Below are 53,623 nucleotides of genomic sequence, written 5' to 3'. Positions count from 1 at the left end.
GGTTTTCTCATGTGCAAATAATGCATCCTGTGATTCATTTATTTATTCAACAAATATTTATTGAGTCTCTATATGCACTGGGCATGGTTTTAGGTGATGGAGAAACAGTGATAGACATGACAGACATGGCCCCCCTCCTGGAGCTCATATCCCAGAGGCAGGAAAGGGCAGTAAAGAATAAAGATAATAAACAGGCAAATTATGCCATATGTAAGAAGGTGAAACATACTATGGAAAAAATTTTAAAAAGAGCAAGGTAAAGGGCTGGGACTGGGTGGTAGTGGTTGCAATTGGGCAAGGGGAGTGTTACTATGAAATAGGGTTACCACGTAGTAGGCCCCGTTGAGAAGGGAGATTCATGGAAAGTCTTAAAGGAGGTAAGGGAGGTAGCCCAGTGGATATCTGGAGAAGAGTGTTCCAGGCAGAAGGAATAGCAAGTGCTAAGTCCTGGAATAGCAAGTGCTAAGTGCTGTGCTTGGCAGTGTTTGAGAAACAGCAGAGAAGTGGTGTGATTGGAGCAGAGTGAGTGAAGGGGAGATTTGAAGAAGGCGTTTCAGGGCTGTGATAGGACGACAAAAGAAAGAAGGAAATGAACACAGTTGCTGAGTGCCAACTACAGGAACTGTGCTTGACATACACTGGCCTCTTAATCCTTGCAATAACCTTACAAGGCAGGTATATAACCCCACCCACCTTTTATATACAGGAACAAACTGGGGGACAGAAACAAAATATGACTTGCTCATGATGCACAGCTAATAAGTGGCCAAACGGATCCTTTCCCAGTGCCATGCATTATTTGCTACATATCTGTTGATTCCCTGCACTCGAAGGATTCAATGAGGGGGTTAGGGAGCAAACATGGCCTAAGCAGGAGGAGATGGCACCTAGGACATCCTGAGGATGTCCTAGATCTGACGGGGAAAGGGTCTGTAGAGACATGGCCTCTCTGAGCCGAGAGCAGTATAGGCCTGCATTAGTTAAAAAATGAGGATTTGTTCAAACAAGGTTACAAATATTGCAGTATATTTTAATTGATTACATTTAACAAGATAATGGTTTTTTTTTTTTTTTTTTTTAAGAAAAAGATGACCGGTAAAGGGATCTTAACCCTTGACTTGGTGTTGTCAGCACCATGCTCAACCAGTGATCTAACCGGCCATCCCTATATAGGATCCGAACCCAGGGCCTTGGTGTTCTTGGCACCACATTCTCCTGAGTGAGCCACGGGCCGGCCCTAACAAGATAATGTTTTTAACATGCACAATATACAGCAATTAATGTACTTAAAAGTATTAAATTCATAGCACGCTACAGACGTGAGGGTCTTCTTTCTAACCTGTCAATTGTCTCTGTGACTGAATATGTAACTTCACGTGGTCCCAACATCAAGCCTACATTTGAGGCCCCCTTATACATGTAAATAAAGATAATGATGCTAAATACATGTGGTGCTTGTCAGGTGCTGCTCTGAGTGCTTCACGACATTGGGTAATAGCTTCATAACAGTCCCACAAGGCTGGCACTCTTGTTGTCCCCCATTATGGAGGAAGAAACTGTGGAACAGTGACTGATTTACCCAAGATCTTATAATTTGGCTATCCACATTACGCAGCGCTTGTACTTAATTATTGAACTGAACCGAACCTCTCTAAAATCACTTTGTGTCTTTGAGCTAATACGTTGATTTTCTTGGCCTTAATTCACTCTTCTGTAAAAACAGGGACAGCATTTCAGTAATTTCAATAGTTCTCAACCCTAGTTGTACATTAGAGCTTTTGAAAAAATATCCATGCATGGCCACTAACCAGGAGCAATTTAATCTAAATATCTGTTCCATTATAGAGCCATGATCTTTTGACCTTACCAATTCCAACCAACACCATAGGTTCAAATCTCACTTCCACTACTGTTGTGGACTGAATTGTGTTTACCACAAAGAATTTGAAGTTCCAACCCCTAGTGCCTGTGAACTCAGTCTAATTTGCATAGGGTCTTTGACGATGATCAGTTTAAAATGAGGTCATCAGGGTAGACCCCTGATCCAATCTGACTGGGTGTCCTTACCAAAAGGCAAATTTGGACCCAGAGACAGAGAGAACTCTATGTGAAGACTGGAGTTATGCTCAAGGAATACCAAATATTGCCAGAAGGTAGGAGAGAGCCATGGAAGATTCTCCCTCATGGACCTCAGCAGAAACTAACCTTGCCAACATCTTGGTTTCGGACTTCTGGCCTCCAGAACTGTGAGACAATGAATTTCTGTTGACTCAGCCACCCAGTTTGTGGTACTTTGTTATGGCAGCCCTAGCAAACGAATACAACTACTTATATACTAGTTAAGGAACTCTCTTCACCTGTTTCCTCACCTGTAAAATTGGAACCATAGTAATGTGCCAGGGTGCATTCTAAACACTTTACGGGCGTTATCTCATTTAGTCATTCCATTATCCCTCTGATACGGGCACTGCTACTATCTCTGCTTTACAGATGAGAAAGCTGTGAAAAAGAGAGGTTAAGTAAGTAACTTGCTCAAGGTCACATAGTAACTAACATAATATATGCTTCACAGGATTACTGGGAAGCCTTCATGAGACTGCGGGTGTGGATGTGAAAGCGCTTATAGTACAGTATTTTACCCGTGTTAGTTAGAATCTCTGTAGAGTCAGGACTTTTTTTTTTTTTTTTTTCCATCTGACTCTTCTTCCTCTTCCTACACGATACTTCCTTCCTTGGGCGATAGGGGCCGCTGCGCTGCGCGGGCGTTGACAGGTCCCTCTAGCCCGCGCGCCGGCCGCTCGCTGGTGCCTATAAGTGGCAGCGCCGGGCTCAGATAGGCTTCAGTCCGCTACCGCGGGTTCCGGGGCGGGGTGCGGTCTTGGAGCTAGCACTGGAGCCGCAGCTGGACTTAGAGGCGCTGCAGCTGGGCCGGGGCGGAGCGCCGCGCCGTGCCGGGGCCGCAAGGAGGGGCGTGTTGCTGCTGGCCCACCGCGAGCCGCCCGCAGCCCGCGCCGAGGCGCCTTCCCGCCAGGCCGCCTGCCTCCGCCTTCCGCCTCCATTTCCCCGGAATCTCAGCCCGGCGCGCCAGGACCCCGGCCCTTCTCTGGGTGGGGAACCTCCCTGCCGTTTTCTGGCTTCACTCCTTCCTCGCAGCGTGGGCTTCCAGCCCCCTCTCTCCTTTTCCCGGACTGGGTCTCACCCCCTTCTGTCCCCTTCCTTTAGCTCAGGCTCCCAAACCCTTACCTTAGCCCAGAGTCCCAGCTCCTCAGCCACTTTCCTCAGCCAAAGATCCCAGCCTTTCCTCTTCCTTTGCCTTGCGTGGGGTCCAGGCTATCCTGTCCCTTCCTCTGTCCCTAGGGCGCAGTCTTCTCCTCCCACCACCTCTCCCAGACCTGGAATTCCAGACCTTTTGGTTTCCTCCCGTGGTCCTTCCTTGGTCCTTGTCCCTCTTCCCCAGTTTGGAGTTCCAGATTGCAAACCCAGACTCCCTACACCCCCAGAGGACTGCTTCCACGAAAATACTCTAAAACATGAATTTTTCCTAGGGACTACCCCAGTCTGTCTTCCCACTTGCTGACCCCCCTGCTACCTATGTCCCAGGTCTTACTCTCACTTTGCTAAGGGTTGAGACCTGCTGGGCTGGGGAAGCAGCACGATGCTTCTGTGGTCTGGCATCTGTGGCCTCTCTCCGCCTCGGATCTTCCCTTCGTTGCTCGTGGTGGTAGCCTTAGTGGGGCTGCTACCTGTTCTAAGGAGCCATGGCCTCCAGCTCAGCCCTACTGCCAGCACCATCCGAGGGTCAGAGCCACCACGGGAACGCTCGATTGGGGATGTCACCACTGCCCCACCGGAGGTCACCCCAGAGAGTCGCCCTGTTAACCATTCCATCACTGAACATGGCACGAAGAATCGAAAGCCCTTTCCCGTCTTGGGCATCGACTACAAACATGTTCGCATACCCTTCGAGATCTCCCTCTGGATCCTGCTGGCCTGCCTCATGAAGATAGGTAAGTCCAATTTGCTCTGATGCCACCGCTACTGCTACCACTGCCACAAGACTGGTGAGCTTCTTGCCCCATCTCTTACCATTTGAGGCTGCCCAGGAATAAAGATCTGAACTATTCCTGTAACACAGGCAGCCTTCATCTTGCCTTCTTGGTCCTTCTCAAACTCCAGCTCTGATGCTTCCCAAGATTGGAGCCAGTGTCGTGCATGGGAGAGAGCAGTATTAGAGGATGGGATGCTTCTGATGATACTAGATAACTTCAGCAAGGCTTCCAGGCCTGGCAGGTCTCCTCTGGCTGGTCCAGACCCCGACGGGCGTCAGGCACCCAGCTGTGTGTGAGACTGAGAAGTGTCTTCTAGCAAGTGGCACACATTCTGCTCTAGCAACAGCAACCAGTGCAATATGTTACATACTTCATGGGAGGGTGTTCCAGGATGTCCTGTTTGAGGAGTTTGCATATAGCAGGGACCTGGGTGCAGGAGACTTACAAGTATGGTGAAACACTGGGGAGCCCCATATTCTCACTTTGCTTCTTCCCCAGAATGTTGTCAGCTTTGCCTGACCAGGCTGGTAGGAGCCCCTGAGTCAGTTTCCGGCCCAGGAATGCCATCCTTTATACAGCCTATGGGATTGTAGAGGAGGTTGAGGCTTGGTTTGTCCCCAGCTTACTCCCGGGTTGGCACCTGGTTATGCCTCAAGGTGCTATCTGGACCAACCAGTCATGTTGGCCTGCTGCTCAATCAAGTAGAAGAGGTACATGGGGGAGAGGCTAGGGGTGTTCTGGTCTAAAGAGACTTTGAAATGTTCTTTTTGGGAGAAGAAAACAAAAACGTTGTTCCCTTACAGAGGGTTGGTCTCCCTGCCAGGTGTGATCGCCCTGTTCTGCTAGGTGATTGGTGGAGCTTACCAGAGCCTGCATAGCCCAGAAGTCCTTGGAAGTGGTGTCCATGGGGGGTGGTTTGAAACTGCCTTTACTTTTTTGGCCTGCCCCTAGCTAGTGGAAGGCATGAGGTCCTGGGATTCTGCTCTTCTCTTTGCCTAAGATTTGGGTTTGGGGAGTCTGAAACTCTTGGCAGGAAACCTTGCAGCCTTCCCAAGGACATGCCATACAGGAGCTGAGTGGTGATGCCAGGCTGGTGTGAGGCAGGCTCAGGGACAAACTGCAGGAGGGCACTGGTGCCTCTGTTTTGATAGATCCAGGAGATGGCTTCCCGATGCAGGGCTTTGGTGCTGAGCTGGTTGCAGTGGCAGGGCCTGTACCCTGATGGCAGCCAGCTTCCTGCAAAAAATCAAGGACTGGGCAATGGGAACCATATGTACTGATTGTGACATAAAAGCATGACCTTGAACAGCTGGGGCCTTTTTCTGCAGGTCTCCCTCACCTGTGAAGTGGGCAAGAATCTCTAAATTTGACCATACCAATTGAGTCATGAAAACTTGTTCTAATTTGTTGTAAGAAACTGGCCGTGATGTGTCATTTGCCTGTGTGAGACCAAGAAGATCTCACAAGTGCTGTCTATAAATTGCCTCCTCTCTATGACCCCCTCACTTCCCAACCACACCTGGCATTGTATCAGGGCATTGGGGGCTGGCACACACACTGCAAGTCTCAGTGCCTGCTGTGGGACAATGGCATCACTGCAAAGGCCCTACTCTGGGCAGTCAGAAGTTTGTCCCTTCGGGCCTGATATCTTTAGTTTTGGGGTCAGGCTTGGCCTGGCCTGCTTTGTGACCACCAGATTGCTGTGCCCAGGACCCTAGGCAGCTGGAGAGCTGAGACGGTGCCATGGCAAGGGTATCCGTCTAGAAGTCAGGAAACCTGGCTTCTCATCCCACCTCCCTCTGTGACCTTGGGCCAATCATATCTCCCTACACATCAGCTGGTCTTTGTGGCCCCTTCCAGGTCTGATATTTCTGCCATTCCACTGACTCGGGAATCTCTGGCAAGTCACTCAGCTTTGGGTCTCAGTTTTCCCATCCTAAAATAAGGAGGCTGGACATGATCTCCTTTGCAGTTCCAAAAATCTGTTTCTCTGGCGTTGGCATGTTTTGGCTTCTGAAAACAGGAGGCCTAGCATCTGGCCATCATGGGGAAGAGTGTGGAGAAAGGTGGCCAAAAGATCTCAATGGTCCCTGTTCAGGTGGCCAAAGTGAAGGCCCATTTTTTCCCCTTCATCTTTGCAGTGTTGAAATCACCCACCACTCTGCCACTTACCCTATCTGAGCCTCATATCTAAAACGGGAAATAATAGTATCTAGCTATAGTGCTACTGATGTGATGATGACATAAGTTAATGCATATACAGCTGACTTTGTACATACAGGAAGCGTTCAATTGAGTGGCAGCTGCCCCATTAATATTTTAACTGCATAAGGCAAATGCGTCCCTGCCTCAGCATCCTACAGTCTTCTGAGGCTGGGGGATTACAAATCTTCCAAACCTAGGCTGCTACTGGATGTCCCTCCTTAAGGTTTCATGGTTTGGGGTGTGTCCTACTGATTTTACTCTTCCTTGAGCTGCCTCCAGTGCTGGTCATGTGGGGAGAGGAGATAGCACTAGCTGTTTGGGGGGATGGGGTGGGGGGCTGAGGCCATGCTCCCTCTGCACGATCAGATACCCAAGAGCCCGGGAGCTTATTTTGGGGTCTTGCCTATTCTCTCCACACTCCAGCGTGGGCAGGAGTTTCATTAGAGCCCTCATTCTGTCATCTGTGGCAGCTGCTTCCCTTGCCAGGCACCCATCCTTTAAGAATAGAAAGTGCTGTGTGCAGCTCTCGTTCCTATCCCTATCATGGAGCAGAGCCTCAGGTAGACACTTGCAAAGACTGCTGGGTGGGAGGGGAAGCATCAGAGCTGAAACTCTAGAGCAGATGCCTCTGGGTTCCCTCTTAACTCTGACTCAGTGGGTGACATTAGGCAAGTCAGTTCCCTTCTCTGGGCCTTTTTCCTGTCTCTGACAGTCAGGGATCCTTGCCTTTTCCTTGGCGGGGAAGGACTAGTGGAGTGAGGGAGATTTGGACTATTAGGAGAACTGTGAGAGTGACCCAAAGGCTTAGGGTTAGGTTCATTCCCCACACCCACCCCACACTGTGGTTTGGACCCTGCATGAATTCTTTTTTTTTTTTTTTTTAAAGATGACCGGTAAGGGGATCTTAACCCTTGACTTGGTGTTGTCAGCACCACGCTCTCTCAAGTGAGCTAACTGGCCATCCCTGTATAGGGATCCGAACCTGTGGCCATGGTGTTGTCATCACCACACTCTCCCAAGTGAGCCATGGGTCGGCCCTGACCCTGCATGAATTCTGCTTTGTTCCCAGTTCACCTGACTCCCAGTCCAGTGCTTGTTCCAAGGGAGAACCTCACTGTAACCCAGCTCACCGCTGGCATCCCCTGTGTGTGTTTACCCATATTACTGACCCGGAATGCCTGGCAGAGGCCTGGGAGCCTATGAAGCAGGTATTTATCTTGTCTTCTGACCAGGGACAAAAAGGTTTCTTTTGTCCTTTTACATCTAATAGCTTTTGTTAGTTTTGGTCTTTGCAAGGCGTATCCTGCCATTTCCTCCTCAGAACAAGTCTATGAGTAGGGGAGAAAGGGGGCCATATTGCCCACTTCACATGCATGGATATCAGACCACAACTGGTTTCCTGTAAAAATGACACTAGAACTCACCTCTCCCACTTCTCAAAATGAGAGAGGAACAAACAGCTTAAAGGTCACCTTGAAACTGTCTCAAGAAGCCCAGATGGGACTCTCTAAAAAGAAAGTGACCTTTTTCTCTTTGGGGAAACTGCTGACTGACTGCAGGACAGTGGGAGGAAGGTCAGCCAGGGACTGGGAGGAAAGCTTCAGGTAGGACATATGGAGAGCCCAGGTCGGTCAGATTGCCTGGATTTCATTCCTCCGAGCGTCCACATGGCTTAGCTCACCTTTCTTCTCATTCCCAGCCAGCCCCATTCCATCCAGATCTCGTATAAAAGAAAGACATGGGCTCTGCCCTGACACTTCCTCTCGGCACCTGTGTGACCATGGACCTTGGTTCATGCACCACATTTCTCTGAACCTGACTTGCCTTATCAGTAAGGTGAAGATACTGTCTCCACCTTCTAAGACCAAGGTAGAGATTGAGCAGGGGAGGGAGCCCAGCAGAGTGCCCAGCTTATTGTAGTGGCTTTCAGGGCCTGTTCAGATTCCTCCCCTTTTAGAAGGTCTTCCCAGCCCACTCCAGCCACCAGAAGTTGCTTTCCATTTCTCCCCCGTTGCTTTCCATTTCTCCCCCGAACCCTTTTCTCATTTATCCACAAATTTGGCATCAGTCCTAGCCTGCCCTGTGACATCTCCTCTGTTGGGTGTGTGTGTGTGTTTTAATAATAATTACCATTTATTGAGTATCTACAGAGTAGTGTCAGGCACTTTATAAAAGTAATCTCATTTAATCCCTGCTAAAATCATATGAGATAAAGGCTATCTCTGTTTAGCAGATGAGGAAATGTCTCAGAGAGGTTATCTTTAGTGATGCTGAATTGCTATTTATTTTCTGTTTGAGTCTTGGATAGCCTCCTGAAAGGGTACAGCTGCATCTCCTGCCTCTCACATTCTCCTCAGCAGAGGCACACGGCCCTGCACTCGGGAATTGTAGGACTCCCTCTAGGGCTTGGGCAGCTGTCGATGGTGGAAGCCCTCTCCCCAAAAAGCTGCAGATGTCTGTGTCTGGCTTTGGGCCTGTCCTCTGTCCCTGTGAATCTGTATGGTGCTCCCAAATCCTGCAGTCAGGCTGTGCCTATACCTTATTCTCTGGTAGTGACCCTGCCTGCCATCTCTCTCCTTCTGCCCTCTCAGTGGTCTGCTTGGGCAGGGGTATACCAGTTAAAGGCTTTCCTTTAGTCAGCAGGGGGTGGCTGACCTTGTGATCTCCTGCCTCTGAGCAGGAAGGGTGCTGGGCTGCTTTTGGTTACCCTCAGGGCCCAGAAGGATCCCCGAGAGGCAGTCTCTGTGTTGGGAACAGGTGGCACAACTTTCTTTAGCCCTGCAAGACTGGAGGCGTTTAATAGTAATTCTCATTAGTACTGTAATTTGTTTCCAAAGCACTTGCATGTACAATATTTAATTCTGATCTTTGCAGTCGTCCTGTGGGTTAAAATAACAGGTGATATTGATGTACCCATTTTACGCCTAAGGAAACCGATTCTTGGGTTGTATCCTGCCTGTGATCACTTAGCAAAGAAGTAGCAAAGGACACAAACAATTCCTGGGCTTCTAACCCAAGGCCTTGTCCTCTTTCCTGCCTGGCCAACATGCTGGATGATTGTGAGGATCAAGAGGAATGAGAGATGCAAGGGGGGTTTATATTGATTTTTTGTTTGTTTGTTTTGGTGGCTGGCTGGTACGGGGGGAAGGGGGCTTTGAGGAGAGTAAATGACCAGACACATCTACATTGGTAATCTGGATGGTTATGAGGAGGGACATCAGTTCCTCCTGTAGGAAGGAAGGGCTGAAGGAGCCAGGTGATCTGGAGCCCTGGCCAGCTCAGCTCCAACTTCTTATCAATCCCTCAAACACACCTGTGTTTGTGTGAAGGCGTATAAAGGCTGAAGTCAAACTTGGGACTGTCCTTCCCATAGCCTTTATTGGTGGAGCTTTTGACATGGAGGTCCTTTCCTTTCCCTCAAAATGTTGTAGGCCTTCCAGTAGGAGAAAGGAGAGGCAGGGAAGTGAATTCCAACAAAAAACATGCTGGATGGGGCAGAAGGTCAAGAGAGCGGTGATCTGGTCTTAGCTCTTTGTTACCTAACTGTGTGACCTTAGGCAAAGCACAACCTCTCTGAGACTCTGTTTCCTAATTTGTAATAATTTTGTTAAATATTTGCTAACTGTATTTGCTGCCAATTTTTAAACTCCTATTTTGGAGGCTGTGTCAGGCACTTGCACAGCTAGAAAACGTTGGGGTGTAAGCTCAGATCTGAGTTCTGTGCTTGTGTCCTCATCATCATGCTCTGACTCTAAGGGCCTTTTCAATTCAGAAATTAAATTTTTCCCATAATTGTTATGAACTGGGAAGGTTTAAAGGTTCTGGTATTTCAAGTCATGGCTGCTTTCTGTGGATCACTTCTTGGGTTTGGGGGAAAAACTGTGACCCACTCCAAGTCCCACGGTGAAGCACATAGCCTTTCTCAGGTCATGGCATTCAGAAACACACAGGAGGACAGGGAGCTGGAGCTGAGGGACCCAGGCTTCCCTGGGGATAGCAGCCTGTACACAGCTGGCTGGCCTGCCTCCTTCTCTCCCTCCTCTTGTCCCCTCCTCCCTGCCCCCTTTCCTTCTGAGGCAGTGAGAGAAGGCTTGCTGAGCAAGCCCAGGATCTGGGTTATTCCTGAGTCATCCATCGCCTGTGTGGGCCTCATTTTGCAGCACTCACTCCCCCTGCAAGTGTCTGAGTCAGACATGTCTCCCCAAGGTTGTCTGCACACACCACACTGGGCCAAACCGTCTCTTTAGATGCAGATAAACATCAACTGATACTTTTAGGCAGCGCTTGATTATATGTGGGTATTTTAAATCTTATAGGCAAATCTAATTTTAACTGAACTGAGTTTTGGGTTGGGCCTGGATCAGTGGGCTGTCCCTCTTCCCTGGGATCATGCTGACTTCATTTCCTCCCCGCTAAAGCTCATCCAACATGCAAGGGCAGTTTGGGGGTCTTTTAGGCCAGACCTGAGCCCTGAGTTCTAATACTGCTTTCTGAGAACCTGGAGTTCCCCCAAATCACCCCAGCAACTCTTTCCTAAAAAGATAAGCAGCTCTGACTGACATTCAGAATGAGAGTTTCTCTTCCTTCCTGGGCCCCCTTTGCTGTACCATGGGGGTACTTACCCCCAAGCCCAGACTGGTCCTTCCATAGTGCTGAGGCTGTTTGAAACCAGGCCACCGAATGCAGAGGGGTGACATCACAGCTGTGTGTAAGACAGAGCCCACAAGTTCACCAAAACAATAAATAGCTAACACACCCATAGCACTTGCCATATGTCAGGTAAAATTTGAAGAGGCTATGTCTTTGCGCTGGCCAGCAAGGACTAAGAGCAGCTAATTAAAAGAGCCTGGGTCAAAGAGGCAGGTCAGCTGGTATCAACCAGCAGACATTTAGCATGCAGCCCATCAGGGAACTAAGAGTGAAACCCACACCCTCTTCATTAGGAGCTTCCAGTCTGCTCAGGACAAGACATTGATACCTGCTTAGGTGTGCTTCGGGCTGGGCGGACTCCTGGCAAGAGGCAAAGTACAGAGGGAGCAAGCAGTCGCTGAGGGCTGGGGTGGTTAGAGAAGGTCTCTCAAAGGAAGTGGAACTTGAGTCTTGAAGGGTGGAAAGAAATTAGATAAGCAGGCTATACTTAGTACATGGTTCCCATAAGAATGTAAGCCCCTTGAGGACAGGGCCTTTGTTTGTTCACTTTCTTATCTGTGCCTGGCACAGAGTAACAGGCTGCATAAATATTTGGGGAATGAATGAATGGGCAGGTGACTAACTTCTCTGTAGAGATAGGGTCCATGTGATTGAAGCCTTTGGGGCAGACAAGAAACCTGTTTGACTGCTTAGAGAGGAGGGAGAACAAGGGTTGGAGAGGCTCCTTGGCGCCAGACTGAATGCCAGGCCAGGGAGTTTGAGCTTGGAAAGTGACACTTACAGAGTGATGCTTTAGGCGTTAGTTGCTGTTTAAGTGGTGCTTGCTGCAGCTGCCTCCCTCGGCGTGGCTCTAATGGAGGGTGTACAAGGGTATTCTCTCTGGACTGGGTGGGATCTCTCTGAGAAGATCTGGGCCTATTTGGTCTGCCCCCAATTTATGTAAGTAAAAGCGAGATACCAGAGGTTCCTCAGGGAGCTGCCGAGAGCCCTAATTGAATTAAGCTTTTTCCGGGAAGATTCCTCAAGCCATAAACTGCACTCTGACTGTGAATTAATGAGACCGGTGACCATAAACCATACAAGAAGGCAATCTTGTTTGTTTACTTATTTATTTATTTATTATTATTATTATTATTTTCTTTTTTTAAAGATGACCAGTAAGGGGATCTTAACCCTTGGCTTGGTGTTGTCAACACCACACTCACCCAGTGAGCAAACCAGCCATCCCTATATAGGATCCGAACCCATGGCCTTGGTGTTATCAGCACCGCACTCTCCCAAGTGAGCCACGGGCCAGCCCTTATTTATTATTTTTTTTAAAGATGACTGGTAAGGGGATCTTAACCCTTGACTTGGTGTTGTCAGCACCACGCTCTCCCAAGTGAGCGAACCAGCCATCCCGATACAGGGATCCGAACCCCTGGCCCTGGTGCCACCAGCACCACACTCTCCCAAGTGAGCCATGGGCTGGCCCTAATCTTGTTAATTTATAGTTGTACCTGGACAAGTTTACTTATGGCTTCTCTTTGTTTTATGTGTGTTGGGGGTAGGCTGGGGCAAGAATCTCCTTTCTGTGGCAGATTTATTTTTATAATATAAATGAAACGTAAAACATGTTAACGGTAAAACAAAGCAAAAAAACCAAACAACAACAACAACAAAAACCCAACAGTACAGGAGTATATTAAGGTGATAATATATCTCCTCACTTCTGTGACCACCCCACTGTCATACTCCCCAGAGGTTACCATTATTAACTTTCTTGTGTATCTTTTTAGAAATTTTCTGTGTGTATGTGCATATGTGTCTGTGTGTGCGTGAGGGCAAATTTAGTTTTCATAAAGCCATCTGTGTAAAGGAAAAAGGCTCTAGGCTGAAGACTGGGGATGTGGGTCCTAGTTCCAGCTCTGCTTCTTTCTTGCTTATTGACCTATGGTAAGTCATTTTAACTCCCTGGGCCTTAGGTTCCCTGTTGATTTTAATGTGAAAGGTTCTCTGGGGCCTTCCAGTGGGAAAGGCAGTCATTTCAGGGGAGCCCCTGCTGTGTTGAGGCCCGGGAAGACTGTATGGCCCTCAGAGGGGGAACTCCACAGCCCCATCCTTTGGGGGTGGGTCTGTGCTGCCTTTGAGTCATGGCTTCAAAGCAGAGAAGTCTCAAGTATGGGATCATGGTCAACTTTAGCTCTAGCTCAGGATTATGGGATTGAAGAAATGGGCCCACAGGGAGCCAGCTCTCTTGCTGGGGAAGTAAGACAACATGTGATGGAGAAAGCACAGGTGGTAAGTTGGGAGATCAGAGAAGAGGAGGAGAGATGAGGGAAGCTTCTTGAAGGAGGTGGTTTTAAAAGGTGGGCCAGGTGGAGAAGAGGAACATCATTCAGGAGGAGTTGCTGAGGGATCCTGGCTTAGGTGGAGAATGGACTGCATGACTTGCTCCCAGGATCAAGGTTTCTGAGGTTCTTTCTGAGTCCATGATGGAGTTCACAGACCCCTCCAAAAAGTCTGCAGACAGTGACCAGGGGGAGAAGGCCCATAGTAGCCACAGACCCTAAAGGTTAACAGTGTCTGCCTTTTGTGCTGTGGGAATTTGAAGACAGGTAAAGAACTTACTGGGATGAATCATTGGACGAAGTGGTACTTACTCCTGGCATGAGTGAGGTTTGCCTGGGGGACTGCGGGACACTAGGGGAATGAGCCCAGTCAGAATGAGTAAACTGTGTCTTCAGGGAAGAGAAAGAAAAATGACTCTTTAAAGTAGAGAAAAGCTTTTCTGGGTTGGGGATCAAAGCAGATGTAGCAGGCTCCTACTGCTCTGTGCAGGCAGGGAAGGTATGGGGTTCCTTCTACCCCTGGATCTGAGCCCAGCTCACACCCCAGTGGGTGACTCAGGCCTCCTGACCTTTCTCCCGAAGTGGCCAGGACCCCAACACACCTCCAAGGCACTGTTAGGGGAAGCAGCCACCTTTGAGGCAGCAGACACAAGAGAGAGCCTCTGAAGGTGAGCAGGCTTTGAGGGTGCAGTGCCAGGAATCCCTGATTGGCCTCTGCTGTTTCCTGGGCTGAGGATGCCCATTCTCTGCTCTCACCCTGCTTCTGGGAGTTAAAGTATAGGATATTCTAGCTTCAGAATGTTAGAGGTAGGGCTGGCCAGTTAACTCAGTTGGTTAGAGTGTCGTGTTGATAATGCCAAGGTCAGAGATTCAGATCCCCATACTGGCCAGCCACCAAAAAAAAAAAAAACAAAACAAGAATGTTAGAGGTAGAAAGAACTTTACCATAGCCTGTGGCTCCAAGGCCCAAAAGCGGAATGGAGATATTTTGATCCAGTCTACTCATTTTCCAGTTGAGGCCCAGAGAGGACTGGCCCTAGGCCACATATGAATTGTCAGAGGCAGGGCTCTTTCTTGCTCTGTTAACTAACTCGGGGCTGTAGGATGTAAGGCGTAGGCAGTAGGCTAGATGTTGGTATCTAAGTATTGACAAATCTCATTTTTTTAAGGGCAGCTTCCTGCTGAGGTATCTATGAGGGAGTTGTCTCTGGCAGGGAAATCTTTGGGCCTTGGTCACACTGGTCCTTATAGGGGAACCAAATACTGGGCTTGGGACCTCTGAGCTGGCCCAGAAGCTTTTGCCCTCACCTATCAAATTCCTCAGGCATTGCAGTCCATCACAAGCCAATGTTGAGCTTGGGTAGTATGCTTTTTATAGCATCTTTGCCATGAAGACAGATCCTATCTCCTAGATCCTGGGCCAGGGCCCACAAGAATCTGGATGCTATACCAGGTAGGCAGGATGCCAGCGTGAGGTGGGGCCAACTCACCTAGCTGATCAGAGTCTAAGACTCAAGTTACAGCTAAATGGGGGCAGGGAGCAAGCACCCCACCCTTCCCTGACTGAGCCTGACCTGCCTGGCTGGTGGAAGGTACAAAGATGCATGAGAACTGCTTCTCTTATAGAACTCAGGGACTGGTCTGAGAAATGCAGATACAGATGCAGAATAGTCAGGCAGTAGAAAGCGGGTGTGATTTGAGGTACAGGTAAATTCTGTGCAAGTTTAGAGGAGGGAGAGACCTTCCCACCCGACAGGATGAGGGGAGGCTTTGTGCAGGTAACCATTGAGCTGGGCCTTGAGGGATAGGTAGGATTTAGGTGAGATGCTTGAATGAGATCTCACTGGGCACAGCCAGAAGCTTCTACATGGGGCAGAACCTCTGTATTACAGAAGGGTGTCCCAGAGCAGTTCCCTCTGAAAACATGCTCACAGCATGTTCGTTAGGAACACCAGCTTTTCAGACCGACAGACCTGGATTCAAACCCATGACCTTGGGCAAGTCATTTACTCTTTTTGAGTCTCAATTTGATCATCCGTAACATGGAGTAACACTTAGCTGGAAGAGATGTCAGGAGAATTCAGGGAGTGTGCTCAGGTAAGATGGGTAGTGCAGAGTTTGGCACATTGCAAACACAATAAATGGTGGCTGTTAGGAATCCCTCTAGGATTGGGAAGAAGAGAAATACTGGCTTGTTTTCTCTGACTCTCTCCTAGCAACTGAATAAATCTCAGTAAGATTTATTGGTGTCCCACTGTGTGTCCAGTGTCGTGCTGAGCACAGGGGTATGGTGGCTATGGATAAAGAATATTGATCTTTTCAATGAGTACATCCCTAAGGTCAGTAGAGCACTTTGCAACATGTATCAGGAAACCTTCTGGGCAAGATACTGTTATTCTCTCTTTTTTTTTTTAACAAATGAGGAAACTGAGGCCCAGAGATGTTAGGTGACCTGCCTAGGGTCATATAGTCCAGCCGTGGCACAGCTGCAGCCACACCCAGGACTTCTCATTCCAAGTCCTGTGCCATTTCTCCTACGAAACATTTATGTATGTTACACTACCTAGCTGGAATAGCAAGACTTATCGCCTGAAACACGTAATGAGCAAAGCACAATTTTGTGTGACAACTTGATGTTCTATAAAAGCACTAAGTTTTGCAGAACAGATGATGATTTTTAAAATAGGCCCAGCTATGATAAGTGCCCAGTGAGCTGTGCCAATGTTAAGGGCAGAAGGTTCTGCCACATCCTAGCTACATCACCCTGCCCGAGCCTCAGTTTCCCTGGTCAAATGGGGTATGTCTGTCAAGCCCTGAGCACATTATTAGTGCTCAGTAATGGGAGTTGCCACTATTCCTGTAGCATTAAAGGAAGAGACGAGGATGGAATCGAGCACTGGGGGTGATTTTAGATATGTGGGCTGAAGGGCACTGGGGTAGGGCTGAATGTTACCAGGACTGGGGGTGGGGGTGCAAAGGAGACCATGAGGTGAATTGTCCAAGTTTGGTCTTAGTTGGGAGAGGGGGGAGAGACACTCAGCAAACATTGATTCATACCGATAAATGTTATGCAGAAGATGGAAAGATGAATAAATATAATCCCAGCCTCAGGGGAGAGGCCGACCTGTAAATAGGCATGGAAAGGAGGGGTTGAGGGTGGATCAGAGACAGTATCCCAAGCTTTGAGCTGGGTCCTGAAGGTTAAGCAGGAGTTTGCTCAGCTCACATGGAGGGGAGAACTGGAGGAAGGCACAGAGGTGTGAGTAAGGCAGCCCCGGGGGTGATGCAGGACCGTTGATCTTTGCTTTTGGAACCTGTAATGACATTTCCAACCCTTTCGACTCACCCTCCTGCTTGGCTGGGCAGAGAAGGCAGAGAAGCTAAGCTGCACCCGTGGGGCAGTGAGCACCTGTGATGGCTGTCACCCATGTGGGCAGTGAGGAGGGAGCTACCGGTTTTTGAGACTATGCCAGTGCCTGGCCTCACCCTGAGGGCTTCATGTAGTGCCTCATTGTCACAACAACCCCAAAGGGGTATCTGGCTTTTTCCAGCTTACAGCCACCTTGGGGAAGTGAAACAGGGAATAAGGAGGTGCTTGATGATTGCTGCCCTACTGCCTCAAAGCATAGGAGACCTTCCGGGAGGGAGAAGTGTGGCTGAGATGAGCAGGGGCAGAGGCCTTTGTGCAAGTGCCCACACCAGACCCTCATAAGAGGGGGAGGCAGCTGATCAGGCAAGGGCCACAACTCTGGCCGAGGCTCTGAGTGGCAGGTGTGGGTAGATACCTGGGAGGGGGCCCAGCCAGAGGGGAGAAAGGCTGGTTTGGGGGTCAATGAGAAATAAGAGTGGGTAGTGGAGCTGGGCTGGATTGCTGAGCATCTAGAACTTAGGCCACAATGATGTGGACTTGGCTCAGGCTCCCAGCCTGGTGGGAAGTGTAGCCACACGTGTTGAAGGCTTGCCCCTTCACTTTGTTTCCATTTCTGCCGTCCCTGTCCATGCCACAAGCATCTCTAATCTGCCTGACTCCCGTAGCCTCCTGAATGGTGTCCCAGCTCCTCTCCTGCCTGTCTGTAATCAGCTCTCTGCAGAGCAGCCAGAGGGAGCTTTTAGAAATGTAAACCAGAACATGGTGTTCCCCTGCTGAAAACCTTTCAAATGCTTCCTGGTGAACTTTGGATAAAATCCAAGAGAGTTGCAACGCATACCTTTCTGGACTCCATGCCTTCCTGTGTTCCTCAAACACATGGTGTCTTGCCAGTCCATCCCGCCATGCGGCTGCAGCTCTTGCATGTCTCCCAGCTTGGAACGCTGCCTATAGGCTACTGCAGCCGGCGCTTTCAGTCAGGCCTCAGAACAAGTGTCATCTCTTTGGGGGCCTCCCTGACCACCCAGTGTCATGCGTAGCACATGCCCCACCAGCTCCCTTTGCCCCTGGGTCAGATACTATTCTGGGTGCTGAGGACACAGCCAGGAACAAGACAGAAGAGGCTCCTGATGTCAGGGGCTCCTGTGCCAGCTTGGAACATTGGACAATGGACACAACAATGTCAGGCAGCTATAGTGTCCTGAAGAAAATAAATATGACAGAGAGATGGGCCTACTTTGATGGTCAGTGAAGGCTCTCTAAGGAGATGGTGTTTGAGTTGAGACCTGAATGACAAGAAGGAGCCCATCTTTCAAAAACCAGGGGGAACCTAGAGTGGGATGAGAGAGGGAAGGCAGGGCCAGATCTTTTTGGGTCTGTGGGCCTTGGATTAGGTGTTAGATTCCATCTAGGTGCTATGTGGTGCCATTGGAGGCTTTTGAGTCGGCTGACATGGTCTGACCTGGGGAGGGATGAGCAGGCAGCCTGGGAGTCAGAGATGGAGAGTTGGCTTGGGCTCTGGGCTGGACACAGAGTGAGCCGAGCAAAGCAAGTCCCTGCCCACCGGCAACTCAGCCTGGGTCTGTGAGAGCGACAGAGCAAAACTTCCAAATAGGCCTGTCTGGCCAGGCCTGCAGTGGGACAGAGGAACCAGCCTTGGAGAGCAGCTGCCAGGGAGCAGTGAGTAGGGACCTGGAGCCGAGCTGGAGGGGATGAGGACACGTGGGGAAGGGAGGGTCTGAGTGGGGGCCAGGCTCTGCTGGACTCCTGCAGGCTGCCCCCTCACCTGCCCAGCCTCAGCGCCCACAGGCAGATGGTCACAAGACCTGTCATGTGGGGGTCGTGGCGCTGCTGAGCACCAGGGCCAGACATGCCTGTTCCTGGCCTAACCCTAGAGTCATGGCCTGGGGGAGTTGTCAGGCTGGGAAGGGGCAGACCTAGAATCAGAGAATCAGACTTAACACCAGGGAGGGATCGCAGAGGCAGAGCCAGGAGTCCAGGAGGTATGATGGGAAAGATCAGGCTTGGATATCAAAAGACCCAGACTTGGATCTTCCACTTGCAACTCTGTGGTCCCTGTGTACAGAGTTGTGGAGGTTAGAGGGGAATGCTGGGCAGAGCCCCTGGCAGTAAGGCTGAAGATGACAAAGCCTGGCCCAACCCCTCATCTGACAGGAGGAAGCAGAAGACCAGCACGGAAGTGACTTGCCCAAGGGCCACAGTGGGTGGTGGCAGAGCTGGGGCGTGCTCAGCTCTCCTGACCCCTAGTCTAGGCTCTTCAGTGATGATGTGAGTGGTCCTTCCTTCCCACATGATTCCCTATGGAACATTCCCTTTTTCTTCTGCAGAGGAGAGGCAGCTTCCCTTGGGCGTCCTGCCCTCTTCTCAGCTTGTCCCTGAGCACCTACTATGCACCAGGCACAGCTGTGTGGGAGGCGGTTTCCTCCCTTAAGGTACTGACACTGGTGTGTGGGAGATAGTCATGTAAACAGCTAAAACACAGGCAGGCTGAAGTGACACAGGGACATAGCACAGTACAGCATGGGCTCTGGTGGCAGACGGGTCTCGGTTCTGGCACTGTCACTTAGAATGTAGCGGTGATCAGGCCCAAACCTAAGTTGGAACAGATCAAGAACGCCTTGGATTCAACACAGAGGAGTGGGGACTCTTCTGTGTAGACAACAGGAACTGCAGAGGCTTTGGGGGGAGGTGTGACTATGACTAGCCTGTACTTAGGATGAAGGTTCTCCTGGCAGGTGGAGAGTGGACTAGGTGAAACTTTTCCCCAGTGTTCTTGGCTCTGAGGATTTTCCGCCTCCTCCCTCCATGGGTAATTATCCATCCTGAGAAACTGATCAGATGGGAAACTGCAGGAAATGGCTTGGGACAGGGATTGTGTAGGAGTTGGGGGGAGATGGAGAGGATGTAGCAGGAGAAGGGGGTGTGTGCCAAGCAGCAGGAGGTGGCTCCCTTCTTAAGAGGGTGGGGGGAGGGAAGCCTGGGCAGGCCCAGAAATTTAAAGCAAGATGCAAGTGGCCTTGGGGGAGCTGAGTCCCTCAAAACTCCTCTGGTCCTGATCCCTGAGCAGGGAGAGGGACGAAGCTGACTGGCAGAGTCTGGCTTAGTCAGCAGGTGCTGGGGTCCTAATGGGAAAGTGTAAGGCTGTCAGAGCCAAGCCCAGGCCCAGCTTGGCTGCTCAGCTATTACGTGGTCCCTAAGGCCCTGTCCCTTCCACATCTGAAATTCCATTATTGTGGGCCGGGCCTATTATGAGTGGTGGGTGTGCACTGGGCCCCTCTCCTGGCACAGAGCAGACCCAAGGCCTTAATTGTGGGCCTGCCTGGCTTCTGGTTTAATAGCAGCTCTCAGTGGCTAGGGCTCCTGGCAAGCTGGGCTCCACCTGGTAACTAAACCACAGTGGCCAATGATTAGCAGTGAGGAGGAAGTGGCTCACACATATAAACCCAGGAGCAAAGCTGCTTCTGGAGCGGCCCAGATGGCTCTGCAGGTGGAGATTCAAGGCATCTTTCTGGACAGTTGGGGTCAATGTAGCCTGGTAGCTTAAGGTCATCAGAACCAAACAAACCTGGTTTGAATCCCAGCTCCACCCTCTGCCAGCTGTGTTACCATGGTCTAATTACCTGACCTGTGTCATATTTCTGCAGATAATTCTGGCCCTCATGGTTTTTTTTTTTTTTTTTTTTTTTTTTTTTTTAAGATGACTGGTAAGGGGATCTTAACCCTTGACTTGGTGTTGTCAGCTCCAAGCTCTCCCAAGTAAGCTAACCAGTCATGCTATATAGGGATCTGAACCCGTGGCCTTGGTGTTATCAGTACCACACTCTCCCAAGTGAGCCACGGGCTGGCCCTTCATGTTTTGTTTTTTAAACTTTTTCCCCGTTTATTTAATTGAGGAATTACATACATAATACATACCATAAAGTGCACCAATCTGAAAGTATACATCTCAACGATTATTTACAAATGTTTACATCTATGTTAACCACCCAGATCAATATATAGGACATGTATGTACCTTCTAGGTCCCCTCGTGGCCCTCCTAGTCCATACCCCCACACTCCCCTGGGGTAACTGCTCTTCTGACTTCTATCATCATTGATTAGTTTTACCTGTTCTTGACCTTCATATAAATGGAATCATGCAGTAGGTACTCTTTTGTGTCTGGCTTCTTTCGCTCAGTATTCTGTGAGATTTCTCTTTGTCATCACACATACCAGAAGTTCATTCTTTTTATTGCTGTTCACTTTCACCTCTATGAATACACCACAATTGGCTCATTCTCCTGTTGATGGGCGTTTGTGTTTTTTTTCTTTTCTGACAATTATGAATAAAGCTGCTCTGAGCATTCTTGTACTCCATAGAATTTTTGTGAGAATTAAATGAGATACAAGCTATTACAGTCAAGTGTTTGATACTGAATTTTGACTCTGAGCAAGTGCTCAAAATATCCCCCCCCTGATTTTTTTTTGTTGTTGTTCAGAAAAAGGAAGAAAGAAAAAATTCAAACACTGCATAAGTGTATAAAGAAAAAAATGCATGTTCTATTCCTTTTGCTCCCCTGCTCCTTGGGTTGAGCACTCTTTTCAGTGTGTCTATCTGGGCTTTTCTCTACAGTGGTGCAAACTTCCTTTTAACAAAAATAATTGGCATTAAAAAAATCATGCTGTCCATATTCTTTTGTAGCTTACTCTTTATTTTAAAAATTTTTTTCTTTATTTATTTTTAAAATTTATGTATTTATTAATATTCTTCTTCTTTTTTTTTTTTTTTACATTCTATGATGTTGTGGCGCATTTGGGGGGAATGGTAGGGGAGAGAGGAAAGGGGAAGGAAATAGGGTAGGAGAAGGAGGAAGGAGGAGGGGTGGGTTTGCAGCCTGTGGTACCCTCTTCATTCCTGCACAGGAGACCAGGGGGCTTCCAGCAGTGCCTTGATCATTGCTGGGCTGGGTGCAGATGTCAGAGGGGTGTGACTGAAGCCCTTGCCACCCCCACTGCCCCAGCTCAGGAGCCTGGGATGCTTCCTACAGCAGCTTGGTGGTCGTCACTGGCTAGTCGCAGGTGTTGGGGGTGTGTGGCCGAGGCCCCCAGCCGTCCCCCGTCCCTGGCTTGGTAGCCCAGGGGATTTCCAGTCCTTCTAGGTTTTATAGGTGTTCTTTAGTGATGTGAGACCTTTACTAGTTAATATCAAACTTTGTGTCTGGTTGTGAGTACTTTGTTTTTTCTTTCAGTTCTGTGTTGGATTATTTGCTGTTCCTACCACTTAAACTCTGCACTGGAACTAATTTGTTGTCCTTTGCTTGCTTCTAAGATGGGAGAACTTCCTGTGGGGACCAGCACTTGAGCTCTGTGGTTGAGCTAAATTGCTGCTTTGCTGCTGATACCCTGGGGAAGACTTTTTGTGCAGCTCAGGTTTTAATGGTTGACTTTATAGGTACTTCTGGCTCGTGAGATCCTGGTTTTCTATACCTGGGTTGTGTAGAAACTCTGGTCTGGCCCTGAGTCTTTTCAGCAAACTGCAACCCCTACAGTTCTATATTCCTGACCAGTCTCCTCTGAGTGGTCCTACGCTGATTGGGGAGCAGATCAGCTGTACTTGCTGTGCCCCAGTGTTCCCCAGTGGGCCCGTCTCCCCCACCGCCTGCACTCCAAACACTTCCCATGGGACAGGCCATATGCCTGTCACTTGCAGACTCATGGGTTTCTGAGTGGCTCCTTTTTTTCAGTTGTTGTGGCTCCTTGCTCCTGTGTCGGTCCATGGGAACCCTGTTAGTGGTCTTGCTGGCCTGGGGACCACCAAGGTCCTCTTTTTCCCTGCAGTCTCCAAGCAACTTCATCCAAAGGACAAAGCTGCGGCTTTTGCCGGCTTCTGCTCCATGCACTTAGCAGCTCCAGCCTGGAAGCGGCCAGGGCTCAAAACGGTCAAAGTGGTTCTTTCTTTCTCTAATCGTGGATTCTCCTGCCTTCATGCACTCCGTAGGTCTCTCCTCCTCTTCCCCTGAGCTCTAGCGACCCCAGCTTGGCTATCGTTGCTTTTTAATGGTTGTAAATTTGTTGATTTGTGAGAGAGAGTGATGCTGGGTACCATCTATTCTGCCATCTTGACTGGAAAACTGCAACTTACTTTTTAAATTAAATCTGATCTTTTGAGAGTTCCCTTATCTGCATTGAGGGAGCAACTTTGAGAGGGAGAGTGTGGGATGAGTCCCCAAAGGTCACTCAGGACTTTGCACCCTGGCCTGGCAGGGCCACGCTCTCAGCTTCCCTCTAGGTGGAACCCAGGGTTTGGCTTCCAGAGTCCTGGGTGCACGTCCTGGGTGTGTTCTCCTGTCTGGGTGTGTTCTTCGGCTTAAAGCCACCCTGAGCTGTGGTTTTTTCATCATTAACATGGGAGAACCTGTACCCACCTCAGAGAGGTGCCATGAGCTTTAAATGAGATAATGTACAGAAAGTACAAAGCAAAGCAGAAAGTGATGTATGTGTGCTAGTTATTATGTAAAGTCATGGGCTGTCAGAGCTAGAGGAGACTTCTGAGAAGTTAACCAGCCCCATTATCTTATACATGAGGAAACTGCAGCCCATGGGAGATCACAGAGCCAGCAAGCAGTGGAGCCAGAACCCAACCAAAGGCTTCCGATTCAGAAGTCTGAACCGCCACTTCCTGGGTAGCAGGAACACTCCCGGAGGGTTCCCACTCTCTTGGGCCAACTCACTTCTTATCTGTAGGGCTCCCTGCTAGGGAGGAAGGGCACTTTAGAAAATGTCCAGGGCTCGGGTTTTCCCTCCTGGTCCCTGGCTGAGGCCACTAAGTGACTAGAACGTCCAGGCAGTGTGATGTGTCCAGCATCCTCTAGGGTCTAGAGGAGTGGGGTCTTGGATGCTGCCCCAAGAGGTCACAGCACCCTCCCTGAAATAACTGTACCCCTAAACCTGGGCCTCAGTCAGTTCCTGGTCCCACTGAGCTCACCTCCACCCCCAAGAGGTCAAGCTAGGACCCCTGCTCCCTGTCCTCTTAGGTGGATAAAGGAGTAGATTTGAGTAGTCTCTTAGACTTCTTCTAGTTTAGTGTTTGGATCTCCTGAGCTTTCAACTTCACAGCTTCTCCAGGAGGACAGAAAGGAGGCCCCCAGACCTGTGAGATTATGGTGAAGGCTGAAGTCAAGAATCCAGAATAACCTGACAGGCATGGGCTGAAGCCTTTGCCTTACTCACCCTGCTCCTTCCCAGGAAACATTTGGTGCGATAAGATTTACATGTAGTGGCCTAGTTGGGCCCTACTCTCCCAGGTGTTTGGCTACCACACACAGTACCAGGTACAAGGTGGTGGAAATGGCTCCTGGTGCTCCAACCCCTTCCCTCTCTTGGAGCTGGAGCTCATTATGAAAACACCTGATAGTGATAATCAGGGAGCCAGGCAGGGCCTGCCTGGGAGTGCCCTGTTGGCCCAGGGTGGGGTTGGGGAGGGACTCCAAGCCCTGGTATTTGCTTTCAGGGCGAGGTCATGAAGTGACAACTTCTACTGGCAGTGAATGGTGAAGACAAAGTCCTGTACTAGGAGTAGGAGACCCCATCACCTCATGCGCGGGTGCTTGCCCTACCTGGCACTGTACTGGGCTGTTTTCATCTTGAGTGGTCCTCACTGACTTTGTGGGATGGGTAGAGGTATCCCCACTTTATAAATGAGGACCCTGTGGTCCAGAGAGTATAACGAACTTACTCAGGATCACACAAGAATGTAATAGAATTGGGTGACCTTGAATCCTAGAAAGTCAGAGTGAAAGAGCCATTTGAAGTTACCTGGTCCACTCTCTTAATTATATGGCTGAGCAAACCCAAGGCCCAGAGTGTCATCTACTGAAAGAGTTGGGGCAGTGTGGGGACTTGCATGCAGGAAAAGTGTTCTTTCCATTTCATTGATAACAACTTTGTCATTATCATACTGAGGCCCCCAGCCTGCTCCTTTGATCATTCTGAGGCAGTTCTGGTTATATCCATCCTTCAGAGAATTGAGAAAATAGTCACCTAGATCATTTTGTCTGTGGCTTAGATGAGGAACCAGTTGAGAAATGCCAACGGAGGATGAGCACTTGTCGGCTCTGGAGTCAGATTCCTGGGCTTGAATCCTGCATGGCCTGGCCACTCACCAGCTAGGTGGTCCTGAGCAAGGAACTTAGTCTCTCTGAGCCTCAGTTTTCTCATCTGTGATATGGGTATGATAGGACTTACCTCACTGGGTAGGTGTGAGGATTAGGGAGCTGTCAGTGAGTGCTAGCTATCATTATTGTTAACATCCCCATCTCATGAGGAATCTGGGTGATTGAGCTGATTAGAACAAGGGCTCCCACCCAAGTTCCTGATGTTCCATGTCCAGCTCAGCAGTAGCTGCTTCCCCAGTTCCCTGAGCCACAGGTGTCTCCCGCCCTGCCATAGGGGAGGCATGTGTACCCTGCCTCTGTGCCATGTGCAGGATCACATGATGGGCCCAGCCCAGCAGCCAGCAGCCAGCACAGGGCCAGGCAGAAGCAGGTGCTGGCAAAGGCTTCCCTGTCTCCTTCCTGGGCATGGGGCACTTACTTCTATGGGGTGGGCTGGCTGTCAGGCAAGGAGGCAGGCAGGAGCCTCTTCACCTTCCTGGGACCCTTGGCCCTCTGTGCTTGGCTCATCATTGATGGGTTCCCGGACTTCATCCAGGCTCTCACTCTGCCCTGTGCCCTGAAGATGAGACATCAGCAGGAAGCAGTGACCAGGACTGGTGTGAGGGCTGAGCTTGGCCTCTGGGATCAAGCAGTCCTGGGATCAAATACCAGTTTGTTTCCTTACTGGCTGTGTTTCATCTGAGCAAGTTCTTTAAGCTCTGAGCCTCAGTTTCTCTGCTGGAATATGGAAACAGTAGTGTCTACCTCATGATATTGCCGAGGCTAAATGAGAAAGCACAAGGCTTGGTGGTACTTTTCCCTTCCCATGGTGGCATGTGGCTGGAGGGCTGCATTGTGTCCCCCAAGGCTGGGCACAGGGGTGTTAAGCAGAGGCCTGCTGGCCTGACCCAGCCTGGGAGGTGCTGCCAGCAGAGCCCCGTTCCCCATCACTGGGTACCACACAGGTCTTGCTTCTCTCCTCGCAGGGCAAATGCAGAACCAGGGTGTGTTGGCACTGCTAGGGATCTTAGACCACAGGTTTAGAGTGGGTGAGTGGCCTGCCTGAGGTCACACTGCAAAGAAGTGACAGAGCTGGCAGTGGACTGGGGCTCTTGCTCTCCACACTCCCCATTTGGTTGAGCAACAGGACAGAAAACCAGAGCTCAGAGCTGTAGGCAGCATGGTCATGTACTGTGGCTCTGCAGTGAGAAATACCACACTTTGGGGCCAGGGTTAAGTCGCTTCACCTCTGTCTGACTCAGATCCCTCAGCTGTAAGAGGAGGAGAGTGATACCTCCTCGGAGGGCTGCTAGGAGAATCATGCAGTTAAGGTACACAAAGTGTCAAAGTGAAGTTCTGGATAAAAGATAGTTTTAAAAAAGAGGTGGGGGGGATGGGGATTGCACCATGTTCTGAGCGAGGAACAGTTTTGGAGTGGGCCATCCTGAATGTGAGTCCCAGCTCTGCTGCCACTTTGCTGTGTGACCTTGGGTAAGTCCCTGCCCCGCTCTGGGCTTCATTCACTACATTTGTGAAATAGAAGGTTAGATTGGATGGTCTCAGAGGGCCCTGCCTCTTCTAATCTCCTGTGGCTTCTTGCTGCCCCTCTTCTCCCCGAGGAGAAGGTTCACCTCCCTTTGCTGTTTCTTGAGCCCTGGGCCCTCCTGGCACTGGAACCAAGGCCTGCAGCCGGCCGTGTCCTCATCTTTTCTCTGCAGTGTCCTCTAAAGGGCAACCTCTTCTGAGCATGCTCAGCTCTCCCATCCACTCAGTATATCTCCTGGCTTCTAGAGGCCTGAGGTGACAAACTGTCCCCAGCGTGGTGGGAGAGGAGGCAGGGAGAGGCATGACTTCTGTGTCCCCTACCTTCACAGGGCACATCCAGCTGGATTGTTTTGAGAAGTGTGTGAGAGACTTTCAGGGCATCCCCTGGAGATGGGTATCTCAGGCACTTGCTCAGGGGGAAGCTCTGTACCCTCCAGCCCCTCCAGCCTGCCTCAGGGACCCTGCTGCTGAGGTTTCCAGGGAACCAACATCTGCACAGGAGTGTTTGGCTTTTACAAAGCCCAGCCACATCCACAGCTCTTTTTGACCTATGCTCAGGGACCCTGCAAGGAAGTTTTACAGATTCTACAGGTGACAAGAAGCAGCTTCAATCTCCTTCAGTGTGTCTGCGGATTCCTGCCAGCCAGGCTCAGCCTGAAACCAATGATGACAGAGACAGGATGCCAAGCTCTGAGTGTGGCCCTGGCTCAGGTCTGTTGACCTCTGGCACCTTTTCTGGCAGCTTTGCTCTGGTGCCCTTGGGCTGTCTCTGGGCCTGGGGGCCGGGGGTGCAGAGAAGAAACAGTGCACTGTGCTGAGCACTTCCTATGCAGTCCTTTGCTTCAGCTTGAGATACACAATTTCAGTGGATCCTCAGGACAGCCCTTTGAGATGGAAATGATTATGAGTCCACTTTTCAGGTAAAGAAACTAACTCAGAGGTTAAGCACCTGTCAGGGAGACATGGCTAGTAGGTGGCTGGAAACCAGGCTGCCTGCTTCTTTTCACCACGGGGCTCTCCTGCCTCCCCTGACTGGTAGCCGAGTTTGGGTTGAAACTTTGGACAGATCCTGGAAGTGGCCCCACTGCTTGTTCTTCCAGATGCTTTGCTTCCCAGTCATTTTTCCCGGGATCCCTCTGCACAGCCATCCTTCTTGCCCAGGCCCTGTCCCTCTGCCACAGTCTCCCAGAGTGCTGGCTACCCAGCCCCATAGAGAAGCTGCCCCTGTGTAGGCTGCCACCCTGACTGATGGGTCCTCTTCTCACTAGGGCCTGATTGTGGGGCTGAATCAAGTGTGCCAGGCAGTGAATAGTCTCTGCTCCAGCGCAAGGCCCAGCCCCTCTGGTTTTGCACCCCTGCTGTGCTCTTTTACCTTGGTGCTATAGCCAAGCTCTAACCAGCTGAGCTAACCAGCCAGCCTTCCTGCTGTGCTCTTGTTGAACCCAGGTCAAGGTGACTGCCAGCCATACCAGGCTGCAGAGTGGGCTGAGCCCTGGAGGGCAGATCTTTTGTGCTCCCTACGGACAGGGAAGACCCTTGGCATCCCTCCTCCATCCAGGATGCTGCTCTCTGCCCCCTTGGATCTTCTTAAAAGCACAATTGTCATCATTATCCCTGTGTATCTCTGGATATATGTTTTCGTTTTTGCTTTCCTCTGAGTGTTTTTTTCTCTTTTCTCTCCTGTCTCACAGCAACCCTGTGTCATAGACATTGCTTATCCCAATGTTAGAGTGGAGGAAACTGATGCTCAAGGCAGTACCGTGATTTACCACAGATCACAGAGAAGTTAGGGTTGAGAACTGGGACAGAAAGCAGCCCCTTTGTTGGCAGACCAGGGCTCTTTACACTGTCCTGCACTGATTCGTGTGATCTGTCCATGGCATGAACACTGTCTGGGCCCAGACACTGTGCTTGTTGGTGTGGACAGAGATGGTGAGTATTACAGAATCTGACTTTGTCTAGCTGCAGAGCTCATTGGTCAGATGTCAGAGCTGGAAAGGTTCTCAACAAGCCTCTGAAAGTGGTGAAACTGAGGCCAAAGAAGGACAAGGGCTTGTTCAAGCACCCAGTTAGTTGGTGACAGGGTCTAGACTGAAACCCAGGTCTCCTGATCTCTAGCCTGGGCTTAGCTTATGCCCTTCCCCCTTCTAAATGTCAGTTTCTGGTCTCTTGAGGCATTGGAAGGTGGATAGTGGAGGAGTCACCCATCCTGCTGGTATCATGCAAGAGGTGGTGCCAGCTGTCCCTAGAGCTTAGACTTAATGCCTGTGCAGTTGGACAGCTCTACTCAGCCCCACCCTAGGGTGCTGGGCTAGGGTGGCCAGAGTCAGATCCCTGACTTCCTCCCTGAGGTGTCTGTGGGCAGGACTTCCACGTCATTCCGCACGTCAGAGCCCTCCAGTGGCTCTGCCTGGCTCACCACTTTGATTGGGAATCTCCTCCTCCTTCTCCCCACCCGGATATTTAAGACCTTTCACATCCTAGGTGAGCACTGGGCGGGGAATCAGCAGTCCCAGTTTTGTGAAACATTGAAGATTAAGTTAAATCAGACAGGAATTCTGCCCTCCAATAGTCATGCAGTCTGAACAAACAAGTCTTGATCCTTACCCTGTGTCAGGCTCTGAGCTAAGTCATAGCACTAAGTGCTGAAGAGTCAGAGATGAATAGGATAGAGTCCTTACCGTTGCTTTGGGTAGGAAATTGCTTGTGGTCTAGAGGGGGAGAGAAATCAACCAACCAGGCCTGTGATCAGACTCTTAATAGAGGGCTGTGTGTCCCAGGCTCTGCAGGGCAACAGGACCTTGTTAGGTCATTGAGGCAAGAGATAATCATCCATTCAGCAAACATTGATTGTGGGTCTACTGTGTGTTGGGCACAACTCTAGGTGCCAGGAATACAACAGTGACCAGGACATAGTCTTCTGCCCTCTTGAAGCTTATGTTCCAGGTCGGGGAGTCATCAGTAAGCACACTGAGATGGTCAGGGAGTGGTAAGTGCTATAAAGATAAATCAGGATAAACAGATAGAGATTGTTGGGGAAGACCTCCCTGAGAGGTAGTATCTGAGCAGGGACCTGAAAGGAGAGAGGGAATCTGCCATCCACCTACATGGTGAAGAATGTTTAGAGGGAACAGCAAATGCCAAGGCCCTGCGGTGGAATCACACTTGTGCTCAAGGAAAAGCAGGAAGTGGAGATTCAGTGTGGTGAAAATTCACTTCGGGGTTTTGTCCCTACTCCTTCTAAATTACATCTTACATTTTCAAAAAGTTCATTCTTGGCTGGTGTAGGAAGGGCCTGGTGGACAAGAGTGGATGTGGGAGACCAATCAGATGCTGCCACTGTGGTCCATGTGAGTGATCATGGCACCTGGACTGGGTGTTGGCAATGCAGGTGGTGAGAAGGGTCAGGGTCTGCACACGTCCAGAAGGTAGGGCCAACAGGGTTTGCTGGTGTGTTGGATGGGGGGGCAGTGTGAGAGGAAGAACGGTATCAGGAGGATTCCAGGGTTTAGGGCCTGAGCAGCTGTAGGAGGAGCAGGTTTGGGGATGGGAAAATGACAGTCCCCAGCTCCTGTGTCCTTGCCACTCTGCGGATCCACGTCATGCATACCCAGACACATGGCCCAAGGGTGCCCCATGCCCCACACCTCCTGGAAGGCTCTCTGCCCTCTCTGGCCCACTCCAGGTTCTGTCCTCTGAGAGTCATTTTCTGTCATTGATGTCTTTCTGGCCCTTCTGAGAGGTCACCATGTTAAGGAGTGGCTGACACCCCCTCTTCATTGCCACCCCCAGATGCTGTAAAGCACGTAACAGATCCATAAATGTGGCTGAGCTGTGAGGGATAGTGGGACCTGGCTGCTTCCCCAAGGCTGCGTCCTCTCTCCCCACCCAGCCAGTGCCCCCCCTTTCCTGTAGCAGCTGAAAATGGGACACCATGACTCGCTTTCTGCAGGCAATTGTCCTGGAAATTGTAGAATTTCTCTTTGTGTTGCTTTTCTACCACCACCTCTCCATAATACTCCACCTTGCTATATCCGAGTATGATCATATTTCAAGCAAGTTCAGGTTATAAAGAATGGATTTTATACGTTGTTATGCTTCTAAGCTAAATGACTTTCAACTGGAAGGGACACTGGGAAGGTTATTTGGTATACTCAATTTCAGTTTTCTCCCAAATTTGTAGTTTGCAAGTTGTACCTTACCCCCGCTGAAAAGAAAAGAAAAATCTAGCTTTCCCATGGCTCTAAAGTTTCTAGAAATGGAGTCTGTCTTATTGAGCCTCTGTTTCTTCTTCTGCCCCACCCCAGGTGTGGGGCAGACTGGTACACGGAGCTTGTAGTCTGGCAGGAGGCATGGACAGGCCAAGGATGGGGGTGGGTGTGGGGAGGGGCGAGCCTGAGCTGGGGAACCACATCTGGGGCATGAGGAAGGAAGAGGATGGTGACTTGAGACCAGATTTACTCCCAGGTTCTTTTCCAGGCCAAGCGTTCTGTGTTTTTGCCTCCTTCACACTCCAAGACTGAAATTTGCGGAGCCAAGAAGGCCCCCCTTTGCAAGGAATATCACTTAGATTTTTCTAATGCTAGTGGTTCCATATTTAGGTGAAGATGCAGAGAAACCAGAAAACAAGGCCTTCTGGTTTCACTGCCAGCAACACAGGCAAGGCCTGCTTGGGTCTCTTCGTAGAGGATATCAGAATATGAGGGACCAGCCTTCACCCTAATACCTTTGCGGGGCGACTGTTGAACTGTCATGGCACAGGCAAGGCCATACATACAGTGAGATTGCCCCACAGAGGAGGTGTGGGGTCTGCCCTGCTTTAGGTGGCTCTGAAACACTGCTTTGTAGCCTGGCTGTGTGTCCTTGGGGCAAGTAAATGGTTATCCTCTGACCTTCTCTTTGTCTACTGCATCAGGGTTGTTGAGAAAATTAAATGCAGTAAAGTGTTTAGTGCAATCTCTGCCCCATAGAAGCAGTTTTAGCACAGTATGTAAAATATACCATTTACACATAAATTTAAAGCTGTAGGTTTAGAAAAGTTTGGATATATGCCAAACCTAACAGTTTAGATTTCAGGGGTGGAGGGCTGGCATAGTGGGTTAGGGAATGTGGGAGAATCACTGGGAGATGATTCTCCTACTTTTTTCTTTTTTTTTGGTGGCTGGCCAATACGGGGATCCAAACCTGTGACCTTGGGGTTATAAGGCTGCACTCTAACCGACTGAGCTAACTGGCCAGCCCTCTCCTTCTACTTAAAGCACTTATATACTGTTGGAAACAATTTCCTAATGACTGTGTGTTCCATTAAAAATTGCCAAAGCAATATACTTCCATTTTTAGAAAATCAAAAGAAACCAGTGTGCATCACATGGTCACCTACCAGGGAGCTTGAGGTCCTACCCCACCTCTCCCAAGTCAAGCCCACCCCCCTGAGCTGCCCCACCCCCACCCCAGGTAACCACCCCCGCTGGCTGCCTGGAGACCTCTCCATTGCTGCCTGTTGAAGCTCTGTCTCCTGTCAACACACAGGAGCTGTTTACTGCTGTCCCTGTCCCAGTGCCTCCCCTCCCTCTGCTGTGTGAGTCATCCTCCACCTCACTGCATGGGGAGACTCTTGGTCCAGCACCTTTTCCTGCAGGGGATGGGGAGAATCTGCCCAAGTGAAAGTCATTCAACAAATGTTTATGCAGGGCCTGGATGACTGTGGAGGCTGGGCTGGACACCAAGAGGTGCTGTCCCAGCTTGGGGTGGGGTGGGAGAGGGGTTACAGAAATGGGTCTTTGAGACTCAGGGACAAGGCTGGTGGGGATAGAAGCTGGCCAGGCTGGGACAGAGGTATTCTGGGCCAAGCCTCTGAGGCCTACAGAGTGGGCTCGGGCTCTGAGCCTCAGTTCCTTCCATGGTCTGCTGGTCAGGCCCACGTGCCAGTGTCTCCCTCACCGTACAGTCCCATTTCCAGGCTGGCTGGAGGCTTCAGGATCATCAGAAGGTGTTGAGGTTCCCTTTCTGTTCATTTGTTCACACTTGTCCTCCACCAATCCTCCCACCCTCGAGACCAAACTTTAGTCCCATGTCCTTTAGGAAGCTTCCATCATCACCGCTTTTCCTGAGTATCACCTTTGTGAGGCCCAGGGTTGTGTGCTGGAATGCCAAGCAGACTAGAGCACCAGCCTCAGAGCTCCCAGCTCCTCAGCTTGGAGGAACACCTGACTCAACTTGGGGGGTTCAGGGAAGGCTTCTCAGAGGAGGTGATGCCTGCACTGGGTTTTGAAAGGTGGGTAGAAGTTCAAGATTAAGACGTTCCCTGCTGTTTTCACAGAAGTGGGGTTTAGGAACTTCTGGCAACTGGAGTGGAGGGGTTGATGGAAATGGGAGGGGTAAGAGAAGAAGGGACTGGAGAGAGAGGGGCTGTGAATTGTGAGGGGGATTGTACTAGGTCCCCGACCCTGGAATCCTTATCACAGCCTTCCTGCCTCTGGAACAGCCTCTCTTGGTAGGTCTCCAAGAGGATCCAGGGCGGTCGCAGCTGGCTGAATCACTCTGCTTATGACTCTAGGGGCTGTCTAGCCCCCTCCACCGTGCCGTGGCCTTTCTGTTCTTACGTCTTTTTAATCTCTCACCTCTGCCACTTCACAATGTACAAGGTGCTTCTGCATCCAGTCCTTTGGTTCTCACCTGTTTACATATGAGAAAACTGAGACCCTTCTGTGGTATAATGGTTTGCCCAAAGCTCATGCTTACTAAAGGGCAGAGCTGGGCCTGGAACCTGGGTGTTGGTCTCCTGGCCCAGTCTTCTTTCTATGCCTCAGGTGGCCCAGCTTATGCTGCTTGTGTTTTCAGGTTGTGCTTGTGCTTTCCCATCCAGACCTGATGTTCCCAGAGGGTAGACCCTATTTCCTAACACAGGAGGACCCCTGAAATGTGGATTGAAACAAGCAAGAAAGAGGTACTATTTGGAGGAATAATAGGGAAAGGCAGAGAGACTTGCTCCCCTGGGCATGGGGAATGATTCCTGCCCAGATACTTGGAACGGATTTATTTATGGCTCTTTTTGTGGGGGAGGCATATTGCAGACTTGCGTTCTCTTCCTATTGATCCTGACAGGCTTAGTTTTCATTGAAGCAGCAAGGCATAAAGAACTGGCAGTTAGGAGACCTGGGTTCTAATTACGACTGTGCCACTTCCCAGCTAGGTAGCCTTGGGCAAGTCACTTCACCTCTCTGAGTCTTGATTTCTTCATGTCTCAAAAAAGGAGGTCAGGGGATGAGATGAGAGGAGAGGAGAGGGGGTATGTAAAACCCCCAGCACAGCTCCTCGCATCAGATACTCTACATGTCCCAGTGTTTTTCTCCTTCTCTGTGTTGGAGACTGTATCTTGATGTGGATCATGAGGTTGGTCTGAGTGCAGTGGTGTTTACAGCTAATTGATTACACCTGTTACACATTTCTTGTTCCTTTTCCACTTCCACTGACTAATCTTCAAAAAAAAAAAAAAAAAAAAAAAAAGACGGAGGATCATGACCAAACACAGTCCTACTGAGTGGGCGCCATTGGTTGGTTGGTTATTAATTAATTAATTATAAAGATGACCGGTAAGGGGGTCTTAACCCTTGACTTGGTGTTGTCAGCACCACGCTCACCCAGTGAGCAACTAGCCATCCCTATATAGGGATCTGAACCCATGGCCTTGGTGTTATCAGCACCACACTCTCCTGAGTGAGCTGTGGACCGTCCCTACATTTTTAAAAAAGTGTTACTAATTGAGTTACTGCTGTGGGCTGGCACTTCTAATTAAATTGTCTCAGTGATGCTTCCAGCCACCCTGGGGGTGACATCATCACCCCAGTTACAGAGAGAAACCGAGACTCAAAGACATGTGTACCAGGTATTGTCCTAAGTGTTTTACATATGCCATCTCATTTAATCTTTAAACAGTTCCCATGTTTGGATGTTGGCAAAGGCTTGGTGAAGTCAGCCTGTCCCCCTCCTTGTCTTCTTTCCTTGTTCTTCACTCATTTATCACCCAAATACCCATTTGCTATGTTGCTAGGCTTTTTTAGAGGATACAGACCCTTCTCTTCTGGCAAACTTCTATTGATCCTTCAAAGGCCAATTCTGTTCCCTGCACTGGGAACACCACCAACTCTTGAAAGTTCAGAGCCATCCTCAATTCCTTCCTCTTTCCCACACTTCACATCTAGCAAGCTATTTTTATCTCAGTTCACAAATAGTTAATGCCTACTGTGTGCTGGATGCTGGAGACCCAGATGACTCTAGAAAGTTTCCACCCTCAGGGAGCTTGTAGCCCAGCGGTGAACACGTACCAATACCAATAACAGAGAGGTTCGCATTATACTTGAGTTTTGAGGAAAATTGCAGTAGTAATAGTAGTCACCGCTTTTTGTCACCGTTGGGTACCTGCATTGTTTGGCATTCTTTACACTTCTTATCTCCTCTTGTACTCCAGAAACCCTCTGAAATAGGCTTTCACACAGATGGGGTAACTGAGGGTAAGGGACGTAAAGTAACTAGCCCAAAGCCACCCAGTTAGTCAGTAGCTATGCCCTGATTGGCACCCAGATTTCTGGCAGTAGGAACATAGGTTGGGGTTGCTGGTGCCCCTGTCTTGGTCTCTGCAGGTCTGGCTGTGAACCTGCTGAGGTAGTGGCCGAGTCTGTTCCAATCTGGTTTATTTATCTCCCCGGTCCTCATAGCTGACATTAATGGTGGGAAGAATCAATGCTGAGAACAATCAGACTCAAAAAAAATCAGAGCCCTCTCTTCCTCCTATCCCCCCAAGAGCCCTCCAGCCCCAGTGGACATAGGACTGAGTACAGCTCAGGCAGGCAGGGGCTGAACAGTCCGAATAATTCTCACCTCTTGCCTTAAGAGTTTGGTAGAGAAGACTGACCCCTCCCAGCTGAGTTAATTTGGGAGGCCTTCCTGGAGGGGCCAGGCTTAAAAGATAGAATTTCCCAAGGTCTTTACCAGGCTACTAGAGTGGAAGAGGAGCTTGGAAGAGCAGTAGGGAGGCTTCCCTGCAGAAGAGCTCATGGAAAGAAATATCTGCTTCTGGCCCTCTGGAAACTGCTGGGCTCTGTGGTCATGGGCTGACGCTCCCCTTAGAAACAAAATAAGAATAAAACCATGGGTAATATGGTGAGTGCCTAAGAACACAGACTCTGGAGACAGTGTGGGTTGGAATCCCATTTACCAGCTGTGTGACTTTGAGCAAGTTGCTTAACCTTTCTGTGCCTCAGTTTCCTCATCTGTAAAATGAGGGGGTGGTAATTGTGACCTCTCAGAGCTGTGATGAGCAAACGAGTTACAAAGTATCAGTGCACTGCCATAAACTGTAGAGTGCTGAGCTTTCATTGGGAAGTATTATCTTTCATTGCTGTAGTTGAGACTGGTTGCTGGGGCAGTTGAAGAGGGAGTTAAAGAAATGGAATCACTGTGCAACTAGGAATCCCTTGGGACCTGGCCGAGTTGCAGTCCCAGAGCAGTCCTTAGGATTGGAAGTAGGGCGGTGGAGCCCCCAGCGTGCCCCTGGTGACCTGGTGACCTGGCACCGGTGGGCCAATGAGGCCCCTCTTCCCAGCACTCCCCTCTGACTTCCCAGGCCAGGGGAGAGCTGCGGGAAGTGGGATCAGGGTGTCTGGTCACCCTGGCAACCAAGGGTGACGTGAGGCAGCCCTGCCTGCTCCACTGCACTGGTGTCAGCAGATAAGGACAGTCTGAGGAGATGTAAATAAAATAATCTCATGCCAAAGAGCAGAGCAGCTACAGAGGGGCTGGGAGCCCCCTGCCGACTCAAAGTTTGGTGAAGCATCTACTTAGCATGCCAGAGTGTGTGTGTGCGCGCATGTGTGCCGACTGCCATCTACACTGGATCGAATGAGAAACACCTCTCCCCCCCTCAACCTTCTCTCCTAAAAGGGGAGCTGGCCCTGAACTGTGTCAGAGGGTTTGGCCTGTGGCATGGAGATGCTGAATTCCACACCTCCTCGCATCCTTGCTCTGGGAAGACTGGATGCCCTCAAAGGAAGCCTGTGGCTTGAGCAGATCACTGGACTTGGAGCGTCATGAGCTCTCGTAGTGGAAGTGGAACTGGTCGTGTGACCTGGAGCGTCACTGGCTCTCTTAGAGTCTTCATTTTCCTACCCACGTAATGGAGAATTGAAATCTATTCCAGTTCTCATGCCTCTGGATCTGATCCTAGCTGCCTCTGCCCCACCCCTGATTCCATCCTGGTGACATTACCACTGCTGCAAGCTCAGGCCCTGCAATTTTTGCCTCATTTCTTGGCATCGCATCCTGGGGTCTTATCTCAATGCTAGGCCTATCTCAGGGTACCAGGGGGCCCCAACCTGTTCTCTGTTCCATGTCCTTTTTACCACACTCAGTGTCAGCAAGTGTCCTGCACCTTGAGGGGACTCCTCAGGGTGGGGAAAGTTGGTGGATCAGAGCCTTGGGAGGGGGACAAGCCAGAACAGGCCCACGGGCTTCTCCCCCCTCCCTGAGCCGCTGTGCCTGAAGGAGTCTCCTCCCGATGACAGAATCCACCCCTCCCCCAGCCCTGGAAGAGCTTTCCAGTAATGTGCCGCCTACCCGTGGGCAAGGAGCCAAGGGTGCATCTCAGACCTTCCTCCTCTGCTCAGGACATCCCTCCACTTCCCTCGGCCCAGAGAGCCCATCAGGGTCCAGCGCTCCTTCTGCTCACGGAGAGACAGGCCAACAGGAAGGCCTGGGGAGATCCCGCTCCAGGAGCACGGCTCCAGCCCAGATACTCTGGGAGCTGGCTTCAGTAGAAGAAAGTACACTGAGCTGGAGTCAGGAGGCCTGGGACTGAGTCCTGGGTGCCTGGCTGGGCGCGTCCTGCCTCCTTTTGGAGCTCTGGTTTTTCATTTGTCCAGTAGGAATGTCAGCTGCTTGTTCACCTAGTGATGGCACCCCCCAATGTCCGGAAAAGCTTGGCCATCCATGAACTCCTCACATAGGTTCTCCCCCGAGCTATCTCAATGTCCCCAGTGCCCAGCATGGCCTGGCTCAGAGAAATATGGGCACTTGGGTACAGGATGATTTAGTGCTCTCTGCTCAAATTGGTTTGAGACGCCCTAAGCTAGAATAAAGCTCCTTCCTTAGACTCTGGGGAAGGCACCCAACCTCACTGAGCCCCAGCTTTGTCTTCTGCAAAACGGACAGTGCCTCTCCCACAGGGCTGTTGTGAGGGCTAAATGAGACAGTGCATGCCAAGCTCCCAGCACAGTGCCTGGCTCATGGTATGCCTTCAGGAATGACAAACATTCTTCGTGTTACTGCTCATGGCTCTCTTTATACCCCCTCTCCCCACCCCCCACAGGAGCCATGGCTGACTTGTTCTTGGGTCTCCAGTGCACTGTCTGGCACTTTGTGGGGCCGGGAAAGCTCTGTGGATTGAACTGATGGTGCAGAGGGGCGGGAGGCATCTTTGGAGCCTAACCTAAGTGGAGATAGAAGCCATCGTCTGCCTGCACTGGGCTGTCTTTAGATTCCACCTTCTCCTAAGGCAGCTAGTGGTGCTGCTCCAGGACGGGAGGGTCAGCTGGCTGGAGCCAGACTTCTGGGCTTGGGAAGCTGCTCTCTGGCTTGTGCCTTAGGAACTCTGCTCCCCTATACCCCTGGGAAATCCTATCTCCCCTCCAGGGCAGTGCTGGTCTCTGGAGTGTAGTGCCATTATCTGGTCTCTGTTGCTTCTGTCTGGGTCATCTGACCTCAGTGGATGCCAAGGGGAGAGGAACCTGGGTGATGACTGTGGATTGAAGGTTATGAGAAAAGGAAGCACCAGAGGACTCCTGTCCTTACCTGGGGTGTCAGAGGTGGTCAGGGAACACTTCCTGGAGGAGGAGGCAGGCAGAAGGATATGGCGTCAGCTACACACAGTGCGGGTAGAGGTACAGGAATGGTGTTCCAGAAAGAGAGGAACTGGATTAGGCAAAGGTCCACAGGCAAGAGAGGATGTGGCTCATCTGGAGTAATTGCAAAGAATTTGGCAAGGCTGAAATCAGTTGACAGTGGGGAGAACAGGGTATGAGGCAAGGCCAGATGACAGAGGCAATGCTGAAAGTTTGGACTTATCCCTATACAGCAAGAGAAACTTGGACTCAACATGACCTAACCCTTTGCAGTGCACCAGCCGGCTGAATGCTGGGTGTCACTGGTGGACACTGTGAAGACTGAAGGACTATTCAGCAAAAGAAGTGACTTTTGGTCAGGTCTGTTTTGCAGTTAGAAGAATGCATGTGCTAGCTTTGAGGTCCTCTCCTGGCATAGGTTGGAGACTTGTTTTTTCCCATCATGTTCTGAGTGTCTTCCGGGTGCTTGGCACTATGCCAGGGTTCTGGGCCTGGATGGTATTTTGAACGTGAGCCTTGACTTGTAGCTATCCTAGCACTGCCCAGATCAGGACCTGAGAGTATGAGGGGGTTTGGGCATGGGAAGGGTTGTTCCTCCTTCTTCCCAAGAGAGGCAGTGAGAGCAGAGGCCTGACCAGACAAGTTATTGGGAATCATGGTAATAGCCCTGTGCATTTTCAAATGAGCATATATTTGTTGAACACCTACTGTGTTCTCATCCCTGGGCATATAATGATAAACAGGTATGGAATCTGCCTGCACAGAGCTTACAGGCTAGGGAAGGGAGGTGAGAGAGAGAGCTTTCACCTTGAGCAGAGCCACATCCTCTTGACCAAGCTGACCCTGGGATTATGGTACCTAACATGCAACCAGATGCCCAGGTCTTCTCTACCCACCTCCTCACCCAAAACAACACAAGCAAACAAATAACTTACAGAGAACTTGGAGCTCTGTGGCCAGACCTGGCATTGAGAGAGGACCTCTCTGACAGGGATTTTTGTTACCTCCCAACTCTGGGTTTGGAGCTCCAAGGTGGGCCACAGCAGGGCCTGCTGCTGCTGCTGGTCAGGACGAAGCTTGGGAAGAAGATTGATGGGTCTCAGGCAGAGGAAAATGTGGATACCTAGATGAAGGGGAAGGATAACAGAGCTTGAATTACAGAACTGAGTTTGACGGGAGCTGGCAGAGGTTCTATCCTGGTTCTGCTACTAATGTGCTGTGTGACTTTGGACAAGTCCTTTCCGTTTTCTGAGCCTCCATTGCCCCATTTTTAAAGTGGGTGGTATTGGGCTAGAAACAAGGTGGCAAATAGATTTTGTCTCACATGCCAAAATTGATTGCTGTTGACTTCTTCAAGCCCTGTTTCCAGCAACTGTCCAGACTCAAGAGAAAGCATGCTGTGAGTATGTAGATGTCTGCCGCTCGCACGTCGTATTGGAGGTTGCCGCATGTGTTCTGCAGGTTTGCAGACCCCAGGCCTTATTATCCCCAAGTTCCTTCTTGCGTTGATATTCTTTGATTCTTCCATTCTTCCTTCTATTTCCTATGTCACTATGTCACTGTTCCACCAGCCAGTTGTCTGCCTTCTGCTTAACCACCTCTGTGATAGGGACCTCTTCTCTCATACAGAATTGTTAGATTGTTATTCCTCCTGTTGAGCTGAAATCTGCTCCCCTGAACTTGTGCCTGGAAAGATGCCTTGGGTTCAGGCATAGGTAATGTCCTTAGGTACTTGCAGCCTCGGTAATCAAGTTATAATTTCTGCCTTCTGGAGGCATATAGAGCTGCTGCTTTCTAATATTTTGTAATAATTACAGAAATGGCATGTGTATATCCTTTGGAAAAAGCCCTCTAAAAGTATCGTCACTTTATGCTGCAACTCTGTGAAGGTGGTATTATCCTTTCCATTTTACAGGGGAGGAAGCTGACGCTTAGAGAGTTGACAGAGTGGCCCTCTGAGACCAAGCCTGTGCGCCTCTAGCCAGCTGCTCTCCTCATCGCGGCCCTGTCCCCAGCCTTGTTCTGCTGGCTCCCCTGAAAGCCCATGGCTCCCATTCTCTCGCCCTCCGCAGGTTTCCATGTGATCCCCACTATCTCGAGCATCGTCCCGGAGAGCTGCCTGCTGATTGTGGTGGGGCTGCTGGTGGGGGGCCTGATCAAGGGCGTGGGCGAGACGCCCCCCTTCCTGCAATCAAACATCTTCTTCCTCTTCCTGCTGCCTCCCATCATCCTGGATGCGGGCTACTTCTTGCCACTGCGACAGTTCACAGAGAACCTGGGCACTATCCTGATCTTTGCCGTGGTGGGCACGCTGTGGAATGCCTTCTTCCTGGGCGGCCTCATGTACGCCGTATGCCTAGTGGGCGGTGAGCAGATCAACAACATCGGCCTCCTGGACAACCTGCTCTTTGGCAGCATCATCTCGGCTGTGGACCCTGTGGCCGTTCTGGCCGTCTTCGAGGAAATTCACATCAATGAGCTGCTGCACATCCTCGTCTTCGGGGAGTCCCTGCTCAATGACGCCGTCACTGTGGTGAGGGGGCTGGGGGCCATGCCCACATGCACACAGGGCACAGACCCACATCCAAGTCGAGGAGCGGATCCCTCATCCGCCCGCTAATAACAGTAATCAAAGCAGCTAATGTCCATTCCTGCCTACTATGTTCCAGGCACTGTGCTGAGCACTGTGACATGGATTATCTCATTTAGTCCTCATGACAGCCGCAGGAGGTACTTATTATTCTCATTTTACAGAGGAGGAAACAGGCCTGATGAAGTTAAATAACCTGCTAGAATGTGATAGAACTGAGATTTGAACCAATTTGTGATCGAACCATGTCTGTCTGATTCCAGGGCCTGAGCTCTTGGCCTTTCTAGATCGTATGATCCCTCCTTGACTTGAGTTTTGAGGTGATCTTGGGCAAATTACTTATCTTCTCTGTGCTTCAGCTTCCTCTTTACAGACCATTTAATCTCTGAGGGGTCTTTCAGCTCTCATGTTGGCTATGTCTTGAGTTAGAATTTGGTTTATGCAGAGATTGTGGAAAGGGGCCTGGCCCCCCAAAACCTTCAGAAGGTGATAAGTAAAATGTATTGGCCTGGGTTGTCCACTTGCTTGCTTTGTGACCTTAAGCAAGTGACTATACCTCTCTGGGCCTCACCTTTGATCGCTGCCAAGTGGCAGAGTACTAGTGCATTCCTCCCAGGGTCTAGGGAGGACAGATAGCTCAATGCAGCATCATCTTGGCTGTGGACCCCATGGCCATTCTAGTCATCTTCAAGGAAATGGTAGCACTATATAGGCCTGCACGTGTACCCTTCCTCCCAGCCAGTTTCCTCAGACAACAGATATGTGTATGTGCATGCTTACGTTGTGTTGTGGAAACACCCCATCCCCCTCCTTAGCTGGCGCCCTGAGAGCAGCTGCCCACACAGGAAAGCATAGGACACATATGCATGCCCAGTCCACGCTCCCACCTGTGCTTCCTCTTCTCCACTCCCAGACCCTCAGGAAGCACCACCTCAAAGAAGAGACACGCTGTGGTGTTAAGCTGCTGGCAGCCTGGGCTTCCTCCTCCTTCCCTGCCCCCCTCGCCGGCTCCTCAGGGCTGGGTAGAGCAGCAGCCTGGCCAGAACAGGCAGGCCTCTGTCCCAGTCTCTTCTAGCACCAGCTCTTGCCCAGGGTCACCACACAAGACTCAGTTTTCCCATCTGTGAGGCAGGGATTACATCCCAGCCTGCCATCCTTCCGTGGTTCTTACAGGAGTCACACTCACTAATGTCTGTGAGACCAGTGGGTGCCAAGGACAAAACTCTGCCTGGCTGGATCTGGACGTTGGCATTCAGGGTGGCACTACTGGAGAACAGTGGGGCATGGTGGCATCAAATAGGCAATCCAGATCTGGCCACGTCTCCCGAAGGTGGTGGCAGGGGTGGTAGTGATTGCTGGTGTCTGTCGAAGTCTTCCTGTCTGAATGTGTATTGTCTCATCGCATCCACACGGCTGGCACTGTTATTATCCCAGTTTTTCCAAATGAGGAAACTGAGGCACTGAGGAGATAGGTGATGTAGCTGGGGTTCAGATCTACACAGTCTGAGTCCAGAGCACAAATGCTGGCCACTATGCTACACTGCCTCCCTGTAGTTCCAGTGATAATAGTACCAGGCCAGAAAGGAGGACCTTGCCCTCTGTGCCCACCCCACTGGCCGATGTGGTAGACCATGAAGGCCCATGAGTCCCCTCAGGCCAGGAGTGAGTTTAGGTAGCCCAGAACTGAGAGCACACCTGCTAACAAGGCTGTCTGCTGCTGGAGCCCCACCTTGTCTCTCAGATGGGGACTGGCCAGTGCTTGGCATCGACCCTTCCTGCCTGGCCCAAGTCTGGCCTTTCTAAAGCTCTGGTCACAGGTGTGAGTGTCCCACTTCCCGACAGTCAATCTGGAGCTTCCCCCGAGCTGCAGAGTCTCAGGTCTGTACCCTGGAGCAGGTCTTCCCCACACCCCGTCCTCCTGCAGATACTGCCCAGCTACTGGGGGCTATGGAGGGCTCCCTCTCATGATTCTCAGGTCCTCTCCCCACTGCCCGCAGGCCTGGAAACTCTCCAGCTGGTTCCCGGCAGAGCTTTCTAGGACTGGACTCGAGTGGGCCAGGCTGCCAGGGAGCTGGCCCCCAGGAGGAGGCAGAACCTTGAAGCTTAGCCTGCTAGGGAGGCCCCAGCCCACAGCCATTAGAGAACGAGTTCTGGGCCCAGTTTTACTGCTCCTGGGCTGGGGGCCCTCTGGCATGTCACTTCACCACTGTGAGCCTCAGTTAAGCAAGGGAACAGGCGTCCTTGGCCACTTACCTCATAAGGTGGTTGTCAACAAGAATAAAGATTGTCAAATGGCTTTACGGTATATGAAGTGCCACTGGAACATCTGATGATAGTGTTATGATAACCACTTATTTCCCAGTCCAGGAGATGGGGAAGCCACAGAGAGCCTCCAGTCCCCCAGCATCAGAACTCGACTATTCATCACAGCCACCTGGGGAGCTTGTTAAGTAGAGATTTCTGGCCCTACCCCAGAGAGTCCAAGTCGAGCATGGCCTGGCCATGTATACTTTCAGAAAGGTTCGGAGGTTAAGAAATCCTGTTCTAGTTCATTGTCTGAATGTCCCTGCTTTGTGAAGGAGAGACTAAAATCCAGAGAGGGGCACAATTTGCCCAAGGTCAGTCAGTGTGGGAGGCAGACTTGATAGCACCACTAAGTAGCTCACGCTGCATCAGGCAGGGTTCTAAGCACTTCGCCTTCGTTAACTAACTTAATCCTCACAACAGCCCTGTAAAGTTGGTACTATTATTATCCTCATTTTATAGATGGGAAGACCGGAGCACAGGGAGATTGAGTAATTTGCCCCATGTACACAGTTAGGGAGCGGCAGAGCCAGGCACCTTGGCTTCAGAGTTCATGCTCTTAACCAGCATGGCATGCTGCCCCTTTGACCCCCAGGCCATGGTTTTTGTTTTTGTTTTTTGGGGGGCGGGGTAGGGGGGTGCAAGGATCTGAACCCTTGACCTTGGTCTTATAACAACACAATCTAACCAACTGAGCTAACTGACCAGCCTAGGCTGTGGTTTTGAGCACCCACTTGGTGTGAGGGTCTCTCTGCTACCAGGTGGCCTTTTGCAGCCATGGTCGATGGAAGGGATGGGATCACCCTGGGTGGACCCCAGGGAGCCATGGGGCCAGGGTTCTGCCCTCCCATCCACCAGCCTGCACACCCTTCTTAGGTCCTGTATCACCTCTTTGAGGAGTTTGCCAGCTACGACCAAGTGGGCATCGTGGACATCGTCCTCGGCTTCCTGAGCTTCTTCGTGGTGGCCTTGGGTGGGGTGTTTGTGGGCGTGGTCTACGGGATCATCGCAGCCTTCACCTCCCGGTTCACTTCCCACATCCGTGTCATCGAGCCGCTCTTCGTCTTCCTCTACAGCTACATGGCCTACCTGTCAGCCGAGCTCTTCCACCTGTCGGGCATCATGGCGTGAGTCCGGGAGCAGCGGGCAGCGGGCTTGTGGGGGAAGGCCACCAGCTTGGATTCCCCGGGTTTGTGGGGTCATGAGGGAGCTCCCGGGGCCCAGACATGAGTTCCAGGCTCCAGGGCTGCTTGGTAGCCATTTAGATAACAAAGGTCATCAGAGCTTCCTAGAAGAAGGGCACTTCTGCTGGGTTCTGTGCGATCCAGGAGTCTGGAGAGGGCATATGTGGCCATGAGCAGATGAGGCAAGAGTGACCTGCGTTAGGGCAAGCCCAGAGCACAGGAGGGCACAACCTGGGGCTGCCCATCAAAGCAACTAAGTTCTGGAAAGCCTCAGCCCTGCTACTTCCCTTCATTTGTCTCAAAGGGGGTCCCCTGGTCATAGGTGGACATGGCACTCATTCACCCTTCCCCTCAGCAGCCCCAGCAAGGCTGCTGGAAGCTTCCACTAAAGCAAGGAGCCTCACTGGTCCTGAGTCCTGGAGGTCCTGAGGCCTCTGCAGGTCTTGAAGTGGGGGAATGGGGTGTGCAGAGGCAGCAGGAGCTCAGAAGTGCAGAGGCAGGGCTGAAGCCGGGGAGTCAGGGCAGCAGCAAGGAAGCCTGGCTCGCAGGAGCGGAGCCTGGGGGTGGGCACCGGGCCAGGAGGACTTGGGCTCCCACTCGGAACAAAACTCCCTGTGGGGACCCCTGTGTACTGGGGGATGCCACATTAAGGGGACTAAACCTGAGAGACCATGACATGTGTCATGAACTCTCTTAGGCAGAGAGGCATTGTGGCCTTGAGGAGAAGGCACAGGCTTTGGAGTTGGACAGACCTTAGTTTGCATCTTAGCTCTGCCACTCTCTGGCAGTGTGACAGTGGGCAGGCAACTGTTTTTGTAAGGGTCGGATCCCTCATCTGAAATATGCAAGAACGTGCCTGTGCCTGTGGGGTGGATGTGAGGATTGAGTGAGAGCAGGTGTGTCCAGCATGCAGTGGGCGTCTGGCCCACAGGAGGAGCCCAGTAAATGGGCACCTTCAGCCTAGTGCTGTCAGCCCCAGCCCCCAACCCCAGCAGTGGGGGGCTTGGGAAGGTACAGCTCGACTCTGAGCCGTGAACCCCACTCTTCCCCAACCCCAGACTCATTGCCTCGGGAGTGGTGATGCGCCCCTACGTGGAGGCCAACATCTCGCACAAGTCGCACACCACCATCAAATATTTCCTGAAGATGTGGAGCAGCGTCAGTGAGACCCTTATCTTCATCTTCCTCGGTGTGTCCACTGTAGCTGGCTCCCACCACTGGAACTGGACCTTTGTCATCAGCACTCTGCTCTTCTGCCTCATCGCCCGAGTGCTTGGTGAGGGCTGGGCCCAGGCCGGGGGAGAGGTGTGTACGTGTGTGTGGTGCGTTGTGTGGAGGGGCCACGCTGTGGCCTGTGTGTGCGTGCATGCATGTGGCGTGGTGTGTGTGTTGGGGGTGCAGTGTGTAGAGGGTCCTGGGTGGCTCCTTGCTGCTCCAGGCACAGCTGGACAGGAGGGGCTTCCTCATTCCTCCTCTGCAGTGTTGATGCCATAATGGGCCCTTGAGGGAGGAGAAAACCCATGCTCATGGTGAGTCCGTGACCTCTGGACACAGAGTCATGATGTGTCAGAGTAAAGGGGCCTCTGAGACCCTCTGACTATGAGCATGTTGGTTTTCTGAGGAGGGGACTGAGGCCCACAGAAGCCAGGTCTGTGACTCTGAGCCGGGCGTTCTCTGCATTGTCTCTCAGCACAGGTGACGTGAGCCCTTGCAAAACTGCATGCAGCTCCTTGCACACATACAGGCTGCACGTGGGGACCTGGTCTCAGGTCCTTGGGTTTTGCTCACATGTGCCAGACACACCTCACCTCAGTGGCTAGGCCACTTCCCCTGTCTGGATTTCACTCACCTCCTGTCTAAGATGAGGGTTAGATCTGTGGTCCCTGAGCCTGGCTTGGGTGGGGGGGGAGTCACATTTACTTGGTGTACTTTTTAACATCTCCTTAGTTCCTGTGCCTCATCCTCTAGAGATTCTGGTTCTGTGGGTTGAGGTTGGACCCAGTCCTCTGCATTTTTTAATAATGTTTTATTATGGAAAATTTCAAAGACATAGAAAAGTAGAAAGAATAGGATAATGATACCCCATGTACCCATCCTATTTAACAAGTATCAACCTGTGACCAATCTGTTTCATCTTTTCTCCCTCCTGCCTCCTGACCTCCAGCCACTGGAGGCCTCTGTGCTGTCTTTAAAGCACATCCAGGTTGGAGAATCATTTTAAAGATCCACTCAGCTCTTGGTTTGAGGGATTTGGAGCACCCTGGGCTGAGGGACCCAGGAGATGAGTGAGCTGGGTGGGCTTAGGAGTGGAGCCTTCCTGGATATGCAGTGAAGTCTGTGGTGCAGAAGCCAGGAGGGGCTGGGGACAGCCTGACATTCATCTTCCCCCTCCCTGGCAGGGGTGCTGGGCCTGACCTGGTTCATCAACAAGTTCCGCATTGTGAAGCTGACCCCCAAGGACCAGTTCATCATCGCCTATGGGGGCCTGCGAGGGGCCATCGCCTTCTCCCTGGGCTACCTCCTGGACAAGCATCACTTCCCCATGTGCGACCTGTTCCTCACTGCCATCATCACCGTCATCTTCTTCACTGTCTTTGTGCAGGTGTGGGGTGAGGGCAGAGCGGGCCCTTGGGGACCCTGACTCTGTTCAGTGAAAAGAGATGAAAGCCTGTGACCCAAAATAGGATCATGGGTTCCAGTCCTAGCTGTCCTAACTTGCTGCATGACCTTGGGCAGGCCACTCCCCCTTTCTAGGCATCAGTTTCCTCACTTGTAAAGTGAAAATTGTGATCATGAGTCTTTATTAAGTGACCGATCAGAATGCAAAGTAACCAGGATGCTGCTCATCTTAATTAGGAGCCCAGATAGCATTAAGAGAAGTAGGTAAAGTCAGCAGGCCTAAGATCTGACTTTGCCACAAAGTCATTGTAGGGCTTTTGGCAAGTGATATAATATCCTAGGATCTCAGTTTCAGCATCTATACAATGGGGATAATAGCACAGCATGGAGAACTAGAAAGGTGTCTGAGTCAGGCAGCAGGAGGCCCTCGGTCTGTTGCTGTGTCCAACACACACACACACACACACACACACACACACACACACACACAAGTGTGTCAGGAGGCCCTCGGTCTGTTGCTGTGTCCAACACACACACACACACACACACACACACACACACACACACACACACACACACACACACACACACACAGCAGTGCAGACTGTGTGGCCTTGGGTAAGTGAGAAACACTCTTTCTGGGCCTCCATTTCTTTACCATCCCTTCTGCCTTTCCTGGGCACTAATCCTCACAAAGCCCGAGATGGGACACATCTTTGCCTTTTCATGAGAAAAAATACAGGGGAAACCTCCTGGGGTTGGGTTTATTTTCTATCTTTTAAAAGGAGAGGGGGCTGCCTCTTTTGTCTTCTTTCTCTGCTTCCATCTTGAAAAGTATTTTTTCACCGTGACTTTGCAGTTGTGTCTGCTAATGGCTTTCCAAGCACCTTTTCATTGAATGCAGCACTGAGGTGGGGACCTCCCTCCAGAACCAGCCTGCCTGGGTTTGGATCTTGGCTGTACTACTTCTGTGGGACCTTAGAAAGTTGCTTAACTTTCTCTGAGCCTCAGTTTCCTCACCAGGGACAATAAAAGGATCTACCTCTTAGAGTAGTTGTGGGTATTGAAGTGAAAACACGACCGGGTCTGACCCATGGCAAGCGTGCAGTTACATTAGCTGCTGCTGTTTTTACCTGATCTTCCTAGCAGACCTGAGAGGGAGTTAGAGCAGAGGTGGTTCTCCCTGTTTGCGAGGTCTGGCTTCCTTGGGATTGCAGAACGAGTCTGTGGTGGAGCCCACATTTGAATGCTCTGAGCCCTGGCCCAGTGTGCGGGTCATCTGGCTGGTCGGGTTCTCAAACCGTCTGGCAATGTCTCCAGGAAGAAGCAGGCCTTAAGGACCTTCCTTTATATAAGTGCTGGAATGGAGGCTGGGGAGTTTCAACACCCTTTGGTCCTGAGAGATTGGGGAGCTCAGAGCAGGGAGGGCATCCTAGCCTCAGGAGCCCTGGGGGAGGTGGGAGGTAGCAGAACTGGAGTGCCTGATGCTCACCTACGCCCGCAGGGCATGACCATTCGGCCCCTGGTAGACCTGTTGGCTGTGAAGAAAAAGCAAGAAACGAAGCGCTCCATCAATGAGGAGATCCACACACAGGTACTGGAAGCTGGGGCTGTGCCCTTGGTTGCAGGAGGTGGCTCAGGGAGCTGGGGAGCAGCTAGCCTCACGTCTGCCCTCAGTCAGCCCCCTCCTGCCTTATCCCAGGGCCAAGTCAGTCCCTCAGCTCTTTGAGGCCACAAGGGTCTAGCCATAGGGAAGGCTGAGAGCCTGAGGAGGGGGCGTCATGCCATCTAGTTGGAACTTATCCCAGGCATTGGACGTAGGTGGGTTCAGAGAAGGGGACTCAGCTGGGCCCCAGGGGCAGTCAGTCCTACTGGAGTTCAGGATACATGGGGTGCAGGCGGCACCTCCTGGCTACTCCTGGAACTGCAGGGCTGGGCTGAGCAGAGCTGCAGCTCTGGTGGAAGGTGGGGGCCTGTTCAGAGGTCTTGGTAGGGGAGGAGCCCAGTAGTGAGGCTTGACCTGGCCCTGGGCCCATTTCAGTTCCTGGACCACCTTCTGACAGGCATCGAGGACATCTGTGGCCACTATGGCCACCACCACTGGAAGGACAAGTAGGTGGCAGGCCTGGTGGGTGGGCAGGTGGGTGGGGAGGGGTAGGTAAGGCTCTCCCGGGCCTGGGTTTCTCCCCATCCCTAAGAGCCGGCTCCATTCGTCTCTTTGCTCCTCCCCCCAGGCTGAACCGGTTCAATAAGAAGTACGTGAAGAAGTGTCTGATAGCCGGTGAGCGCTCCAAAGAGCCGCAGCTCATCGCTTTCTACCACAAGATGGAGATGAAGCAGGCCATCGAGCTGGTTGAGAGCGGGGGCATGGGCAAGATCCCCTCTGCTGTCTCCACGGTCTCCATGCAGTGAGTGCCAAGGGCCAGTCTGGGTAGTTGCTGCACCCACACACTAGCCCCTTGACCCTAGCCTGGGACAGGCCACCTGGCGGGGGGGGGGGGTCTGTTGTCCTGTCAGGACAGGTGAGAAAGCTGTGGGCCACACTGAGGGCCTGAGGCTTTGGCCACCCACCTGTACCACCCCCAGGGTGACCTCCTCCTGGCCTGGCCCAGCAAGCTCCAGGATCACAAGAATTTTGGGGGGGACCTAACCCATGCCCTGTTGTCCCAGGAACATCCACCCCAAGTCCCTGCCTGCTGAACGTATCCTGCCAGCACTGTCCAAGGACAAGGAGGAGGAGATCCGCAAAATCCTGAGGAACAACTTGCAGAAGACCAGGCAGCGGGTGAGCGCCTGCTCCCTGGCCCAGCTCCCCCACGGCAGAGAGCCCCTCCTCTGCCCCTCTCCACCACAGTCCTGTCCTGCTCGTGCCCCCTGCACCCAGTCCCAAGCCTCTGGCCCAGCCTCCAGCACTTCCCCCATCCCTGCCCCACACGTGACCTGCCCTGCCCTGACAGCTGTTCCTCCCACAGCTACGCTCCTACAACAGACACACGCTGGTGGCAGACCCCTACGAGGAGGCCTGGAACCAGATGCTGCTCCGGAGACAGAAGGCCCGGCAGCTGGAGCAGAAGGTACGTCCCAGCCTGGAGCTGGCCCCACCTTTCTCTGGGAATCTGGAGTTGTCTTCTTCCCACACCCCCACCCCCAGCGCTCCACTGAGCTCCTCTGAGGAAACAGGCCTATTTTAGAAACTGAGGGGTTCGGCTTTTGGGAAGGCTTGTTGATGGTGTAAGGGTTTGGGCTTTATTTGAAGGGCGTGGAAGGCCATAAAGGGTTTCTAAGCAAGGGATTGACATGCAGAGGGGCGGGGTGGGGGTTCTGGATTAGGGCAGTGGCAGGGGAGCTGGAGAGGAGTGGGTAGATTTAAGGGGCATTGAGGAGGTGGAGCTAGGAAGACTTGGTCCGGTTTGAGGTGGGGCTGAGGAAAGAGGAAAGGGAGTCAGGGCTCATGTCTAGGCTTCCAATTGGGATAGTTGGGAATGATGACTGGCCTAGGGGACCCCAAGGAAGGAACCAGGTTTTGAGGGAAGGTAGGGAGCTGGGCTCAGTCTCAGTGTATTGGATTAGAGGTACCTGGGGGCCATCCAGGGTCCAGGTATCCACTCCTGAGTTGGCTTTCTGGGTCTAGAACCTCAGGGGAAGGTGTGGGTTGGAGCTAGAGGCTGGGGCAGTGTAGGAGTGTTCGAGGCTGCCCAGGGAGGTTGCATAGCTTGTGAAAGCCTGGGAGGCCGTGAAGTGCCAGCGCAGGCACGAGGAAGAGCCCAACGAGGAGCGGCTGCAGAGGGAGTGAGCACCCCAAACACACCGGAGAAGGATGCGCACAGCTGGTGCTGTCCAGAGGGGCCCCGGGCCCATTCACGCTCAGCCGCCCACTCACGGTCTGCTCTCTCTGTCAGATCAACAACTACCTGACGGTGCCGGCCCACAAGCTGGACTCGCCCACCATGTCGCGGGCCCGCATCGGCTCAGGTAAGGTCCTGGAGAGGGGCTCAGGTCTGGGCGCTCGTTGCCACCACCTCCCAAGGATGAGGCTAAAGCCGGAGCAGACCTCAGAGCCGGCAGAGAGGACGGGTTTCTCCCTCGCTGGCCGCCTCAGGGCCTCCTCCCAAGCCATGAGCTGCTTCTACATCAGGTGGGGCTGAGGGTTGACAGAAGGGGACAGAATGGTCCTACTGTCATCCCTAGAGACAGAAGTGATCCCAGTGGGGCTCCCAGTGAGAACTGTGAAGGGAGCTGGGAGCAGACAGGGTGCCTGGCAGGGAGGCAGGGGTTCTGCACCACTGGAGTCGCCAGCACACGCAAGGGGAACGAGGGCAGGCCTGGGCCCCTAGGGTGGACGGTGACTCAGGAAGGAGCCCTAATTCTTGACCTGCAGAGGGACACCTATGGGAGCCCCTGGTCACAGGAGAGGAGCACAGTCTGGGGTGAGGGGTCAGACCCACATAGATGTAGTTCTGCAGCTGGGGGGATGGCCGTGCTCACAGGGAGGCTCTGTGGGAGGGGCTGACATGGGCTGGGGGCTGTCCAAGGTGGGGCATGTACTGGGCAGGCTCTGGGCAGCACCTAGCTTGTGCCTTGCTCTCGGTCCCCAGACCCGCTGGCCTATGAGCCGAAGGCAGACTTACCTGTCATCACCATCGACCCAGCCTCACCACAGTCACCCGAGTCTGTGGACCTGGTGAATGAGGAGCTGAAGGGCAAGGTCCTGGGCCTGAACCAGGATCCAGCGAGGGTGACCGAAGAGGACGAGGATGATGATGGGGGCCTTATGATGCGGAGCAAGGAGCCTTCGTCCCCAGGCACCGATGATGTCTTCACCCCTGCGCCAAGTGACAGCCCCAGCTCCCAGAGGATACAGCGCTGCCTCAGCGACCCAGGCCCCCACCCTGAACCTGGGGAGGGAGAGCCTTTCATCCCCAAGGCACAGTAGCGCCAGGGCCAGTGGGCAGCACCCGTCCCACCACAGACTCTCCCACCAGAGCAGGGGCTGCTGGGGGAGCTGGGGGGCTCCCCTCGCCCTTCCTGAGCTGGATCGGCCCTGCTCTTCCCCCCACCGCATGGCAGCTGGGCCACAGCCCCCACCGCAGCACGGCTTCCCCACCAGAACTGCCTTCCCCATCCCTGTGGCAGAGCTGCCGGGGCTGCTAAGACAGGCCTGCCCCTTGCCCAGACCCAGGCTCTCCCATGCCCGGGCTCAGGCCTCTGAGTCAGAGGCCTGCCCCTCCCTCCACTCCATCACCCGCCTCACGCAGACCAATCTTAGTTTCTAACCAAAGAGCCTGTGGCTCAGCTGTGGTCCCACCCAGGAAGGGAAGGAACTGAGGCCCCTTTTGGCCTAGGCCAGGCCCTTCTTTATCAGGGGAAACACCAGGGGACCAGGCGTGTGGTGGGGGGAGGGATCGATGACCCATGGCAGCGTCACCCTACTCCTGCCAGCTCTGTCCCCCTGGCCAGCTGCCCTGACCTGTCCTCACTCAGATGCAGGCTGAGGGCATCTCTGAGCTTCTCTGCCTGGAGCTGGGGTGCTTTGGACAGTGATGTGACTCAGAGCTTTTCTAACTGCTCCTATGGGGGTCACTGGGCCCTTCAGGGGCTGCTGCCAGGTAAGGGACTGTCTGAGGCTCCAGAAAGTGCTGCCTTTTTATGTTTTGTTTGTTCACACTTCCATGTATGACTGTTTGCACAGAGGGCACTCCCATTTGTAAAACATTTTGAAAACCCCTGATTGAATAGAGCTCTGCCCCTCTAACTCCCTCCTACTCCAGAGAATTACCCCTCCTCATTTGTACCTGTCTGTCCAACACCCTTCCCCAAATCAGTCCTCTGCCTGCTGGGCTCTGAACTGTTGCCCAGAGGCTCTGATTTTAGAATTGACCCCCAACCCCAATCATGATTCTCTACAACCTCAAAGATGCTGTGCCTCCCGGCACCTTCCTAGTTCTTGGGCCCGACCCTCAGTTCCTGTTGACCTGTTCTTTCTTACTTCCCCCACCCCGGGTCGGCCTCTGGAACCTCTCCCTCTCATGCACCACGCCGACCTTGCTGGGGAGCCCCATCCTTGGGGCAGAAGGCCTCCCCTGGGGGTTTTCCGGCCTGGCTGGGGCTGCAGGGTGGGCAGAGTCCTGAGCCCCCAGAGGCCTTTGCTCACAGGCACACTCCCCACCCCCACTGCCACCATGGTCAGTGGTGTCTGTCCTGCCTCCCCAGGACACTCACTTACCCAGAATTGTGCAATAGTCAAGAGTGTCCCTCTTCCCAGTGGACTGGACCATGGGTGCTCGACCCGTCCGTCCACCCTCCTTTCCGTGCAAATGCTGTTTTGGGCACTGGTCACCATGCAAGGATGACATTGACAACCATGTACAAAGCCACCACAGCTGCTGCCGCTCTGCCGCCTGTACAGAAGAAACTGAATCTTTTTCACATTCTAATAAATCAATGTGAGTTTTTGATAGAGTCAAGGGCTGCTTCCTGGGGATGAGGGGCTTTAGGAAGGAGGGCAGCCTGGGGGCCTGGAGGACTTAGCTCAAAAGTTCGCACACAGAAACACTTAAAAACTGTCAGCTGCTGGTGTGGCTATTCCCGTGTGCCAGGCACCGAGATGTAGCCGCAAGCAGAGTAGCGCTCCCTGCCCTGGGGAGCCTTCAGCCTGCAGGTGAGGAGCAACATTAATCAAACATTCATGCAGACATGGAAAACCCAGCGTGTTTGTGAGTGACAATGGATAA

At 51.7% G+C, this 53,623-nt stretch overlaps 1 protein-coding gene across 1 annotated transcript; it reads left to right on the top strand.

Annotated features, from left to right (window-relative positions):
• The first annotated feature begins 2,858 nt into the window (after nt 1-2,858).
• On the top strand, nt 2,859-53,351 carry SLC9A1 (solute carrier family 9 member A1). The gene is made up of 12 exons (XM_063105247.1): nt 2,859-4,007; nt 40,268-40,728; nt 43,966-44,216; nt 45,332-45,549; nt 46,673-46,875; nt 48,397-48,486; nt 48,934-49,004; nt 49,127-49,300; nt 49,563-49,677; nt 49,865-49,966; nt 50,792-50,864; nt 51,488-53,351. Exons 1-12 carry the CDS (start codon nt 3,656-3,658, stop codon nt 51,823-51,825), a joined length of 2,448 nt encoding a protein of 815 aa, XP_062961317.1. The 5' UTR covers nt 2,859-3,655; the 3' UTR covers nt 51,826-53,351.
• The last annotated feature ends 272 nt before the right edge of the window (nt 53,352-53,623 follow it).

Source organism: Cynocephalus volans, chromosome 8, assembly GCF_027409185.1.
Source record: "Cynocephalus volans isolate mCynVol1 chromosome 8, mCynVol1.pri, whole genome shotgun sequence".
In the NCBI taxonomy this organism is placed as follows: Eukaryota; Metazoa; Chordata; class Mammalia; order Dermoptera; family Cynocephalidae; genus Cynocephalus; species Cynocephalus volans.
Note: the sequence above shows the minus strand (reverse complement) of the source record. Positions and strands in the feature narration are given on the sequence as shown.

What these genes read in the sequence shown, in the direction of transcription:
- SLC9A1 (XM_063105247.1), top strand. Translation starts at nt 3,656, where the DNA reads ATGCTTCTGTGGTCTGGCATCTGTGGCCTCTCTCCGCCTCGGATCTTC. An exon ending in TCAATGACGCCGTCACTGTG is followed by an intron (nt 40,729 to 43,965) that starts GTGAGGGGGCTG and finishes CACCCTTCTTAG; the next exon opens with GTCCTGTATCACCTCTTTGA. An exon ending in TCTTCACTGTCTTTGTGCAG is followed by an intron (nt 46,876 to 48,396) that starts GTGTGGGGTGAG and finishes CTACGCCCGCAG; the next exon opens with GGCATGACCATTCGGCCCCT.